General features: G+C 42.5%; 1 long non-coding RNA gene across 1 annotated transcript; it reads right to left on the bottom strand.

Moving 5' to 3' along the window:
- Positions 1 to 32694: 32694 nt before the first annotated feature.
- Positions 32695 to 48041, bottom strand: LOC307215361. The gene is made up of 4 exons (XR_013838484.1): positions 47848 to 48041; positions 46721 to 46761; positions 34437 to 34532; positions 32695 to 33481 (listed from the first exon to the last, which is right to left on the bottom strand). It is a non-coding gene; the product is annotated as an uncharacterized lncRNA (long non-coding RNA).
- Positions 48042 to 72089: the final 24048 nt, after the last annotated feature.

Raw genomic sequence — 72089 nt, 5'->3', positions numbered from 1 at the left:
TTGAGTAGAGCCCTTTGAATTACAAGTGCAGGGAGAAATGGGGTTCAACCCTGTTCCTAGGCTTTCCTGTTAATTCCCTTCCTTTTCTAAGACTTTTGAGAAGGGAACGAGATGACAATGGTGGGGAAAGCCTGCAAGATATAGGATAGTCCTTCTAGCCTTTTCTTAACTGGAAATGAAAAGTATCCCAGGGGGTATGAGACTGCAGTTTCCTCTCCCCCCCCCCCCATTCAATTCAGCAGGTAAAAGAAGAGTACAAACGGGATACATAAGATTGGATCATTAGCCACTTCCCTAAACCAGCCCAAGAAGACATCAGCTACCAAATGCTTCTGCAGTTCCAAGTCTAGTTTTGAAATACTACATGCCACGGAATGTCATCTACTGAGTGCTGTCAAATTCTGAAAACCCTTGCATGTCAGATATCAAACACTACAAGAAAATATTAAATATCGCTGAATTTCAAATACTGAATGTTTCTTATCAAGATCTGCCAAAAAAAAGAAGAAGAAAAAGGATTTTAAGGCAATTGCGGAAGACAATTTCATTTCAGTTGTAAATTACAGCCTTTTGTCTCGCGTGTGCTGTGTTTCAGCCCAGGAGTGACATTTCCAGTCTGGTCTGTTTCCCATCAATTTCACTTTCTGGCTTTCAGATTCTATTCCCCCCCCCCCCCTACAATTCTGTGAGATCTGATTTTGGAAAACAGGAACATCCATGCTCACTCCTCTCCCCCCCCACCCCCGATTTCTTTTAACTGGAATTAATTAAAACATTTCTATTTGAGTAATAGCTTGTGCTAAAAACTGGCTGAGGAGCTGGGAATGGACAACAAGGGATGAATCACATCTTTACGGCCTTGTGGCATCATCTGAAGCATCTGGATATTATCAGATGTTGGAGGCAGGGTAGTAGCTTAGGGAGCAATCCTAAACTCAGGAAGATGGTATAATTTGTGCCAGCCTCAGTTAAGCCAGTATAAAATGCGCCAGATCCAGAACTTGGTCAGGAGGGGGAAATGCCAGCTGAGATGGTCCTAGCCCAGCAGAGTGGAAACAAGCCACCCAGACAGAGAGAGCCAACTCAGCTGGCAGCACCATGGGAACTGCACCCACCTGTCGACATGCAGGGGAGAGTTCCCAGGTACCCTTATCAGGTGTGTGCAAACTATGAGCTCAGACAGAGAAAGCTCATGGGAAGCAGTACACAACTGACAGTGCAGGAACGGGGGACAAAGGGCACACAGCAATGCTCACTGCAGCAGCCAATCAGCAAGCACAGCACACGCCCCTGGTACGCCCACCACATGACCGCCAGATCTGAATTCAGAATTGCACCCTTAGAAACAATCTAAGGGCCGTCTTACCCATAGTTGCGGGGGCGAGGGGCACCCGGGCGCCAGGCTCTCAGGGGCGTCAGGCTGAGAGTCCGGGGCCGAGATTTGGAGTCCAGGGATTGGGAAGAGCCGACAATCACTGCTGAGCGGAGCAGAGCCTGTCGGAGCACCGCAGCTCTTCTGCTGCAGGAGAGCGAGGCACTGAGGCAGCCAGCCAGCTCCACCTCCGCCTCCTGCATGCCTGGGATTGGAGGACTATCGAGAGGCCCACCGCGCGGACACTGCTCACACAAGGCACCCGGCTTCAGTTAGTCGTCGACTCCTTAGGCTCAACTGTTGTTGTGCTGGGCTATGCTTGCCCCCCCCCCCCAACTTGCTCTGCTGCTGCCACCTCAGGCTCCCCTGTTGATGCTGAGGCTGGGCAGGCCAGCTCTGCCGTGTGCGCCTTACAAAAGGTCAACAACTTTGGGGTTCCCCCCTAAAAAAAGGTCAACAACTCTGGGCAACCTGGGGGTGGGCAGATGGCCCTGTGCATATGTTCTGCTATCCTGATTTCACAAAACCTCATTAATATAGGTTTGACAGAAATGGAGTGTCTTTAGTTATTCAGCACCTCTTTTCAGTTTCCATGCACATCTTTGGTATCAATAAATATCAATATCAATAGTTGAATATCCAGAGATAAATTATGTGCATGTTTGCTGAGAATACCGCTGAGGCACTCTCCTAGTAATTGGAAGTTGGTGGGGTGGCGGTGTTGAATGACACACAACAACAACAACAAACAAACAACACAATCACTGCACACAAATCTGTCCATCTCTCTTGCACACACTTACACACCCCAGCCAGAAAAACCCAGTACCCTTACAGATCACGGACCTGACTTTGCCCAAGTTAAGCACATTCAAGTCTCATTGATTTCAGAGGGAGAGATTAAGCAAGTCAATAGGACTTAATTTGGCTGGATCAAGCCCCATATAATTCAGGAATATCTGTGCAAAAGGGCACTAGAACAGCTGCTTTAAAACACGTGGGTGATTATGCTAACTTCAATATCACATCCATTCCTTATGTGTAAGAACTGCCTCCACCTTAATCAGAAGACTTAGTGGTGTGATTTGCATTTCGGATGCATGCCACAAGATTTGGAGCAAAAAAGAATTCTGCTGACACATATTTTTGTTTGTTTGTCAAATCACTCCCATACAAGAAGGAATCTCTTACATGACACTTCAAGGTAGATGTTGTGTGTGTGTTGGTGTGCGTTTTGCAATTTACTTTAGTGTCTCCCTTACATTACAACCACTTTAGCAGATCATTGATGGCATGGCTTCTTAAATGACCTGGGTGTGCGGAGAGATGCTGAACATTTGGAATATTTATTCTCATTTTTTAAAATGAAGACAATTTCAAATATATATATTTTGGGTCCTCTATGTTTTCTGGCTATGTGAACTGATTTGAAGGCAGGACATGCATTAGATCAATATCCTCCCCACCCCCCCTGCTGTATTGCTCCAGTCCTACTTATCTCATTGTAATTTGCTAGTATATTTATGAGACCTTTATTAAGACAGGGCAGATTTATTTTTAATTTGCTTTAAATTGTTTATGCTCTTTTAAAATGCAGTGTATCCTCTGTATTGGGTTTTCGCTGTTATCTGCCCAGCAGTGATAAATTGTTATGTCCTAATGAGTACATTAAGATCCTGGGCCATTGCTGTGGTCTGTGCTAAAATGTGAGTTGGGAAATGAATGAGAGACAGGCTGGCAGGGCAGCAAATGAATCAGGGAGACCCGGTGCTTGTGCTTCTCAGCTGATCTTCTGAATCATAGAAAATCACATCTTACTTGTCCCAGAAGATGGCGTGACAGATGGCCTGTGCACAATGCACAATGTTTGGATGGAATCGACCTCTCTCCTTCCACAATCTAGTGTCTGATGTTTTCTGTAATTCAGGGGTAGCAAAAGTGAGTTACCTGCAAACGTTTTGGGCTACAACTCGCATCAGCCCTAACCCAGCATGGTCAGTTGTCAGGGGTGGCAAGAGTTGTAACCCTCAACATCTGGAGAGCACCACACTGCCTAGTTCTGTGCAACAGACACAATGCAATCTAATGAGTGTTTACTGTCCCATGAAGCTCACTGGGGCTTACTCACTACTAAGTGAGTAAGTGCCAGGCAGATAACATAGGGTCACCGCCTGAGCGATTGATTTTCTGCCATGCTTTGATGCCACCCTTTAGAATCACACATTTGAAGGGGGCCTTGTAGGCTATAATGTTTATTCTCTTGCTCAGTGCAGGGGATCCCAGAGCTGGAGCACCCCAAAGCCTTTGCTTGAAGACCCAGACTGAGGGAGAGATCATCCTTCTTCTAAGTAATTGGTTCCTTTGATGGATTGCTCTGGCCACCAAGAAGTTTCCTCCAGTATCCAGCTGAAATCTGTCTTCCTGTAATTTGTCGGAAATATCTCAAGTCCCTCTTTCCCAAAGGTGGGCATTGCAGTGGAAGCCTCTTCTTTGTGCAGATCAGTTTAGGCAATGGTGCTGGGGCTTCTGGTCTGTGTGTCTGCCTGGATGAAGCACACTCCAGGGTGGGTTTCAAGCCAGGCCTTCAAGAGTGGTTTAGGGTACCTTCAAGAGTGGTTCTTGGGCGCCTATGGGAGGAACCAAAGGAGTGCTTGAGGGCGCGATGGAGCTCGTGGGTGCCACACTGGTGACCCCCACATCACCGCTTGCGCTGGTGTGCACCCGCTTGCCTCCACGCTCTCAGCGTAGGCAGTTCTCCCCAGTGCAACCTGTCAAGTAGATACAAACTCGGAACATTTTTAGATTTCTCTACCTCTGTGCATGTGAGCAATATAATTTTCCAGGGTAACTGGTCAGATGATTGCTATCTATCTAATTTAAAATGACAAAAGAAAACTTTTTATTGATATTTCCCTGGTGCGTTTTCCCACAAGTCTCCCCAGTAAGCAAGGAACAATGAATTTTGCTGCTTGTGTTAATGAAAACAGCCTTAGGACTTTCTTTTATTTTTACTTCCCACATAATTTTGCCCTGTATTTTGTCAAATTATTAGAGATCAACACAGCGTGGAATGGAAAATAAATAAATAAAGATAGTTTCCTTAGGCAGAGAGGCTACAATGAGATGAGAGGGTTCTTGGGAGCCTGTCAAATCTGAGAGTTTGAGATTAGGAAGGAAGGAAGAGAATGGGCATACACAGTTTGAAAAAAAAGATTTGACACAAATATCTCAACTTTCACTTCATTTTGGCCCAAACTAGAGGTCATGTTATTCATGCCTTTAGCCCTTGCTTAAAAAAAAAAAATGGCTAGCTCAGGACTGTGATGGTTGTGGGGCTTTAATCCTTTGCACCCCGCCCCCCTTGAATCAGGAGTGGTCTTCTTAGCTATTTGCAATGGGAGGGAATCTCCTACTGGTACAGATGTGAACATACCATCCATGACAAATAGCTGCTGCATGCAGGGAGCATTGATTTGAATCAGAACATGGAAGGTGGGGGGCAAAAGGTAAAGCCCAAATACTATGACCCTCATCTAGCCCCCTCCCCTAGTAATGCTGTTTTGTTTTTTTTCTATTTAAAACCATGCATGCCAGGCTATTTATATATTTAAAATCATACTTTCATTATGTCACATCTCATCTGCCCCTAATTCTAGATCTGGTTTACACCAAGAAGGAAGTAGATCAGCTCAGTTCATTATAACACAGTTAATTCGACCCAATTCAACCCGTGTACATAAGCTTACATGGTAGCATTTTGTAATTTTGTTTCCAGTAAAATTAATTTGAACTGCCCATGTCTTTTACTGCAAGATAAAAATACCTTTCTCTTGCAAACTGTTTTATTATGTCTCTTCTGTACATTTTTATGTTGTGATTATTATTTATTTTTGCTGTTCTAATTATTGTATTCTGTATTTTAAAATATTGCATGGTGTTTGCGTCTACTTTGTAAGCATTAGATTCAGATCTCAGCTCAAAGCTCATCTCCAATACAGATTCTATTTTTTGCTTGGGGCAAGTCATGATCTCCCAGCCAGTTACCTTCACATTTCTTTTTAAAATGCAAAGAATAATATGTTTATAAGGGTGGAAACCTGCTTCAAAACCTGGGACCCCCTGCCTTCCCCTCATTTTCTTGCTCTCCACATTTCCTGGACATGAAATCACAGAATGTGGAGGGCAGGCTGAAAATGTAATGATTGCAATGAACATTCATGGTGGGATGATAACCCAGTAGCAGAGCACCTGCGTTGTATACCTGGCACCTTCAATTAAAGGATCTTGGGGCTGAGTTAGCGCTCTTCAGCCTGGGACCTTGGGAGACTGTTGCCAGTCGGATTAGCCCCGGACTCGATGGCCCATAAATCTGAATTACAGGCAGATCTGGACTCTAAAGATATTTCAAAAGGAAAGAGTGAATGCAGCAGTATTACAAGTGCCTAATGGAGAAATTGTTATGCAAAGGGAAGATGATGTGGAAAGAAGGATTTAGGAGTCTCTGTGATAAAGGCCGGGGTTTCACCCTCAATTATACTGGTGCATTCAGGAGGGCTAAAACACTTAATTACAACTCTGAGTGTCTCTTTAAAGCCTCGCGTGATATAGCAGGTCGTTTAGCAATAATGCTCTTCGTTTACATTATCCTGCCTTACCACATCCACTAAACTAGGATGGCATTGCCCAGGATTAACATTGCTCCACTTCTCAACTGGTTTAGCGAAACTTTTTTTAGGCTAATGCTCTTTGCTTTTGAGCTCTAGCAAGCACGTGGGGGCAGATCATCCCTTTCCACCCACACTCTCAGTGCACCGTAATGCATCTCAGCCAAGGTTGCCAAAGAAAGGTCTTAACCGATGTGACAACCAGTTCCTGTTTCTTTAGTAGAGGTTTTCCACAGGGCTAGAGAAACAGGAACTGGCTGTGACATACATCGACTAAGACCTTTCTTTGGCAACCCTTGCTGAGATGCATTAATGGGCCCAAATGAGAAAGAGGTGGGGGTGGGGAGCGAGAAAGGGATTATCTGACCCTGTGTAGGGGGATAGGCAAGAGCAGAAGAGAGGGCATTTGGGCAAACTGTGATGCTTAATTTCTGACCTTAGAATAGGTCTGCCTGGGCAAAAGAGCAATCATGAACACTGTTCCACCCAGCGGCGTAGCGTGGGTTATCAGCACCCGGGGCAAGGCAAGTAATTTGCGCCCCCTAACCCGGGGCAAGGCAAGTACAGTAATTTACTCTCCCAAGCAGCAGCAGTGAGGCTTCTCTTTCCCCCGCGCTCTCCCGGAGCTGCCTCTTTTCTTTCCTTTTTTCCCTTTCTCCAAGGCTTTTCGCTTTCTCTCCTTAATTGATTCCCCCTCCACACCGCGGCATTTCCTGGCTGCTCCCCCCCCTCTCTCTCCTCCTCGCTCTGCTTGCCGTGCCCTGCCCTGCCTGAGGGCGCCCTGAGGAGACTCCGCTCTCCTTTTTGACCAGGCGAGGTGGAAAAAAGGGGGGAAAGTCTCTTCCCGCCCCCTCGCCAGACTCCCTGCTCGGCTCCGCTCGCTACCCAGAAGGCCAGTGGACAGAGAGCCGCAATTACCATAAAGCTCCTCTCCCTCCGCTTCGCCAAGCTGTCAAAGCCCGGCAGCAGCGGCAACGGCAGCAGCAGGCGCAGCCAGACCCCAGCCAGCCCGCCCGCCCGCCCGCCCGCCCGGCTTCCTCTCCTTTTTTTGCCCGCGGCAGAAGGCTTCGCTCTCCCCCTTCCACGACCTCCTCGCCAAGCCGAGCGAGTGCGGGCTCCCTAACCCATGGATTTTAGTAGGGGCAGAGAGCTGCTAGTGCGAGCGCGCGCCCCGCCCATGTTGCGTCCGGTGCGGCCGGCCCCCCTGGCACCCCCACGCTACGCCACTGGTTCCACCCGCTGAGAACCACCCCATTTGTTGCCAACCCAAAGTGCAGTCTTACGGTGCAGTCTTCACAAAGAATTATATTTGATTTCATGTCTGTGTATTAGGAGGAGCTTGGAGGGAGAGAAGGGGGGCAGGGGAAGAAACAAGGGTGCCAGGATGGAAGGACTCACTGTGCAAGCAGTGAGCTCCAACCTCTGGCAAGAGCAATGGGCTCCTCTTTCAGCTGCCTGAAGTGAGAGGGCGGGTGATAAGATGCTCCCACCTACCACTGGCTTTGGGCCCTGTCCATCATCAGCTCTGTCCACGCCCACAATTGCCATGTGGTGCCCAAAAGACTATCATTGAGGGAATAGTGTTTCCTCATCCCTGCAATCGTTGGATTGTGGCCTTTCTGTGTTTCTCTCACTACAGAAAGCAAATTGTCCCTTTGTGGCTGTGAACTGCTTTCAGACACATTTACCGCTCCAGGTTATGGATGTCAGCTCCCTTGTTAACCTGGCCTGCCCTCCTGCAGGTCTTGGGTGGCCGCTTGCTCATCTAAAAAGGGGAAACAAAAAAGGGCACAGATTTACATAACACTTTATTCTGCTAGTTTATATGTGTAGATACTATTGGGAAATAATTCTTATGACTAAAATAGGAATACATCTCACTATACTGGAGGAAATGCTTGCCAGGTGAACTATGTGGCTGCCCTGCCTGTTGGGCAGATGCCAACCATCAATGGGCAGCTTCCCAACCTCTCTGCTTCCCTCTTGCTGTTCTGTCCTGTCTATAAACTGCACAGCCCTTCAAATAGAAGGCACCTTCAAAAAGAGGACTGTTCTGTGTAAAGTCAGACAGGACACCAAGATGCACCTTACCCTAGGCCCTTTATGTGGCTCCAGTAGCCTGGGGGATGTGCCTTCTTTCTTCTTGCACCAATATCATTCTTTTTCTCAGTTGGAGGCAAGGGCATAACCGGGGGGGGGGGGGGGCAGCTGCCTGCCCCCAGATCAAGTAAAACAATATAAACACTTAACTAACTGACCAATCATGTCGGTTCTGCCGCCCCCTGAGAAAAGTCCTGCTCCCCCTAACCAAGTCCTGCCCCCCCCCAGGCTACAAACATGGTTGGAGGGTATTTTTTGTAGGTGTTACAATGCCACTGGGTGTGAATGCGCCCCCATTGCTCCCCTCTTAAAAATGGTCCTCATGCTGTGAATACACATCTCGTTGGGAATCATTCTTTTTAGTCAGTGCTTCCTCTCACAAATAATAATAATAATAATATAATAATTTATTACTCCTGCTTATGAAAGTTCAGTCCATTATAGGGGACTAGTCACAGCTTTCTTTGTGGCATTGCTAGGTGCCTCCATGTAATGTTTCCAGTACAACGGTTGGTTAAATAAACTATCAATCAATCTCTGGCCATAACAGAAGTCTGCTGATACCTAACCTCCCTACGCTTAGTGCTCTTGGTGTTCTATTATATAAATGTATGTATTTAATTGAGAGGAAAAGTGGTAGTTTGGTTATGTAACCCTTTTAAGGTCATTATGAAGACAGGAGAAATTGACGTTGTTTGCATTTTCATTTTCCACTGACTCAAGAGTTTCTGTGTTTGCAAAATCACATAGCAGTAGTAACGAAACTAATTGAGCCTGGGCCACTTAAGCAGATGGCTTTTGTGTGCCACAGCATCAGAACAAGTGCCATGTGATATGCCCAAGAGCCTGCAGGGATTAGTGCTATGTTTTGCAAGTAACAAGAACATAATATATCTGCCTCATCTTTCCCCTCTATTTAGCTTGCAAGAAAGAGTCATGTGTGTGAAATAGTCCTAAAATCTAGCAAAATCATTATTAGGCAAGGAATGGGTTGGCTTTAATCGGTAACATAAGAGCAATCACACCACACAATTCTGCTGCATCAGGATCATTCATTTCAGTGTAGTTGCACAGGAAGGCCTTTTAGCACTGATGCTTAATGGGAGGGGTGAGGAACCTCCGGTCTGTGGGCTTAATTGGACCCACCAAATCTCCCATGAGGCTGCTTTGGCAAAGCCACACCCACCTGTCCTACACCTGATGTCTTATATGGCAGGCAGGTAAAAACATGTTTGGACCAAAGGGAGAGTTGCAGGCCCTGCTAATCAGGGGCAGGGGTGCCAACTTCAATAAAATATTGGGGGCAACCTAATCTGTCCCATGATGGGATATACACCACAATCTATCCCATGATGGCACACACACCATTTGAACGGCAATGCCCATCAACCTGCCCCCCCCCCTCAAATATTGTATTGTAAAGTATGAAAATAAAAGTGTGGAAACAATTCAAACAGCACATGAGTACCATATTTTTAAAAATAAGAAGGCTGTATGTAAACCATGAAAGTATATGACCCCATTAGGAATAATTAGAGCCAAAATAGGAGCCTTGATGCCTGGGTGTTTTTTTTAGTCTATGCATAAACCCAAGTATGACTGTGTTTAATGATGAGGATGATGAGGATGATGATGATGATGATGATAGAATTTATATACTGCCCTATACCCGGAGGTCTCAGGGCAGTTTACAGAACAAAATTAGAATATAAAACCACAAAATATATAATCGAAATGAAAACAACAACTCATCACCCCCCCAAAAAAAACCCTACATTTTAAAAGGGCATAGGATGAATCCCAGTTGCTAGAAGCCACATGTTACTCATGTAACAGAAATAATTCACATTTGTCATTGGAAACCAGGTTCACTAGTTTTAATAGCACCTCAAGGTAGAAGTAACACACTTAGCCTTTGTAAATGGCATGATCTAGAATCAATCTAGATTGAAAGCAGCTCATTGACAACAAGCATGGACACTTCTGGAGTGACAAAAATGACATTTTCGGCTACAAATCAGTTAGTGTGTGCACAGTTGATGTTAAAGGGCATTTTCACATTATAGTTTTCTCAATTAGTTTGAATGTAAAATTTTGATTGGGTAGAATGTACATTTGGTTTTAAAATGGCTCTCCTCTGCTTTGTGACACGTATTAACCATAGCCACACATGCACACAAATTGCATGAGAATGCCTTGGGGCTGTTTTTAATGGCTTATGTGAAAATGTGTTTAGGATTGGGCAATTTATTCCATTGACTTCAGTGAGACTGACAATTTAATCCTAAGCAGACCTTCTTGGATATAACTTCCCTTGAAATCAATGGCTTCCCAAGTACTTATGCTCAGAATTGGGGCTTAGCTGCCCTGTAGACAGAACTGTAAGTTAATTTATCAAAGATAGAATTGCTAATGTTTTCCCCATGAAGGATACAAAAATGCTTTTAGTTCAGTGAAGAAAAAGAAAGGTATTGGCATACAAGCCTCACCTTCAAAATCTTCCAGAGATGGCCAATTCAGAAAGCTTATATCCCATAGTTTTTAACTTGAATAAAAGAATCCTTTACATGCCTACTCTGAAGTAAAGCCCTGGGTGTGTATAGGATTGCAGCCTATGACTTCGTTGTATGATATCTGTACTATACATATTTACTAAGAAGCCCAAATGAATTTTTAAACTCTTGTGGAATTTAAATCTGATGCACAACAAATTCAAAATATATACATGGATACTGAGATATTAAGGCTTGAAAAATACCTTTTTACGTATATGGGAAGTTTTCATTCAGGGGTGCTGGAAATAGGTAGGAACACAGCAGGAAAAGAAATGAAAGCAATGGTAAATTCTCAGCACACAATTTTCAGGTGAACCTGCTGTGCAATATCTGGTATAGAAAAAAAATAACATGGTTTGCTTGTGAAAATTTCTGGTTTTGTGCGAATCTGAAGAATTGAAAGGGTGGGGGAGGAATATAGTTCTGAAGTGCACCAAAATGGTTATCAGAATGGCTGGAAGAGAAATCAAAGCACTTAAGCAGTAGCAGGTATGCAAGAGGGAGTAGTAGAAAGTGACGATTGATCCACCCCAAAACACATAAACAAATCATCTGCAACCCTAAGTGGAGTGGTTTGGAGTATGATTTCCCCCACATTTATTGGATTATTTCTTTATCAGGTAAACCCAAATTCACACGGGGAAAGCATTGAGACTGGTGTTGTCGGAGGGTAATGTCAACTTGAATGGGAATGCAGACTGTTGCAAACACACAGGCAACTCAGATGTGGACGAGCTCATAGTTTCAAAGGAGGTAGAGCTTGGGAAAGGACCTGCTTTGCGTGCAGAAGGTCCCAGGTTCAATGCTTGGCATCTCCAGAAACCAGGGAGCAGGTGATGGTACAGACAGCAATGGCCAGTCAGAGCAGAGAGATGGGCTAATCCTATGGCATGATATGAAGCAGCTTCCTGTGTCCCAGGCTTCTGTGAGAACTAGTTCCCTTCTAGTTTCTATTCTGCAGTACCTCCTCAATTTTACCAATCCCCTTAATTCTTTACTTTCTTATTTACTTAGTAGCTAAGGCGTAAAGTCTAACCATGTCTACTCAGATGCAAGTCCCACTGAATTCAATGGGGCTTATTTCCAGGTAGGCAGAGTTAGCCTTATTTAGTTACCAATAACATCTCTCTGGATAGCTCACAAAAATAATGAGTTGTGTTACACAATAGAAATAAATACTCAGCTGTGAAAGCAGCCTTGTGACTGTGCCTATCTTTTGGGCTGTTTGCAGGATTGCCAGCAAATACACAACGCCCACAGTGAATCAAATTGATTTTGTAGCTTTGGATCAGGATCAAAAAATGATGAAAATAGGCACCCAATGAATTCAATGAATCTTGGTGCAGTTGTGACAATTGATATTGCTTCATGCACAATTATTTTTAATTAAACTTTCATTAGAGCCACAGCAAACAATCATTAGTGCCTGTTGCATTGGTTAGGTTAAAGGCTATGTATTTAATGAATATTTTCTCTGCCTTTCCCAGAAAACTCCCTTAATCCCTTTCTAACGAAGCTGAAAAAAGCCCAGTCACATATTGTAGCCTTTCCCAACTTGGTGCTCTCCAGGTGCTGTTGGACAACCACTCCTAACATCCTTGTCCATCAGAAATGCTGGCTGGGGCTGCTGGGAGTCATTGTCCAACATCTGGAGATCAACAGTTTTAGGAAGTTATATTGTACGTGGCCTCCTGCGTGTTGGACAACATCCCTCAGTTCTGCAATCCCAGGTGAACAATTAGAAACAAACAAAATTAGCAGCATCTAGTGATTCACCATCTATAGTGGTAGGCTGTCTTTGGCTTGGTAGGTTACACGTTTTGCAGGCCTGGTATATAATTGGCAAGATGGTTTAAAGTGAAATTGCCCCCTGGTAATCTGTTGCAGTGACCACGTAAAGTTAATGGGTCAAATAATTTGTACAAATATGATCAGAAGAAACTAGTGTAGCTGAATAATTTTATTTTATTTTTCAGGGTTGGGGAGACTATCAGGCACTATGCCATCAGTGCTCTCTCCTGAGTGGGCCAATTTCTTGCTATTACCACCCATTAGCTTGCCCAATCCCACTGGGCTATATCAGCTCTAGTTGTGCAGCAATAAATACTGCTAGCGCATTTGCAAAGCTAAGCAGAAGCCAGTATGGTTTCAAACTGGCTGGAGGACCGTGTGTGGAGATGGGAGCAGATGACCCCCAATGTCCCTTCCAACTCTGATGATTAATGCACCATGGTTCAGGGGAGTTGTAGGCCAGTGGATGCTGTTGCCTCTTTTCCTTGTTATTCTCAGTGTGTGCACAGTTGGCAAGGGCAAGTGACCAGACAGGAACAGCAATGAGGGAACTCTGTGAGCCAGTAGGGAGTGCCCTGTGAGAGAGCCAGTGTGGTGTAGTGGTTAAGAGCAATAGACTCGTAATCTGGAGAACCAGGTTCGCGTCTCCGCTCCTCCATATGCAGCTGCTGGGTGACCTTGGGCTAGTCACACTTCTCTGAAGTCTCTCAGCCCCACTCACATCACAGAGTGTTTGTTGTGGGGGAGGAAGGGGAAGGAGAATGTTAGCCGCTTTGAGACTCCTTCGGGTGGTGATAAAGCGGGATATCAAATCCAAATCCAAACTCTTCCTGCTGATGTGCATTAATACCCAATATAGGCTGATTCCTGAAGCCAGCACTGAACTAAACCTTTCCTGACTTACTGGATGCTATGGTCAGCTGGTGAGGCGTTGTTTGTGGTCAGCAAGGGCTGCCTGCTTGGCATTGACCTGTGACAGTGCCTTTTCAGCAGAAGTTCCCTGTTTGTGGAATGCCCTCCCTGGTCAGATGTGTCCTGTCTCCATCATTATTGACAATCAGGTGGCATTTGAAAACATTCCTGTTTTCCCAGGCATTTGATGGCTGAAGGACACTGTTCCTGGCAACCCTGGGATCACTGGGTGAGGGAATGTTTTTAACTGTTCTAAAAATGTTTCTAACTGCAACATTTTAGAATTAATGTTGTTAATTGTGATGATGATGTATTTGCTGCCCTGTGCTCCTTTGGGAGCAAGGAAGGGCAAGATACAAATTCAATAAATCAATGCATTGGAGTCCTAAGAACAAGAAATCCCCAAACACATTTTATGATGATAGAGTCATGGTCCACCCCCCACTTCCAGATAGCTTTTCTGTTTTTCCTTTGAGTGTCCATGCTCAGGAAGACCTGGGCTGTGGAGGACCCTTTTCAGCCACCCAGGGTGCCTAACCTCTAGAGATTTCTAAGCACTTTGGAAACAGCAGTTAAGCCTCCCAAGACCTTGGTCAGGTTAGAGAATTATCACTGTGGAGTTTATAGACAGATAATCTAAAGTACAAAAAAGGCTTATGTCCTGAAACTTGCCCTCCAGGGTCAAGGACCAAGCCAGTGGCAGAAGTACATACACAACCCTTCTTCTGGCGTAATCCTACCGCTAGAATCTCTCTTACATCTGTGCATGTGCAGTGCTATAATTAGAATGGCAGCTGCTTAAAGATTTACCTCTGTCTCCGCTCCAAAGCAGTTCAGGTTTTTGTTTGCTGTGCACAAGCTTCCTGATCACTGAAAGGCGAAGGTGGGGTCATTCCCACCCCCCACTCTGTAATCAACATCTTTCTCCACTTGCTTGTGTTTGTAGATGTACACAGCAGAGGATGGGTGGTAGCTGGGGTAATCAGAATGTAATCCAATGAGCAGCCAAGATCCCCAAAGAGACACACTTGACTTTTGCTCTGAACTATATTTGTATTTGCTAGCCAGTTGGAGACTGAGGTCAGAGTGAACTGAAGTCCCTTTCCGTATGCACTGGGAAGCCAGCAAACAGATCGGTTTTGTATGCCCCTTCTCATTTGCCTTTGTTTCCTCACAAACATTTGAAGGAGGGGCTGCAGTTCAGTAGAAGAGCACAGGCTGTGCATGCAGAAAGTCCCAGCTTGAAGAAAAGTCTGAGGTCACAGGTGATGCGAAAGTCCTCTACTGAGTAGAACAACCGTCTCCACCTTGATGGATTCCAGTGGTTGCTGTACTACAACTCCCAACATCCCATGGACATTGCCCTTGCTGGCTGGGGCAGATGGGATCTGGAATGCAGAGAAGGTTACAGGATGTGGAAAGCTGGAGTAAACAATGCTGGGCTGGATTGATAAACAGTCAAATGTGGCATTAGGCAGATTCCTCTGATTCTTAAAGAGAAAATTTAGTGTAATTCGGCAGCAATTCAAAGAGCCCTCCCATTCAATTTTTCCATGATCTGAAGAAGGATATGAGCACAAATGTGGTGCCATCTGCTTTGCTTCACAGTCTTGACATTGAGGCTTAAAATGAGATGAAAACAGAGCTTGCATGAACTAAACTGGAGAGCACAGCAACCTGGAATTGTTTCAAGACCCCTTGAGGTTTTCAGCTGTATTTCCTCAGTAAATGAGAGAGGTCATTAGGTTATGTTTCTCTATAGTGCAAGCACAGAAATGGTCTGTTGCCTCTGTTATACTCTGATAATTTTGTTTTCCTAGTGAGTTTACCATCGATCTGACATCACATTACATTTTATCCCCATTATAAAATGAGGCCTAATGCAACTGTTTTTCATTAGCGTCTCAAACAAGCTGCACAGGAACTTTCTCTGGTCTGGTTCATACAGGGGTTAGGAGGTGCAGGGCCTTTCTTAGTTATTACCTCTGTTTCCATTGCAGAAGTGCAGTCTTCACCCCCTTTCCCAGCACCCCATCCGTTCTCCCAAGGGCCAAGAACTAATTCTATCATGCTTGCATACTCCCGAGTCTCTCAAGAGGAGACTCTTCAGTCACAATAAATTATATTTGCTGATTTTGTGACATGAACTGTTACCCATTAGGGAATGAACTGACACCAATAAATTCATTCCACTTAGCAGCCTCACACCATGTTGGAATTGGAGTTCTAGAGGTGAAAGGCATAAATTTGCCAGGTGGGTAGGCAAGGCTCCTTCCTCCTAGGATCATTTGCTGCACTTCTCCTACGTAGGCTGTCTGGGTCAGGACAGCCCAATGTTAATTTTGCATAGACTACTATCCTATTATACTTTTAAAAATGCCTCACATATGATAGAAACTTTTTCTGCAGTCCAATGCACCATTGCCTGTAGTCTCATAAGTATATAAGACGAGACATCTTTCTATAGTCTGAAAGTACCATTGCCTGTTAAATTGCAGCCGATCCTTCACAAAATAATAAAAATACATTGGATCTAGAGAAATGCATGTGTGTGGAACATGACTTTTGGCCACCCCCAATCTATCCTCCAGAGGGATTCCAAAGTTTAGGAGACCCAGCTGAATGGGGTGGGCTTATGGAAGATACCTCTGCCAGTTTAGGTGGCTCACCCCTTCTCCCACAGCTAGTGGTAAATTCTGAAGTAAAAATGACATTGGCAGTCCCACCCACCATTGAACCCAGTGTGTTTTGACTATATGCAATTTTGGCTTTGGGCCCAACCCCCAAAACATAGCCCCCACGTAAGTTGTGGGCTTACTGTGCTTCATTTTGCTGTGCAAATTTGTTCCTATGTTCAGTTCCAGGTACAGTGGTACCTTGGATTACAGACGCTTTAGGTTTCAGACGCTTCAGGTTACAGACTCCGCTAACCCAGAAATAGTACCTCAGGTTAAGAACTTTGCTTCAGGATCAGAACAGAAATCGTCCTCCGGCAGCGCAGCAGCAGCTGGAGGCCCCATTAGCTAAAGTGGTACCTCAGGTTAAGAACAGTTTCAGGTTAAGAACGGACCTCCAGAACGAATTAAGTTCTTAACCCGAGGTACCACTGTAGTCCTTTTGGGGGGCATTTGTTCTTACACACACACACACACACACACACACACACACACACCAAAGAGCAGAGTAAAGATATGTAGGGGAAATGAAAACTGGGCTAAAGTAGAAACCTGACTATTGTTTTTAATGGAGTTGTTTGTAGTGATGTAGTGAATAACTGTGTTCTAGCCTGATTCACTTTATAAAAATCTGTCCTGACACCCATGGAGAAACACGATCACTTCTTCAGCCATCTGACCCAATACTTTTGAGGTTTAATCATCTGATCAAAAGGCCTGATGAAACCGCCATTTGTTCGAGTGACTGAAAGTCTGTCATTGTCCCAAATTACCAGTTTGACAGAATGATTAACAGATTATGGGACATGTCACATCCTATTAATGTTGCCCTTGACGATGCAGGGGAATAAAGGAAAGGTTAAATAGGGCGAGTTCATAGAAAAGTTTGGTCTCCAGCCACGCCCCCTTTAAATCTTCACAGAGTGACTACCACCATTGAACTCCTGTGCAGACTGATTCCCCCCCCCCCTTTTCCTTTTTAGTTCCTTGTGTGAAGAAAGCCTTGAATAGCCAGACAGATTAACAGCAGTTATTGGGGTCTGCTGTGGAGGGTTCACATCTCATATAGCTGATCCGTGCCATGTGACTACAACCACAAAATGAGATCAGTCTCTCATATCAGCTCTCCAGTTATTACTGGAAACTCAGTGCCTGGATAGGCTACCCTAAACTAAAAAAACAAAACAAAATAAAATAAACTGAACACAAAGCAAGCACTGAAAAGAGGAGTAAGGCAAAATATTTTCATCTGACTCCCATGTTTCAAATGCATTTTGAGCCCGAGTTAAACTGTGGCCAAGATAAGCTCCGACTTATTCACACAAGCAAGATTCAGAAATGATTATCTCAAGATTTAGAAATGGTTATAATTAGCATCCCAGCTCATTATTTTATTAATTGTGAGCTATTTAGCAGTTTTAAGAGTTATTTAAAACACTGAGTAATTCAAATAAAAAATTTAAACCCTCAAAATAACAACTCCAGAATGACAGTTCTGAGAGAAGCCATTTCTCAATATGGGTTCTGTCAAATAAAAAGTCATGCCTATATAATGAATTTCTGGATATTCCAGTGACCCTCTCTCCCTGACTATCTTGGACCATTCACAGATCTCTAATACAGAGACTGGCATGCACACTTCGCCTTTTAAGTGCATTTGAAACACATTCTTTCCCTCAAAGAATTCTGGGTACTGTGGCTTGTTAAGGTTGCTGGAATTGTAACTCTGTGAGGGGTAAACTAGAGTGCCCAGAATTATTTTGAGGGGGGAGGGAAATTTGCTTCAAATGTGCTTTAAGGGCACAGTGTGTACACAGCCTTAGAATGCCAACCAGGCTACTACTGTTTATATTGTCACTTACCTCAGAAATAAAGAGAGGTGAGTTAAGGGTCCCTGATGCTGTGACAGGGGGTTGACTTTAAATTCACTTTGGCCCCCAACTTCACCTCCTGAAAGTGTGGACAAATCAGAAATTGAAATGGGTTCAAAGTTGTATTCCAGGATAAATTATTGTAGATACTTTTTGTACCTGAAGCACCTGAAACGAAAAGCCAACAGGATACCAGTCTCTCCTCTGAAGCACATTTGCTTTTAAATTACATATGTCATAGGCAGGGAAATGGCACTTCTGCTACCTGAAGCATTCACTTCACATTACTTCGTGGCAGGGCCAGACCTGGCTAGCTATAACTCTAGACACAGGTGTGCCACGTAAACGAAGTCGAGGAGAGAAGAAATATAATGCAATGCACACTTTCTTCCCTCTTGGTGCTTCAGCACAAATTGTTTCTTCATGACTCTCAAGAGATAGGCAAGCTTAGCAGTAGTTATGCTAGCTAAGCAAAAGCATTGGTAAGTCAATGAATAAAATAAATAATTGTCATAGTGGATGATTATCTTGGCAGCTACTGTCAATCACAATGTGCATCAAGCTTTCCACTGCCTCTTCCTCTGACTGAAAACCAATGAAGCTATTGTATAAATCTTGTCCATCACAGATAGCTTGAAAACTGTCGACTTCTCTGCTTTCTCACACATTCTACCAGTCCTTCGAGGTGTTTTATGCTAAGTAAAACATTTGAAAAGTTTCTGAATAGGACATCAGTGCACATACCAAAACAGCTGAAGAGGCACAAAAATAATGTCATCTCTCCTGGGACTTAGGTTTTATTGATCTATTGAATGGTTTTATGTTTCAGATTTATACCACATGCTTTATTTTACTTGTCTTGGTGACAAATTCGACAGATTGTTTGGGTCAGTAGCACTTGAACTCAGAACATTTGATCTGTACACCAGCACTTCTGTTAGTGAGCAACTCCTGGTTGCAAAATGAAATGGAAAGAAGCAGTATTTCCCCCAGGCTCACGTGGTTTTCCCAATGACAGCCAGCTGGTCCTTCTTGTCGTGTCCTGTGATGTTCTGCAAAAGGCATTGAACTTCCCCTGGTAGCAGCTCTTTCACCTTTCCTATCTAGCTTCTATTCTTCTTCCTCCATTTGACCTCTCTCTTCCTGCATCTTTCAGACATTGGCCTCAGCTAGTGAAGAGCTTACTAAGGATGAGGGCTGAACTAAATGGTCTCCAAGTTTGTCTTTTGTCTTGAAAGTATTAATGGCAGGGGCTAGTCCCAACCACATCCTTAATATTATGTTTTCCCATGTTCACTGACACATGTTCTGTGTTCTGTTGTCATTCAGGTAATGAGGCCTATTTAGAGCAATGGCAATGGTCCTATATGAGTCACTAACATTAATACGTGGTGTTTTGATTCTATAGCAAATCTCTTCTGATGCTATCTGACAGTGCTGGCCATCTGCCTAATAGTATTCAGCCCAGTTCCACTTTCTCTGTTTTAGTAACCATTTTCTAACACAGGGTTAAAGAACATGGTGCCCGCAGGTGGAAGTGCAACTCCTATGGCATCCACAAGAGTTCTCAATATACATACCCTCAAAAATCTGCAATGGACAAGAGACCACTCTTCCTCTTCAGTTCCTGTTTCTACTAGCTCCATCTCTCCTACACCAAAATGTGCTACCTCAGACATGCCCACATGTTATTGGATGCCAGGATTCGACATCCACCTTCCCTCCTACTCTGAAAAGAGGAGAGAGGTAAAGAGCTTATATTGTGAATGACTGTGGTGGCAGCTGATGACCTACCTTCCTAGCCTTCCTCACCTTGCTATGGTGCTATGCGGGTTCTGTGGACGCAATCCCCATTGCTACAGGCCATTTGATAGATATGAATACTTGGCCAAATAATGTTTTGGGTTACAGTTTTGCATTTGGGGAACCTGATATGCATTAAAGGCCATCCCATGGCATTCCCATACACTGTATTTTGTCATAGGCTGACAACATTACTGTTGGGGCCTATGCATGATAAAAGGCAGGGGTGCTATCTGCATGTAATAAAAATGTGTATCTGTCCACTTTTACTAAATGATCAGTCACTATTACTTGACAACAGAGGTGGGGCTAATAACATACTCCCTGACAGAAAATTAGCTTGGCATGTAAAACCAGCTACCATATTCACACAAATCTAATGGGCCATTGAATCTAATGCGCACCTCAATTTTCAAAACCTTGAAACCAAAAAAGCATTTGCTGGCAAATGTAAATGCGCCATCAAATCTAATGCACACCCTAATTTTCGCAACGTAATTTGGCCAAACAAGGTGCGCATTACATTCGGGCCAAACAAGGTGCGCATTACATTCGGGTAAATACATTTGGGTAATTTACATTACTCAGCAACCCAACTTGGACTTTGTAACGTCTGTGGTAGGATTAGTACACTCTTATCACATATAACATCAGTACTGAGTACACTTATAATTCATATTCGCCCTTGATAACACTGAAAACAATTGCTCATTAACTTCCCAATGGCCTTCCCAGAATTCTGTGGTGCAAGATCCTAGGTAGGGTGTGAATTATTTTAATCAAGTAGAAGATGCAATTTGTCCTTTCTGATTCCCCACCCCCACCCCGCCCAATGTGGTTTGAAAGGCTGTGAAGTGTCTGTAGTATTGGCTGTAAATAAATGGCACAGGTTAGTATGTGGTGGACCAGCAACAGAATTTTGAATGTTTTACAGGGGACACTGGAGGCATCACTAATATTAGCTAGCAAGTTCTATGCCAGAGAGCAAGTAACCTGGTCAAAATCTCAATTCTAACAACCATCTGAACCACACTGAAGTCTGATACATGGCTTCAGGGACTTGTGTGTTCCAGGCCTTGCCTCCTTACAGAGTCAGATCGCCACATAAGAAATAGTGTTATTTTTCTGTAGTGTGTACTCTTGCATTGGTGGTATATTTCCTGATGCCTCTGGCACTGCCATAGCTTCAAGAAGTAATGTCCAGAGCTGAGGGATTTTATGTGGAAGAATCATTAATATCTGTCGTTGTTTAATGAGAGAGGGAGTCACTAACTTCTTCTGCAGTGATGGAAGGAGACCTGATAGTTATATCTCACATGCTTGATAAACAACAGGATGGAGCAAAACCGCCACCCCACACTCATCTCTTCTCAAATTCCACCCCACCTACCCACCCCCACACCCACCCACAGTTATCCTTTTGCACCTTGATTCATAGTTTGGTGACATAACTCTGCATTATGCTTATGGGCTGTTGTGAAGAAAAGGGGCTGGAAATCTGTGCTGCATTCCCTGTTAAAGTACTTCTTGCTTTTGCCATACATGTTTTAGTATCATTCACAAATGGTTTTAAAGAGTCGTTCTTCTCATTTGGAGTCTTCTTACACCATTCTCAGGCTGTGCTGTGGTCATTTCTCTAGGGACTCATCTCTCATATGAACTCTTTACAAGGCTTTTAATAATCTTTCTGCCCAATTGCCAGCTCCTCTGTGCCCTCTGCAGACCACACTGAAGTGATAGGCGGTTTACTAGTGTGGTGTTCTGAAGATGGGAGCACACATAAATCTTGTCAAGGTTTAGAATCATAGAATCATAGAATCATAGAGTTGGAAGAGACCACAGGGGCCATCGAGTCCAATCCCCTGCCAAGCAGGAAACACCATCAGAGCACTCCTGACATATGGTTGTCAAGCCTCTGCTTAAAGACCTCCAAAGAAGGAGACTCCACCACACACCTTGGCAGCAAATTCCACTGTCGAACAGCTCTTACTGTCAGGAAGTTCTTCCTAATGTTTAGGTGGAATCTTTTTTCTTGTAGTTTGGAACCATTGCTCCGTGTCCGCTTCTCTGGAGCAGCAGAAAACAACCTTTCTCCCTCCTCTATGTGACATCCTTTTATATATTTGAACATGGCTATCATATCCCCCCTTAACCTCCTCTTCTCCAGGCTAAACATGCCCAGCTCCCTTAGCCGTTCTTCATAAGGCATCGTTTCCAGGCCTTTGACCATTTTGGTTGCCCTCCTCTGGACACATTCCAGTTTGTCAGTGTCCTTCTTGAACTGTGGTGCCCAGAACTGGACACAGTACTCCAGGTGAGGTCTGACCAGAGCAGAATACAGTAGCAATATTACTTCCCTTGATCTAGATGCAATACTCCTATTGATGCAGCCCAGAATTGCATTGGCTTTTTTAGCTGCCGCGTCACACTGTTGGCTCATGTCAAGTTTGTGGTCAACCAAGACTCCTAGATCCTTTTCACATGTACTGCTCTCAAGCCAGGTGTCACCCATCTTGTATTTGTGCCTCTCATTTTTTTTGCCCAAGTGCAATACTTTACATTTCTCCCTATTAAAATTCATCTTGTTTGTTTTGGCCCAGTTCTCTAATCTGTCAAGGTCGTTTTGAAGTGTGATCCTGTCCTCTGGGGTGTTAGCCACCCCTCCCAGTTTGGTGTCATCTGCAAATTTGATCAGGATGCCCTTGAGTCCATCATCCAAGTCGTTGATAAAGATGTTGAATAAGACTGGGCCCAAGACAGAACCCTGTGGCACCCCACTAGTCACTCTTCTCCAGGATGAAGAGGAACCAATGATGAGCACCCTTTGGGTTCGGTCAGTCAGCCAGTTACAAATCCACTGAGTGGTAGCATAGTCAAGACCGCATTTTACCAGCTTCTTTACAAGAATATCATGGGGCACCTTGTCAAATGCCTTGCTGAAATCAAGGTAGGCTACATCCACTGCGTTCCCTTCATCTACCAGGCTTGTAATTCTGTCAAAAAACAAGATCAGGTTAGTCTGACATGACTTATTTTTCAGAAATCCATGCTGACTATTGGTGATCACAGTATTCCTTTCTAGGTGCTCACAGACTGTTTGCTTAATGATCCGCTCCAGAATCTTCCCTGGTATTGATATCAGACTGACTGGGCGGTAATTATTTGGGTCCTCTCTTTTCCCCTTTTTGAAAATAGGGACAACATTTGCCCTCCTCCAGTATGCCGGGACTTCGCCTGTTCTCCAGGAATTCTCAAAGATGACTGCCAGTGGTTCTGAGATCACATCTGCCAGTTCTTTTAATACTCTTGGATGCAGTTCATCTGGCCCTGGAGACTTGAATACATCTAAACTAGCCAAGTATTCTTGTACTATCTCCTTAGTTATTCTGGGCTGTGTTTCCTCTGCTGAATCATTTGCTCCAAATTCTTCAGGTCGGGCATTGTTTTCTTTATCGGAGAAGACTGAGGCAAAGAAGGCATTGAGGAGTTCAGCCCTTTCTGTGTCCCCTGTTTGCATTTCACCATCTTCTCCTCTGAGTGACCCCACTGTTTCTTTGTTCTTCCTTTTGCTACGAACATACCCATAAAAGCCTTTTTTGTTGTTTTTAACCTCTCTAGCAAGCCTGAGTTCATTCTGTGCTTTAGCTTTTCTGACTTTGTGTCTACACGTGCTGGCTATTTGTTTGAATTCCTCTTTGGTGGTTTCCCCCCTTTTCCATTTTTTGTACACATCCTTTTTTAATCTTAACTCAGTTAAAAGTTCTTTAGATAGCCACCCTGGCTTCTTTAGGCACCTTCCATGTTTCCGTCTCATTGGTATTGCCTGAAGTTGTGCTTTTACTATCTCCCTCTTAACAAACTCCCAGCCATCATGAACTCCCTTTCCTTTTAGTATTACTGTCCATGGGATCTCACCCAGCACTTCCCTAAGTTTTATGAAGTCGGCTTTCTTAAAGTCAAGAAATTGAGTCCTAGTATGCTTGGCTGCTCCTTTCCGCTGTATAGTAAACTTCAGAAGAGCATGATCACTCGCGCCTAATGATCCTTCCACTTCTACCCCACTAACCAGGTCATGAACATTGGTTAGGACCAGATCTAAAATGGCTGTTCCTCTTGTTGCTTCTCCCACTTTCTGGACAATGAAGTTGTCTGCAAGGCCAGTGAGGAATCTGTTTGACCTTATGCTCTTGGCTGAGTTTGACATCCAGCAAATATCCGGGTAATTGAAGTCCCCCATTACCACTATCTCCCTTCCTTTTGCATGCTTGGCCATCTGTTCCAGGAAGGCATCATCTATGTCCTCCGTTTGGCTTGGGGATCTATAGTAAACTCCCACAATGAGGTCCCTGTTATTCATCTCTCCCTTAATTTTGACCCAAATGCTCTCACTTTGGCTTTGAGGTTCTAAATCTTGGATCTCTTCACAGGTATACACATCCCTGACATATAACGCCACTCCTCCTCCTTTCTTGTCTGGTCTGTTTCTCTGAAATAGATTGTAACCCTCCATTATTACATTCCAGTCGTGGGACTTATCCCACCAGGTTTCAGTGATGCCTATTATGTCATATTTAGTTTGCTGTACCAAGAGCTCAAGCTCATCTTGTTTATTACCCATGCTTTGCGCATTAGTGTACAGACATTGAAGTCCATTAATCATTCCCCCGTGTCTCTTATTTAAGGATTTTTTCCTCCCACCACTAGGTCTGCGTGCTGTTTGCTCCATTTGGTCTATGACATTTGGATGATCATGTTCATCAATTGATAGACTCCTACCTTCAGGAGCACTGTCTTCCTCCCCCACATTAGTCAGTTTAAAGCCTTCCTGATGAGGTTTCTGAGATTTTTGGCAAAAACATTCCTCCCAACCGTTGTGAGGTGCAGCCCATCGCTTGCCAGAAGTCCATCTTCAAGAAACTGCAGTCCGTGATCTAAGAATCCAAACCGTTCCTGTTTACACCATTTAAACTGTTTAACCAAAGGATATTGAGACAGCTCAGATAGCTACTGCAAAGAAGCACAAGGCATGTTTCCTCATCTCTCTCTTTCAATGCATGCAACAAATACTTCGTATTCTTCCTATGCACATAGCTTAATGTTTCTGTTGTGAGCTACCAGTCATTGCTGACTTTACTGTTCAGCAGCTATGCTGTGTTTTACATGATGTGTCAATGACAGCAGGAATCCAGCTTCCTGCTAATTTGAGTGCTTCTTCCAAGCAAATCATACACTCCCCTCGCTTTCCCTGCAAATGGTACTTTAAATCCAGTTGGTGTCTGCAATCTTTTCCTTATGAATTTCTATTATTGACATTTTAAAATAGAAGTTCAACTCTCTCATGAAGAATGGGGTTCATCCACATTGAACTTTAATGCAGATTTGAAGCTGTGTGAGCCTCTAATTTCCCCCCAGCAGCAACATTATGTCCTCCTTGTGTAAGTATCAGCAACCCCCTTCCCTTGCTAAATTTGGATTTTCCTGATCTGCAGATAAGCTGATAAGTAAAGAAGACCCAATATAAAATGGCTTGTTATCCAACTGTGGGCGTCCTGAAGCACATTGAGTGAGCAGGTTCTTTTGCATGTGGTAACATTTTGTTGGGTGCCTCCTATTGCCACAGCTCTTATTTCATTTTGTTTTCATCAGCCCACAGGAAAGAATGTGACCTGCCTTTGACTGCCAGTTCTTCCTGAAGGCATGTCTCCATACTCAGAACTGCAGTTGCACAAAGCAGCTGTATTGAAAATAAAAATTGCCCTTGCAGGTACAGAAGGAAGGAAAGGAAAAAGGAAGAAACTTCAAATCCTTGTCTGGCTTGGAGTGACACACTTCTACTTTTAGTTTTTACTGCTCTTTTGTGAAAATCTGATTTCGCCCCCCCAAAAAATGTCTTCCTATGTACATAAAAATGCAAGTCTGTCATCATGTTGCAGTTTGCATGGCCGCCAGTAGGCAGCCACAGCAACGCCAGCATAATGACAGACTGGCAGACAGCTGAGCAAGTAGTCAGTTTCTGTGGCAGGTGGCCCAAGACAGCTGTTTAAAGGAGAGTGGGAGACATTCCAGAGAGTTTGGCAAACCATTCCCTGAAGTGCCTCCCCATCCACTTCTAAAGGTAGCTGGCGGGGTGGGGTTGGCAAACTGCCCTCTGAAGGACCTCACTCACATCATAAAACCGCACTGCAGCCACGTTTAAAGGAAGGCAGGAGGCCCTTGAGAGAGCAGTTTGCTACACTGCTTTTCCCTTAAAAGGGGTTGGAGCAAGCTGTGAGGGGAAGGGCTTGCAGCAGGTTGTGATGGGACAGGTGAAGAGGGGTGTAAAGGAAGGGGGTTGGCCGGGTGTGGGGCAAGGGGGTTGGCAAAGAAGCTAGTAGGGAGGTGGGTTGGCAGGCAGAGAAAGCAGGTGTGACAGCCTCTCGTATTTAGAACAATCATTTACAAATAAAAAGTTGTGTGCACAAAGGTAAACAAATGCCTGCATGCGTAGCCACCTTAGGTGCTTATGTCTGGTGGAAGGCACATGGAAACAGTGACCCACATACACATAGTGTGGACACAGCCCAGATATAGAATGTGATACTCTGATCGTTAACCATAGTCACATTTAGAGCGTGTATAAAACAACTTATTGAGACAACTGAACTGGTGGCCAGTTTGTTCCCAAACCTTGGTGCTGATGCATCTTGGGGCTGACAGTAACCTTTATAGCCCTCTGCAGTGGATGCCTACTTCTGTATGAGCCATCCTTCTACTAAGAAAGATCTTATCAGAGGCCCTCTAGCATATCCCAGTGCTCCCAGAACTACTCATTCAAACTTCCATTTGCCACACCTCTTTCTCCCAGGAAAACCCACTGTTTAGCCCTGAATCAGAACAAATGGCCATCAGGTTTTCCGCAGTGTGCTGATGTAGCACTAAATAGTTTTAGTTTTCAGGGAGGCAAAAGCAAAACTGCACCATCCCATGTCTTGAAAGGGTGGGACAAGCAGAAAACCGCTTGGACTTGTGCTTTCTAGGCACTGAACCATTGGAAGTGTGGACAAGCCCTAAGCTTAGACTAGGGAGAGGGTCTTTACAGTGGCTGCCCCTAGGCTTTGGAACATGCTTCTTCAGCAAACCTTTAATAGCTGAAACCTTATTTTGGGAAGGATTTTGAAATATGAATGGTTTTAAGCTCCTGCACCAATTTTAAATTGCTGCATCCACTGCACTGGGTCTATTGCTGAAAGGTGTTTAATTGTTTTAGTGGCTGCCTGGTTTTCTCTGTGTGTGTTTTGCTGTTTAATTTGGCAGTTTTGCTTTTTAAAATGTATTGCTAATCACCTTGAGTTTTGCTTTATTTTAAAGGAAAGGCAGAGGCAAATGTTTCAGATCAGTGGTAGTTAACCCACAGATCAAAAGGGGTTCTTTGTGACTTTTCCAGAGCCCTTGCTGACCCCCATTTGTAATATGAGGTCTTGCTATTTTGTTCACCAGCCCCAGTGATTTTGAGCTAGAGAACACAACAAGCAAAGCTTTGCACATGCCCGACTATGGATGGGTCCAAACCATGTTATAGTCACTCCACATTTCCCCAGCCCAGTGACAGAGAGACTCAGCAACAGGAAGGGAAGAGTTTCTGGATAAAGAGCATAATGCTCATGTCTTTAAAAGGCTCTGCTATATTAAAGCTATATTCTTCAACCAAAAAAAGTAACTGTCTTTCATCAATTTAGCTTTATGAAGATTTAAATATACAGGCAATAGCAAACCAGCAGCAACTTGTGTATTTTAGATTGTAAGCATGAGGGCAGGGACTAACTTAACATCAGTGTTTGTAAGATTCTCTGGGAGGCTTCTTTCAACTGCAGAGCAGGGTTAAAATCCTTCAAATAAATAAATAAATAAATAAATAGCACAATATTCAGGATATTGAGATTTAGAGATGGAGGGCCCCTGCAGCCTGGTGTTTTTGTGCCTGTTTTCTACAACATGTCCTTGATGCAATAATAGTGCTTCAGTGGTGGGTTTATACTGCACTGTCCACACACAATCCTGCTTTATTAGATGTTCTGCAATACTTCCCCAGTGTTACGGTATTATTACCATCTGGTGGGATACTCTTGCACTGCTGCGCAACAAAAACGAGACAAGACTTCCAACGATTGTAATATGTAACATGAAAAGTTACAGAATTTCAGCAGGAAGCTGCAGGATATGCACCAGCATGGAGCTTTTGCAAGCACAATCAGCAATGAAAGCAAGATTGCATATAACTGCACCGATGACATTATGAGTACAAATAACTGTGAATGCATAATAAGAGGGCCCTTAGGCTTAGATCCTAAGATGAGTGGAAGGAAGGAACTTCACAGAAAGGAAGTTTCCCATTCCCTCTTTTGCACTACATCCACCTGCACCTCCTCAAAAAGCTTCCCAGAGAGCCCCCCTTCAAAATAACATGGTGCATCTATGCTGCTTACCAAGCGGGGGGTGAATGGCAGCAAGGAGCTCAGCATGGTGTGGGCACGGCAGCAGAACCAATCTGATGCTCCTGTTTCCCTGCCTCCCAAAAGCTCCCATTCTACTAAGTTTCCCCACCAGGAGTATGCCCCAAGCTACACAGTTGCTCCTTCAGAGGGAGTGCAGCCCCATCCACAACTTGCCTATTTCCCAAAGATGGGAGCCAGCCACTCAAAGGGCCTCTGTCTTCCCTGGATCCAAGCAATGGCCCTCATCCAGTCCACCACTGCATTCAGACACTGAACTGAACTTTCCCATGCCTTAAACAGTGCCATAGAGATGTAGGGAGGAGATGTGAGCCAATGCAGCCACAAACATTTTCACCATAACGTGTTGTTGGGACTAAATTACTGACAGGCTTCTGAGGAATTTATTGGGAGCTCTCTGAAGAGTTCACTGGCTACCAAATTATAGTAAACAAAGGCGCCACACACACACACACACAGAGAGAGAGAGAGAGAGAGAGAGAGAGAGAGAGAGAGAGAGCTTGGCCATGAAACACATTGCAGATACAGCAAAGCAGCCCATAATTAATGGAAAGACCCAGGGCATGGAGGCACAACCTGGAAGAAAACATACTTATTAGAGTTCCAGCAAGAGTGCTGTCTTTTCTCAAAAGCAGAAACACCTGTACAAGTTCTTGTGCTCCAGTCTGAAGCGCACAGATTTCTGAGAAAGCAGATGCAATATTTAGCAGCGTTTTATGCTATGAGAGCTCTTGCTATTCATTTAAAGAAGAAAGGAAGAAGAAAGAATCTCTTATGAAATGCATGCAGTGCATAGTTTGGTTAGTGCTCATTCATTTCCCTTTCTCCCCAGTGTTGCGACCACTCCTCCTCCTCCTCACTTCTGGCCAGGCCATTTTGGAATAAAGTGGTTGCTATAACTCATGAAAATAAAACACATACGCCACCCTTGGAAGACATGTATTCTATATGAAAATTTGGTTTATGGCTGCCAGACCCACAAGCCTGAACCCACAAAGTAATTCCACCAGCATCCATCTGTCAGGCAGACAAGCTAAATGAGAGCAAGAATTTATGCCATTCCATCCTGAATTGGCTACTTCTGGTCTTCCATAGCTAAGAAGATTAGAAATGAGACTCATCCCTATAAGCAAGGTTTTCTTGTTGCAACCAAACACAGAGAGGATTTGCCATGCAAACGCAGGGAGGGAAATACTAAAAACAGATCAGAATTTTTCCTCCCCAAGTAGGCAGGTGAGGCCCTGTGTAGCTGGATGAATACATGCAAATACCTAATAAGAATGATTTCTTCCTCCTGCATATTAAATTGGCTCTAGAAAAAAATTACCGTAAGTCCTGCTCATGTGCAGTTTGCAATCCTGTCATATGCACATTGAACTGGATTTGGAACCAGACAGCCCTCTATAAAGTAAGACACACTGGACACCTTCCATTTGTCACCATTATGCCAGTTCAGCTCCCAGGAAAACTAGCTCAGCTAATACATCCCAATGCCTGTTAGTCCAGACGGGACTGGGCCACTGACACTGTTCAATAGGACTGGCATCTTCTCCCAACAGCATTTATTTCATGGCAGATTGTGAAAAATCCTGCACTCACCTGAGTCTGACACATGCATGGAATAGTTACTCTTTATAAATGCAACTGGGTAACAATACAAGTCTGGCATTTGGCTTGGTTTCAGGCAAATCTTCCAATTTCAACATTATCCTCGGAATTACAGCAATTTAATCCCATTACTTATTGTTCAGAGTCTGAGTTTAGTAATAAATTCCCCAGAGGGACAGACCTTTTGACTGCCTGGGTCCGCAGCTAGCCAAGAGGCTAGAAAACAAATTTCCCATCTAAAAACCATTTGGAGTAAGAGCAATCATTTCCCCCAGCATTCCTGGCTTGCAGTCAGTGTTTGTCTTTCCTGCTTCTCAGGGGTAAGTCTCTGTTAATAGCCAAGCATTCCAGCTCTAGAAGGATTCACAATATTGCATTAAACATTATCCAATCTGCTATGTAACAGTATATGTACACACATTTTGGACATTCTGATATATACAGGGTGCACATTTGCATGTAAGAATATTTACCCTTTAAAACATTTTCTAATGAATGATATCTGAATTGACCCGTCATTGTTTGGACCCTGTTTGCAAATCGAACTCCCATCAGCCCCTGTCAGCATGGCCAATGGCCAAGGATGATGGGAATTGTAGTCCAACAACAGGGTACCAGGTTGAGGAAGTATAGGTTATTTGCACTGGTAAGTACAAACCCAGATGCAAATCCATACGAACCCAGAAACTGAATGCTAGGAAGCCAAGTTCTTTCCCTCCTTGGTTCTCTGCCTGCTCCTTGCTCTGAAGGTCAAGATGCTTAGAAAACTGGAAAGAATAAAGAAGTCATCAAATGCTACCTATTGCTGCCATAACAAACATGTTAAGTATAATTGTTTAATTCACACTGAAATGGTGAATGCCTGTATGTATTGCTGAAAGGGTTTAACTGGAAGATTCCATTGAAGCTAAAGAAGAGCAATAAGAGCTCTCTAGGCATCTGGGTGGGCTGAACAACAACTGTTGTTGTTCTCTGCTCTGTCACGTGCCTGCCTTAGATCCTATGAAAGAGATATGCATATGTTAAGATGTGGGACTCCATTTTGTGCGAGTTAGTCTTTCTCTGATGACCACAGAAAGAACAAAGGGGGTATGAAAATGGGGCTCCTGAAGGTAGGGAAAACAGTTCCAGGCTAATGGAGACCATAGGAAGAGAGAGACCTTTGCTTCTAGGTCTGTTTGGAATTATCTTTCATTTCTTATTAGTTGCTAAGCCTGTTCTGGACATGCACAAAATATTGTATGGAACTGTTTGGGTGTATTTTTGATTACTTTTGTTATATTCTGAAGAAAGTTCTGCAAGTAAAGTTTGAATAATATCTAATGGGTCTGGGCAATGTTTTATTCCAAAAGGAGCCTGTTGTTATGCATCCAGTTGCTTTATGCTGCACATTATTAATATCTGCAATAAAACATCCGTCCGCCAGTCCCTCATAAGTCAACAAACACAATCTTTAAAGTTTAGTGGTCTGCAGCAGCATGAGAAACAGTGCTAAATTCACTGCATGTGAAAAACGTGGTGCCCAGAACAGAATGTTTGGCTTCCCTTTTAACTGACCACCACATTGCAGAATATTTGTGTTGTGTTTATAGACAAAACAAATTATACATTAGTATGCAGTCGAAGAGTAGGGCTGACCACTTGGGGATCAGTATGCACACAAAACTATATGCTCAGCATGCATAGAGATGGTGGCGATGACTCTGCTCACCCGGACATTTGCTGCGCTCAGACAAAGCAAAGGAAAATCAAATTCAACGTTCTGGCACTGTGCAATTACAAAGAGACAAATTTAGAAACTTGAATTTGATACGATGAAGCCAATGCTTATCAGAACTCTGTCTGTTGCTATAGCTAGGCCATATAATGCCTCTTCGCATTGTTTCCCCAATAAAATATACTGGAGGCAAGAAAGAAGATGAACAACCTAGCCTTTGTATAAGAAGGTATATCCACATCCTTTGTGCAACTGACCTTTTGCTAATTTAGACCAGGGAGCATAATGTGCAGTGGCAAGGCACGTCACTTAGGATTGTGTCTCTTCAGACGTGATGCCTCTAGCAATGTAATTTATATTTCATGCACAATTGAAGCAACTAATGATATAATTCTCCAAGGGGGGAAACAAGTTGTTACAGTGTTAATTACATTGCAGTTGCATTTTCCTCTTGCTTCTGCAAAATCCTTTAAGAGTTATAAGTTGCTAGGGGGACCCCAAAACCTAGGGTTATACATGCACAATGTGGAATGGTAGCTTCAGTTACACAGACTTCATGTGTTCATTCCAGAGAACGAAGGGCCATCAAGTTCCAAGATGCACCAAGTAGTGAAGCTGGAACTAACCACACAATACGATATCATACCATATGAATATTCAGCCTTCACCCTTTTAACCTTCTCCCACAACAGGCTTGCACTGAGCACATGTGTGGAACACGCTTATGAACTCCCACTGAATAACACTGGCTACAAAAAATAGAAATAAAAACTAGAAACATGTTACACAACTCATGGATAAAAGCTCATACTATATGTTCCCCTTGAACTAACACAAAAAAGACACAGTACAAATGGAGAAATCTTTCTGGAACCCCATCCCTACCCCACCTTTGTCTATGAAAAACAAAAATGCATGACCTGTCAACTTACTGAAGTCTCTAATCAAAGATTTAACTTGTGCGTAACAAGTCACTGCTTAATCTTTCTACCCCAAATTTGTAACAGACAACGCTCAAAGTTACAGTGAAACAGTATTTTAATATTTTTTTGGAAGCTGCCCAGAGTGGCTGGGGATGGGCGGGGTATAAATAATAAAATTATTATTATTATTATTTACCCATCATCCACTGCCAAATTTAATATCAGGTTGCTGAAACATTTTCCTAAGTATAACGCTAGAACCTATTCCCTCCCTAATTTCTCATTATAATGGCGGGATGAGATTCAGCCAACTCTCCCTTAAGATGAAGCCATGACTGTGGCCCTAAAATTAAAACAAAGTTAAAAACAATGTACAATAATGACAACCAAAAAGCAGCAGTTACAGCAGTAACAAAAATGAAAACTAAAGCACATAGCATTAAAAGTTTAAAAACAGCAGCTCCTACACCAAAAGTTGGCTGAAATTAAATAGCAAACGACAATGACCAAGGCCATTAGGTTCTTAAGGGGGTAGTCAGTTTCAGAGTTAATTTGTTCCTAAGTCATTCAAATCTTTAAAAGTCAGCACTAGCATTTGATATGAATCTCAGAAACAAATTGATAACCTCTGCAGATGGAATAAGTTCAGAGTTAGATCTTCAGTTGCTCCAGTGCCAGAAAAGAACTTGGCAGCAGAAGTTTGCACCTACTGAAACCTCTGGATTTCTTTTTCATTTGCTTTTATTTAGGGCAGCCCCAAGTAGAAAACACGTTAGAAACCTAGTCAGAAAGTGACCAGAGCATGGATAACTGATGCTACATCCATTTCCTCCAGGAAAGCTGCTAAAAGGTGCTCATCACAAGAACATTCAGAAGGGTCCTGTTGGATCAGACCAAAAGGCCTATTTGGTCCAGCATCAAAGTATAGGAAGCAGGACATAAGCACAGTGTGGTTTCCCGGCAAGTGGTCTTCAGAGGCACACTGTCTCCAATAATGTAACCTGCATGTCCAGAAAAAAACAGCAGATCAAGGAGTACCCCAAGCCATCAGCTTACTAATTCAGAGGAAAAGAATCTCATCCAGAACAGGTTGAATATCTTCACTCAGATTGCCCTTTGAACAAAAATACAGCCATCTTATCTGGGTTGTTTCAGTTTAATAAACTTCCTGTTTTGGCCACCTGCCAGCCTAGGTTTGCATAAACAGGGATGGTTTTGTGCAACAATACATAGATATAAACAAGCTATAGATATGCACCCGCTTTTCCAGCTAACAAAGCAGCCTCTTCATTGTTGAAATAAGACTTGACAGAAACTGAAAAGGACTGGAAAGAAAAATAAAATGCTAGAGACTTTTTCCAGTCCATAATAATAAACTGGTCAGAGTTCTACAACCAGGACACGATCCTGTCAGCGCACAACATGTGGCAGGTGGGCAGTATTCATTTCTCAGGGTTACAAGCTGTGAGGGCCTCCCTTAGCCTCTGCCTACACAACAAGCTGTCTATTGCTCTTGTTGGTGCACCTGTGCTTATTCTGATCTTGATTCCTTCCTTAGCAGTGTTTCCTTGGACCCAGGTTTGCTTCTTCCCTGTGCTGGACTTACCTTGTATTCAGGAAAAGAGAGAGGGGATCACTTGAAGAAGGATCCCCCAGAGTACTGAGAGGGATATGATGCACATATGGTGTACATATGGTGGTGTGTTACCCTGCTCTCTTGTCTCCTTTGTCAAATAAGTATTCTGGTTTTAATAGTGCTTCACAAACCTACACAATTTGTTTGGCCAGACATGACAGGAGGACAAAAAGAAATTAGTAGGTATGCACTATGGACGAGGGGGAACTGGCCTTCCACAGCACCTAGTAGCTTGTGTAAAACTTGGCTCTGGGTGTTGGTAGTGTTACTATAATAAAAAAGAGCTCCTTCCCTCTCTGATCAAGCAGTGAGCCACTCACCTTCACCTGGAAGTGTCCTAAGAGTACCAGTTCAGCAAGCACATCCATTCATGGTTTCCTCCTCTTTCATTGATACCTTCCAGCAATAGTGGTTTCCTAATGACAAGCATCAATACATTTACATTGCCACAGGTCACCAAACTGCTGGCAGATTATAATGTTCAGTAATCAATATTAGGCTTTGTTGGAGATATATAAGCAATTTCTTTCTTAACTTAGAGCATAGGCATAATTTCAACCTGGCCTGCTTCCCAAATAGACATAGATCTCCATAACTGATGACAGCTGATTTACACATAAGAAAATGACACTGTGATGAATGAAGCCTCCAGAAAATGTGTTCCTTCAGCTTTGGCTTGGGTTGAATGTCCATGCTTCATGAACAGTTTTCCCAGAATTTAGTTGCTGGAAGGACATTTGTTCCAATGACCCTTCATTATGGAACTCAGGGCTTCTCCAATTTTATTTAGCATCCATTCTGTTTTGCATGCACAAAGCTTATGCAGAAGTTATGCCATGTCGTAAGTTATAAGTTAAGTCATAAGTTATGTGATGTGATAAATTATGCAGAAGTTAAGTGATCCCACAATTTTTAGTGCATTTCCCCATCACTTTCCTAACTGCAAAGTCCGTTCTTTTCTTTAAGTGCCAGAATGCTTTAACCAACGTTCATTGTGCAAACCTGCATTTATCGTATGCACTTGAATCCATCCCACAAAATAATAACAGTCCAGAGGCAACCTCAACCTTTCTCCTACATGACCTAAGGTCTCTTTGAACCTCTCTCTTCCAGGTATGAAGCGTTCGTTATTATTAATGAAATTTAATAGCCACTTTACACAAGCATTTCAAAGCAACCTACTAATAAAAAATTATGTAATCCAAACAATTTAAAACAAAGGACAATGCAAGGGAATTGAACCATAAAAGCAACACCTCCGTTCCATAGCATGGTTTCAAACAGCCCCAAAGGAGAAAAGCAAAGCAAAGTAAATACCCCTAACTGCTGCAAAGAAGAAGAAGAAGAAAATCAACAATCAGATGCCTGGGAGGAAATAAATATCTTTGGCTGGCAGAGAAAAGGTGTCACTGTCGGCTCCAGGCAAACCTTCACGGGGAAAACGAAGAAGTAAAAGAAGCGATAAAGGAATTGAAAAGAGGGAAAGCCCCAGGACCGGACGGGTTCACATCTAGTTATTATAAAGAAATGAAAGAGGTGCTGACGACCCCATTGACCGTCGTTATGAACAATATCTTAAAAGAAAGAGACATTCCAGAAACGTGGAAAGAAGCATATATAACATTAATCCCAAAACAAGACTCTGATTTAACACAAGTCAAAAATTATAGGCCTATCTCACTTCTGAATATAGATTATAAGATCTTTGCAGGAATCCTAGCGAAGAGATTGAAAAAGATATTAATAAAGATTATTCACAAAGACCAAGCAGGTTTCCTACCAGGCAGACAACTGAGAGATAACATAAGAATTATAATTAATGTCATAGAATATCTGTCTGATAGGTGTGGTAAACCAGCGACTCTAATGTTTGTGGATGCAGAAAAGGCCTTTGACAACATAATTTGGGAATTTATGTTGAAGAATTTAGAACATATGGAGGTTGGTCAAGAGTTTTTCAATGGCATAAAGGCAATCTATACAGAACAGAGAGCAAAATTAATAGTGAACAATGTTATCACTGAAGACATAAAAATATCTAAAGGAACAAGACAAGGTTGTCCACTATCGCCATTGTTATTTATAACGGTTCTGGAAGTCTTTTTAAATGCAATTAGACAAAACAAGCAAATAAAGGGGGGAACAGTAGGTCAAAATGAGTATAAAGTTAAAGCCTTTGCCGACGATTTGGTACTGACTATGGAAGAACCAACAGAAAGTATAGAGGAGGTACTGGATGAGATGGACAAATTTGGTACGGTGGCAGGATTCAGATTGAACAAAAGAAAGACAAAAATGATTGTAAAAAATATGGATCAAAATATGATCGAATTAATGCAACAACGAACAGAGATAGAGGTGGTGAAAAAGGTTAAATATTTGGGAATTTGGGTAACAGCCAAGAATATTGATTTATACCAAAATAATTATATCCCGGTTTGGAAGGGAATAAAGAAGGATCTGGAGGTGTGGGCCAGAATGAAATTATCATTTTGTTTTTTTTTTTGTTTTTTTTTAATATTTTTATTAAGTTTTGCATAACTATATTTCACAGACATACAACAGACAAAAGTAAATGAAATAAACATAAAAAGAAAAGAAAAAAAGAAAAGAAAAAAAACATAAAATACGTACAACATAAACAACACAACTTTAACAACACAACATTAATTTTACAACTTAAACAACACAACATTAATTTTACAACAACATTGATCGACTTCCCTTTATCTCGATTTCGGATAATGTTATCTTAATTATCTTTCTGCTGTATCTATTCCAAAATAAAATTTATAACGTAGTAAGCGTTATCTCATGCCTACTGTGATTTTTTTTTTTTTTAAATACATCTATATTTCTGATTAACATTTTGATTTTCCCCTTGTCTCTATTTCCATATATATTCTAAATTTATCCCATTCATTACTAAATTTTGTACTTTTTTGATTTCTTATTTTCTGAGTCAATTTTGCCAATTCTAAGTAATCCATTAATTTAAATTGCCACTCCTTTAATGTTGGGGTTTTTGCTGTTTTCCAGTACTGTGCTATGAGGGTTCTAGCGGCCGCTGTTGCGTATTGAAGAAGGGTTCTATCTTCTTCTTTAATATCTTTGCCAATTATCCCCAGCAGGAAGGTTTCAGGTTTTTTAACAAACGTATATTTGAAAATTTTTTTTAATTCATTATAGATAGATTCCCAGAATTTTTTGAGAATCTCGCACGTCCACCACATGTGAATAAATTCGCCCTCTTTACTCTTACATTTCCAACACAATTTGTCACCTGTTCTATAAATTTTATGCAATTTTATCGGCGTTATGTACCATCTGTACATCATCTTGTACATATTTTCCTTAAGTGTCGTGCATGCTGAAAAGTTCATATCTTTACACCATAAAGCCTTCCATTTATCAAACTCTATATTATACCCTAGATCTACCGCCCATCTCACCATCACCTCCTTTACTTCCTCATCCTTGGTGTCCCACTCAAGCAACTGGTTATACATTTTTGATAGTAATTTTGTTTTACTTTCTATTATTTCAATCTGGAATCTAGATTTTTTCTCATTTATTCCAATCTTTTTATCTTCCGTCCACATAGAATTTATTTGATGATATTGAATCCAACCAGTCAACTTATTTTTTATTTCTTCGTATGGTCTAATCCTCCACCCGGATTCTGTTTTGGTTAATAAGTCCTCATACGTCCATCGTTCCCCCTCAATGTTTAATTTTTTAATTGTTAAAATATCAATTGGTGATAGCCACCAGGGTGTCTTCTGCTCCAGCAATTTTTTATTCCTTTCCCAGACTTCCAATAGTGGCCCTCTGAAAATATGATTAGAAAAACCTTTATGAACCCTTCCCTTATCTCGCCATAGATAAGCGTGCCAACCGAATCTTAAATTAAACCCCTCTAGATCTAACATCTCTCTATTTTTTATGACGATCCAGTCTTTTACCCAACAAAGACATGCGGCCTCATAATATAACCTCAGATTTGGGACCGCAGGACCCCCCCTATCTCTTTGGTCTGTAAGCAATTTAAATTTAATTCTGGGTCTTTTTCCCTGCCAAATAAATTTGGAAAGTAGTCTCTGCCATTCTTTAAAAATTGCAATTCCCCTAATTATTGGAATGTTCTGGAATAAGAAGAGTAATTTGGGTAATAAACTCATTTTGATTGCCGCCATTCTGCCCAACCACGAGAGGTGTAATCTGTTCCATATATCCAAGTCCTTCATTATCTCTTTCCATGTTTTTTTATAATTATTTTCCATCAAATTTATATTTTTCATAGTTATCCAAATTCCAAGATATTTTACTTTTTTGGTTATTTTAATTCCAGTTTGTCTTTCAAGCTCATTTATGATGTCTTCTTTCATATTTTTAGTCATTATTTTGGTTTTTTCTTTGTTCAATTTAAATCCCGATAGTTTTCCAAATTCTTCTAGTAATTTTATGACTTTGCCGATGCTCTCCTTTGGTTCTTCCAATGACAACATAAGGTCATCTGCATATGTTTTCAATTTATGTTCATTCGCGCCGATTTTTATACCACGGATCTCTGGGGTTTTCCTTATCTTATTTGTAATTGTCTCTAAGACTATGATAAACAGCAGCGGTGATAGAGGGCACCCCTGTCGAGTACCTTTTGCTATTTCAAACTGTTCTGTCAGGTTGTTATTTATAATTAATCTGGCTCTTTGTTGTGTGTATATTGCTCTAACTCCTTCTAGGAATGTGCCCTCTATCCCTGTTTTTTCCAGACATTTTATTAGAAAACCCCAGGAGACATTATCGAAAGCCTTCTCGGCGTCAACGAACATTAAAGCGGCAGGGATTTCGTTATGACATTCTAGATATTCAATAATGTCTATTGTATGTCTGATGTTGTCTTTTATTTGTCTATTAGGAAGGAAGCCGGCCTGATCACTGTGTATAAGGCTAATTAAACATTTTTTAAGTCTATGTGCCATTATATCTGCAAAGATTTTATAATCATTGTTCAGTAGTGAAATCGGTCTGTAATTCTTAATATTAAGTTTATCTGAATCTGGTTTTGGGATCAAGGTAATGTAGGCTTCTTTCCAGGATGTTGGCATTTTTCCTCCTCTTAATATCTCATTCATAACATCACATAGTACTGGTGTTATATATTCCTCTAGGACCTTGTAATATTTAGCTGATAAACCATCTGGTCCTGGGGCTTTTCCTAATTTCATCCTCTTGATCGCTTCTCGAATTTCCTCTATTTTTATGGGTCTGTTTAAGGCGGTTCTTTCTTCTTCTGTTATTTTTTTTGGACTATTTTCTTCTAGGTATTTTATAATGTTCGTTAAATCTTCTTTTTCTCTTTTGTATAAGTTCATATAAAATTTAAGGAAGTGGTTTTTTATTATTTTAGGATCTTCCAGAACTTGGTCATCTACTTTTATTTTGTTTATGATGCTACATTTTCTTCTTTTCCTCAGTTGCCACGCCAGAAATTTTCCAATTTTATTTGCTGATTCGAAGAACTTTTGTTTCATTAACTTTATTCCCCATTCAACCTCTTGGCTTATTAATGTTGAATATTGTGTTTGGAGCATTTTATATTGTTGCTTATGGCAATCATCTTTTGGATTTTTTATCATATTTTTTTCACATTCTTTCAGTTGAAGGATTAATTCTTCTTTTTTTCTTTCCTTAGCCTTTTTTCTTTGGGAGTTTTGTTGTATCAGAAGACCTCTTAACACTGCCTTACTGGCATCCCATACTATATCTATTCCAGTCTCTTTGTTAATATTTAAAGCAAAATAATCTTTTATAGTGGTTTTTGCTTTTTCGATCACTTCTTCTTTTTCAAATAGGTAGTCATTCATTCTCCATCTGTACAGACCTTGGGTCTTCCATTTTAATTGTAATGTTATTGGGCTGTGATCCGATAAAGTTCTGGGTAAAATTTCACATCTCTCCGTTCTTATTACTAATTCTCTCGAAATCCATATTTGATCCAGTCTGCTCCAACTCTGGTGTGGTTCAGAGAAGTGGGTAAATTGTTTCGCTGTGGGGTTTCTATATCTCCATATATCTATTAAGTCCAGATTTTCTTCCAAATCATTAAACGATTTTGGTAATTTCCCTTGGTTTAAATTTTTTTTCCTTGTGTTTCTATCTAATTCTGGTGTCGGCACCGCGTTTAAATCTCCAAGTAGGACTAGTTTGTTGTTATCTAAATCTAATAAAAGTTGTTCCAATTTTTTAAAAAACTCCATTCTATTTGAGTTTGGGGCATAGACTGTTACCACATTTATTCTCTCTCCCTGGTAATTAATTTGGATTCCTAAGATTCTTCCTTCCTCATCTTTGCATATTTGTTTGGGTTCTAATTTCTCTTTCGCATAAATTACTACTCCTCTCTTTTTCTTAGAATCTGAATTAATGAATTCTATTCCCAACCTTTTATTTATTAGAATATGCTTGTGTTTTTTAGCAACATGGGTTTCTTGGCAACAAATGACATCAATGTTTTTTTTCTTTATAATCTTTTCAAATTTATTTCTCTTGGGCTTATCGTTAAAGCCGTTCACATTCCACGAAAAAAACTTAAGAGACATTTTGGGTTATTGCTAGGTTCACTTTATCCTTATTTCTACTTTATAATCTGGTATTATTCCTTCTTTTAGATTTTCTGCCTTCTCCTTCTTCTTCTTCCTCCGACTTTGAATCCTCCGTTTCCTCCTCTGACCCCCCACCCCCACCCCCGGCTCCGTCCCCCCCTGCCCCCCCCACAACCAGGTCACCTCCTTGCTGTCTTGCCTCCTCTCTACCCAAATCTTTTTCGTATCTTCTCAGGAACTTTTCTGCTTCAAGTGTATCTGTCAACTTGAATTTTTTATTCTTGTAATAGAAAGAAACCCCTTCTGGGAATTCCCATTTATATTGGATTGCATTTCTTTTCAACACACTTGTCAGCTGAGTATATCCTTCCCTTTTGCGGAGAATCCTAACTGGAATTTCTTTGAAAATAATGATTGGACGGTCTCCAATCACTAACTTTCTTTTAAAGCTCGTTTTTAATATTGTATTCTTCATTTCAATGGTATTAAAAATTACCAAGCAATCTCCAGGGGTTTTTTTTGATTTGTTTTGTTGTGGTTTCCCTCTTATTCTGAAGGCATTCTCTATAGTATATGCTACTCGCTCTTCTTCCATCTGTAACCATTTTGCAAGTTCTTTGACTATTCTTTCCCTTATATTTTCATTTGCTTCTTCTACTATCCCTCTGAATTTTAAATTAAGATATTTTTGGCGCAGTTCTGTCATAGCTAGATTGTCCCACAGTTGATCTTGTGTTTTATTTAAACTTTTTATTTCATCCTTTAACCTCTCAGTTTCTTTCTTTTGGTCCCTCAAATCTTTCTGTGTTCTTTTATTTGATTCTTCAAATATTTTTGATTTGACTGTGAGATCTTGTATCTTTTTCGTCAGTTCCCCTACAACACTTTCTATTTTGTTATCTATTTGCTCCTGCAGTTCTCCTAATTTGTTTTCCATGTGTACTTCCCTTTGCTTGAATTCTTCTTTGATTTTTAACCATAGAATGTCTAAATCTTTGACCTCCTCATGCCGGGATACCTTCCTTTCCACCGGGGTACCTCCGGTTTTTTTTGTATCTTTCCCCGACATCCTATGGGTTGTTTCTCTCTCCCCAAAGGGGCTCACAGTCTTATTTATTTTATTTTTCCTTTTTTCCTTTTTATAATTTTATCTTTTGTTTTTTTGTTTTTTGTTTTTTGAACCTCTTTTTTGTTTCCCTCCTTTCAAAACCTTTCGTTTTCTTAATTCAGTATACCTATTTCCACTATTCACTTCACTTACGTTTTCAAAAACCTTTTGTTGTTAAATACTCAAAGTTTAGTTAGTATGTTAGTATAGTTGTTTTAAAGACTGAGAGGGTTAGCCAAAATTAGAAGGATGTAGGCAAAGATCAAATATAGTGTCCTTCTTTTGTAATCCAGGGGGAATTGAATAGTCTTTCTATGTTCCAGAACTTTCAGCCACTTGATTGGCTTAATCCAATTTCCAGAGGTTATGTTGGGTTTTTGCACTCTGGAGACTCTGTGTCCAAATTCCAATAACTTTCTATCCACAGTTTCTTATCTTCTAACGTGGAGGTTTTATCTGGCAACTTACAAGGCGACCAGTTCAAATGTTGTTCAGATGGTTCAGATAGTTCAGAATCCTTCCATAGCCAAAATGTAAAAAATGAGTGTAAGAATGAATTAAATATGTTTTTAGTTGAGTTAAATTTTTACATTAGAGGGGAGAGAGGGGAGGGAGAAGGAAGAAAGGCAAGGAGGATAAATATTCTAAAGAAAAAACGAGGGGGGGAAGCAGAGGGTGGAGAGATAAGGAGGGGTGACTGGGAAGCACAAAGGGGAGGGAGAAAGGGGAGGGAGAAAGGAACACTAAATAATATATGTAGTAAATAAGAGGATTTTATACAGCGAGTGATTATACTTTTGTTTCTTAAAGTTTTATCTTAGCAGTAAGAGTCTTTAAAGAATCTTAAAAGCGCCTCTCTTCCGTGTCCTCAGATGTTCACAAATTAAAGGCTTTTTCCATTACAGTTCTTTTATACTTGGACCATGTTCCCAGCCAGTTCTTTCAGGACTTTCATATCTTTCTTTCAGGTCCTTCTCCCAAATACTTTTACAGGCAGTTCGTATAAACAGATCTTTTTCTCTGTTTAAACCTGCAAAGGTCCCGTCTTGAAGAGGCTCGATGTCAGACTGTTTTTTTTAAATCTTGGCAGCTCCTTTGAATAGAAGTCCGTGGCTGTGAGATATTTCAGGCTTTTTAATTTTTTTTTATGTTCGTTACTCTAGACGTCCAAAATATTTGCTTTGTAACTCAAAAGGTCCAAGATAATTACTTTATGGCTTTATGGCTTTATAGCTCACAAGTTAATTGCCTAATGGCTTTATAGCTCACACAGTCAAGCGGAAAAAAGACTTCCTACCACCTCCTTGCTACTTAATAGCCAGCGCCATTTTAAGCCTCTGATCGAGATAAACTCCCAAAGTTGAATCTTCTAACATCTGACGTTCTCTTAGTGTATTTTCAAAGTTTTTGAAGTAAGAAGCAGCTACTCACACTAAGGGTTCCGCACTTATGGTTTTGGAGGTCCGTCGCCTTCTTCAGGGGGAGCCTGAGGCATCGTAATGCAGGATCGTTGTTTCCCCTTTGATGCTAGCGGTTTCGTCACTCCGGGCTCTTAAACAAAAAAAACCCGAAAAGCGGCGTTCCGCATCCACACGGCTGGGGCTCTTTCCCTCAAGAGATTCCCCTCTTGAGCTTTCTGGGAGGGCGCAGTGCCCTTGCGACCCCCCCCTGATCACTGCATTATTCGGAAAACTCCTCCGGAGTTTTTCCGCACTCCCTTTCTGCTCGCGACGGAAACCGGAAGCCAATGAAATTATCATTTTGGGGAAGAATTTCTACGATAAAAATGACGGTGCTACCAAAGATGTTATTCTTATTTCAGACCATACCCATACTAAAGGGTATAGGAATTTTCAAAGAATGGCAAAAAGTGATTTCAAGGTATATCTGGCAGGGGAAGAAGCCTAGAATAAAATTTAAATTACTGACGGATGTAAAAGAAAGAGGAGGCTTCGCCCTGCCAGATATGAGACTGTATTATGAAGCAGCCTGTCTATGTTGGTTAAAAGAATGGATAAAGTTAGAAAATAATGAATTATTAGATCTTGAAGGATTTGATAACAGATTTGGGTGGCACGCGTACTTTTGGTGTGACAAAAAGAGGGTTCATAAAGGATTTGGAAACCACATCTTCAGGGGTCCATTAATAGAGGTTTGGGAGAGATACAAAAATATACTGGAACCAAAAGTTCCACACTGGCTGTCCCCGTTAGAGGTAATAAGTGTGAAGAAGACTAACATGAGAAACAAATGGGCCACCTATGGGGAACTGATAGCTAATGAGGGAGGAAAATGGAAATTGAAGCCATATGAACAAGTTAAAGATTTAGTTTATGACTGGTTGCACCACTACCAAGTAAATGAAATATTTAAAAAAGATCTGAAGGAAAAGGGTTATGTGGAAAAAGAATCAAATTTCCAAAAGGACATTATAAATAATGAGTATAAAATTCTGTCAAAAATGTATAAGATATTGCTGGAATGGAATACGAAAGATGAAGAGGTTAAATCGGTAATGACACAGTGGGCAAAGGATTTTGGGTACAATATTCAATTTGAAGATTGGGAAAAACTGTGGAAAGAGCATTTAAAATTTACAGCATGTATTACACTGAAGGAGAATGTGATGAAAATGTTTTATAGATGGTATATGACACCTGTAAAGTTAGCAAAGATGTATAAGGTTGATAACAAATGTTGGAAGTGTAAAGACAAGGAAGGGCCATTCTTTCATCAGTGGTGGGAATGTAAGAAAGTGAAAAGTTTTTGGGAAATGATATATAATGAGTTGAAAAAAATGTTAAGATATACTTTTGTGAAAAAACCCGAAGCTTTTCTTTTAGGTATGGTAGGAAAGGACATCAGAAGAAAGGACTGTAAGCTTTTCCAGTATGCGGTAACGGCAGCCAGAATCCTGTAGGCCCAGAAGTGGAAACAAGAGGAAATACCGACGATAGAAGAATGGAGACTAAAAATGACAGACTATGCAGAACTGGATAAATTAACTGGGAAAATCAGATATACTAAAGATCAAAAGTTCATCGAAGACTGGGGGAAAATTGTGGATTATCTGAAAAATATATGTGGTGTGAATACAACGCTAGTGGGATTTAAAGAGGCACTGTAAAAAAAGAAAATAAGTATTGTTTATGAGAAATAATAGGAGGAAGGAGGAAAAATGGCAATACGAAAGAAGGGAATGTGTATTAAAGGTATAACTACGGATGATTGTCAGAGACGTTGAAGGAAGTCAAAAAATAACTATGATTTGTTGTATGCGGGATTGAACGAAGAATTGGATGGAAATTTATAAAATGTATAACAATAAAAATTATTATTAAAAAAAAAAACCTTCACGGGGAAAACACTCCATAGAGGAAAAGGCCCACTGGAATGTTGCCACCCTCTGGAGAACTGTCAGAGGAGGCACACAAAAAAGGTTGTCTGATGCAGGTCTGTGCAAGTACACTGTATAGTATGGTATTTGGGACCTAACAGCTAAGACTTTATTGGTTAAAACCAACACCATGAATTGTGTCAAGCTGTCTGGGCTTTGGTCCAGCCTTTCCTCCTGTTGACATTCAGACTGGGGAGGAGTGGGTTAAAGAGGCCTTTGATTGTGTCTTGGCTGGCACCAGTGGAACCTGTGGGTGGAACGAATGTTGCTGGCCCTTTGGCCCATTCCAAACACAGCCCCTGTTTAAAATTAATTGCAGACCGGGGCTATAAAACCTCTGGGAACAGAGATTGCCTTATTTTGCTTGCAGAGGGAAGGGACGGAGTATGCTATACTACTCAGTACATTTTGGCCTCTGTCCCATTTAGGGCCTTCTGCTCTAACATAATACATGTGTTCTCTAATAATAACAACTCTAAATTGCTAATTTGTAGGGGGTGGGTGGGGAACAATTAAAAAAAAAACCCTTTTCTAAGCCATAGCATGGAAAGCCATTCATTAAGGCATGAAGAATACATTTTGAAAAGCACCTCTATTACATTCTCCTTTGGAAATGCAAGGGACAGGGATTGTTTTGTTTCCATAATGGCTCTATGGGTCTGGGTGAACTTTTGCTTGTGAAGCAGAATAGAAAGGTTCTGGAGACAGAGCAGAGGGAATGATTGGCAGAGCTGTTTTGTTGCCATGGAAAAATCACTCCGAACGATTCATCAGACAATGGACCGCACTCTCTGGGTGTTAGCTTAGCCGCTTGTGCATGTCTGTGTGACACATGCCTCCGTTCCTTGTTCCCCCAACTAAATAGGAACCCGTACATAACAGCAAGAATCTTTGCTGTCAAGATAGCAAAGGCGAATAAGAAACTCAACCATACGTTGCTGCCACCAATTCTCCCACCCCTAACCATGAAGGAATAGGATACTGCTGCCAACATTGCTGGAACATTTGCCTCTTCTGTAGTAAAGCAGAAACTGAAAACTGATGCTTAGAATGGGATCGAAACCCCTAAACTGAATAGGACTATGCTAGTGCTGCCATATAATGAAGTGGCAAGGCCAATACAATGCTGTGGTCAGAACTAGGACCCTATTCTGGGAGCATTTGTGTGGAATAAAGCAGGGGGGTGCATGGGGCCTTGCCTGCCAGCCCCCATGTCCCCTTGCATGGTGCTTACTCAAGCTAAGCACCACTCTAAGCAGTTAACAAAAGGCAATCCAAAATATGAAAAAGCAAGCATTATAAACAAGGCATAAAAGTAACTGAAATATAAAATAAAATCAGTTGTTTTAAACCAATGGCTTGTGCTCAGTGCAGCACTAAGGAGATTGTTCCATCAGCCTAGCTAATTGGGAGCCACTGCACTAGTGTCCTGGAAGATGGCATCCTGGGTTTTGCCTTTGATATGTTGGAGAGCATGCTGTTCATGTAACTTACCTCACTAGGTTGTTCTCATGAACCACTCACTATCTTGAACTCTTTGGAAGAAAAGTGATATATTAATTATATGAAATGCAACAACTGAGGCCAATTCCCCCACTGCTCTAGTTAGCACAAGGGTAACATTCATTTAGCTCATCAACCTATGTGAATGTTAACATCACAAAAACCTGTGTGTAATTTACAGGATGTACTGTGGCCTGGCTATTCCTCAAATGTCTCTTCACAAGAATGTCTTCTGAATATAGGGGGCCAAATCTGCTGATCAAATCAGTTCTGCAAACTTAAGTTTATTAGCTGGAAGTACCTTCAAAAGGAAAGGAACCTGTCTTTCAATAAATTGAGGAGATGGCAACTGTTTTTACCTAAATATAAACTGTTTTTACCTAAATATAAGGTCTGCACATCTGCAGGAGGCGAATGGTTCTTCTCCAGTGAATTAATACAACCCTCATGATGCAGGTGCACTAACTGTCTAGTACTTCCATCAGAGCATATTTGATATCCTTCTGAATTTGTCCACATGGGGACTCAAGGGCAGGACGAAATACGATTAAATCAGCAAGCAGAATGCAGTAAATAATGAAAGGGCCTGAAACAGCCAAGGCTGTGTACATTAGTCAGTTGTGTATATATAAGTATTGCTTTTGCCGTGTTTCTTCTTAGTATTGCATTTGATACTAAACCAGATGGGGAACTTGAGTCAAGGAAGCTATTTGAAATGAATCTTCATGCTTCCCTGCTTGTTTTCATGCAGAAATAGCAGCCAAATGAATGTGACTATTCTTGAACCCTGAGCAGCTGCAGAGCTTGCCATATCGTATTTTTGTTTCTCCTGAGCAAAGTAAAAAATAAACCCAGCTATAAGGCGTGAAGGGTGATGTGCTCTTTCTCAGAAGAAAGCTCCACGGAAATGGCTGCTAATTAATTACTTCTGAGTAAAGCTACTGTTTATTTTAGCCATCCTTTGACTATTTTTGATACCTGCTGTTAACTGTTTTTTTAATCTAGAATTTTAAAATGTTTTCTTTTACTGCTGTAACTCGCCCTGGGACCTTGGGGTAAAGCATGGGTAATAAATAAAATAAATAAAAAACTAAATATTATAATGTATTTTTACCAACATTTTTAAAAATATGTTGTAAGGAGACCTCAGTGTAACAAGCAGCTAACATCCTCATATTTTAAGAAGTCGTTTCAAAAGACTTTCAGATTCATCCTCTGGATATTATTTCAGCAGTCATTGCTTAGCTGGCTGCTCACATCAGCGTCCTTCTCTGAAGCTGGACACAAACCAGGCTGGTAGACTGAAGAATCTATATCGTGCTGAAGGGAAGCAGAGTCAGACAAAATGAGCTTCCTGTGCCTTAACACAAACAATTGCCTTTTAAAGCAGTCATTTGTTACTGTAAACATCAGGGGAGTGGATGCAGCAGGGTCAGCACTTTGTCAACAAAGATCCACCTCCTTGGAAGCTGCAGTTTCAAATGACTTCGTGGGAAGTGGATCTAGGTCATAGCAAATGAGTTTGTGCCTATTGCTGCTTTCTTGTGTACAAGATGTGCCAGAATAGAGTGTGCAAGTTAAGGCCCAGTAATGTCCCATAGAACGGCTTTATTTTTAGAAACTTGTCCCTCATTTGTCTGAGCCAGTGCTGGATTTACGTATAAACTAAACAAGCTATAGCTTAGCGCCCCACTCTCTTGAGGGCCCCCCAAAAAATTAAAGAGGGAAAAAACCTGGATGTACATTTCCAAAATATAAGATAAAAAACTAATGAAATAAAACCTACATGCAGCAACAGTATTTTGTGTTGTGTAGGCTCCTATGATGTAAGTAATGGGCCCCGCCTGCTTCCTAAAATATCACTGGTTTGCTCATTTCTATATACTGTATAGGGTGCCTACATTCTGCATGGACTGGTTGTATGGCAGCATGTGCAAATGGCTTTAGATACCTATTAGGTCCATAAATTACCATATAGCATATACAGTGGTAGCTCGGGTTACATACACTTCAGGTTACAGACGCTTCAGGTTACAGACTCCACTAACCCAGAAATAGTACCTCGGGTTAAGAACTTTGCTTCAAGGTGAGAACAGAAATCGTGCTCCGGCAGCTTAGCAGCAGCAGCAGGAGAAGGAGGCCCCATTAGCTAAAGTGGTGCTTCAGGTTAAGAACAGTTTCAGGTTAAGAACGGACCTCTGGAACAAATTAAGTACTTAACCCGAGGTACCACTGTATTCAACACAAAAAACAGGGACAATTTGTTGTTGACAAAGGACAGCTGGACATATAAAGGGCCCCTTACCTTCAGTAGCTTAGGGCCTCATCAAACCTAAATCCGGCCCTGGTCTGAGCTGCAGCTAAGTTTTCTAGCAGTCTGATACATGAGGTTGAGCAAGACCAGCTTTTAGTTTCAGACTTGTGCAAAGGGGTGGGGGAGTATTTGCTCTGCTCAGCTTGGGTGATCCGTAGGGTGGCTTCCGTAGATGGTTGCTGTACCTGCAGTTCAGTATGTTGTTCTGTTGAACATACCTTTTCGCTTTGTACTTTCTCTGTATGGAAAAATTAAATGAACATCTATTAAAACACTTTGTGAATCCTATAATATGTTTCTTTGTGTGTAGCTGTGGTGGTTAAGTCTTCTATATGATTTATGCTGTATTCGTGATGTTCTGTTATGTTATTTTTATCTTTCTTTTTGTAAGCCGCTTTGGGATTTATTTGAATAAAAAGCAGCATAGAAATAGAAAAGGGGAAAAAACCAAAACCCGAAAACATGCAATTCATTGGCTATTCTCACCCAAGACTAGCAACAAGTTTTGGACACATTTTTACTTTATGTGTTTTACACCACCTTACTACAAAGGAACCAAAACCATTTACAGTACTAAAGAAGGGGAGAGATAGAAAAAATACTGTGCACACACAAAAAGAAAATTAAAACTGCAGTTAAGCATTCAGCATCACTATCATGCTAATTATAGAAATGGCTAAAATAAGGTGTGGAAACTCCCTAGGCAGTCTGAAAAGAAGGGGCAGAAATCCTGTGTGTGATATAAATAAATAAAACTGACACCCTCTTTAGTGGGGTTGCTGTTCATACCCAACCATATTCAAAATGGTAGCCACCAAGCTGTTCAGTTCTGGGTTGGCGCCTCCAGCAATGGCTGAATTCCTCTGATCTGGAGGAATTTGCTTCGTGGAAATTAGGGTTTGGTCGCCACGGCGAAGGCGGGGACCCACCAAAAATCACAGGCGGGAGAAGCCTGTGAACCTGGGATTTGGCTGGCACCTTTTGCACCTCCCCTACTCGCGGGGAAACCCGGTTTCGGGGATCTGGAGCGACGTGGGGTGAGTGGCGCGGTGCTTCGAATTGACTGCTTCTTTCACAGAGTGAAGCCGCATAGCTGTTGCTGGAGACTGCTGGCTTTTTCCTGTGGACAATTTGATCTTAAAACTACCCGTGAGTAGAATGGAAAATTGGATTTCTAAACGTCTTAATTTGGCACCGAAATGGGGAGGTTTAAAACAGGAAGTCTGCCTTCCCCTTTTGTAAATAGACTGAAGCAAAGAGGCTGCAAGCTAAAGTCGTGGAAAGTCTTCTGTAAAGGATTAAACTTCCATTGGTTAAAATCATTAAACCCCCCCTTGGAAGCAGAAGAAGAGGGGGGAAATTTTGGATCGCGTAAGCCTGCAGGAGAGAGAGCGAAGAAAGATAAATTACCACCGCTTTGAACCTAGAAACGGGCTGCTAGTAAGAAATAAGAGAAATATATTGTTTCCATTGTTTCCTTCTGCGTTTAAAAAGGAGTAAAAGTAACTGAAAATTGAAACTAATTTTGTTGCTTGAACTGTGTTTAAAAGGATTGATACAAATAGAAATTGTTTCCCTCTAGAGGGAGCCTTTGAAACTGTTACAGGAGTGGAGCTGGGGGAATTACCAGCTGCAGAGATAAAAAACTGTGAGAACCAGGGATTGACCTTGGATTGGTAAGAATGTCGACAGAAGAAGCCTTAGTGATTGCATTATGCAAGATAAGTGCTTCATTGGAACAGCTTCATAAGAAGACGGATGTGATGGCTATCAAAATGGACAATTTGGGACAAAAAGTGACTGATTTGGGACAAAAAGTGAACATCTATACAGAAACTATTCAGAAATCGTTTCAGGAATCTACTTTGACATGGCAAATTGTTGAGAAGGCAAGGGAGAAAGTTGTTGTTGAACCTAAAGTAATACAAGTGGAGAGAGTTCCAGTCTTACAGAGGCAATTTGATGAATATAAGTTGTTGCCTTCTATGACTGAATTTAGAGAAAGTCAGATTTTGAGGATTGGAGCCTTGCTTGGATTTGAGAAGGAAAGTTGGATAGATTCTCTCACGCAGGGATGTACTGACCTTTGGGATTTGGACTTGGGCCAGGAGGAGATTGGAGTTGTGGGGACTTTCAGTTTTGGAGGGATTTTGAAACACGTCCTGAAACATCTTTTGGACTTTAGTGCTAACTACGGAGATTTGGCTAACCTGTTGAGAAGGAATAAAAACATTGCTAGGTTGGAGCCTCCCCGAGATCTACTCCTCGGCATCAAAGGAAGGAAATTAAGAACAAGATCAGCAGAAGACAAAGTAAAGTGCATGTATAAATATGAAGAAGATCTGCAGAAGGGACTTGGAAAAGAGTTAAGAGCCTCGGACAGAAGATCACCAGGTTGATGGACCATATGGAATAGACGGAAAGGACTGGCAGAATCAGAGACCAGGGAGAAGAGACGGTGGAAGAAGATTGGAAAAAGTTTAAAGTTTATTTATAGAAATATTGTAAAATTAATGAGTGTTAGAAAAATGTTGGAATGAAATTATATGGCTTTAGTAGAAATATTATAAGGAGTTAAGTATAAATAAGTATTATGGTATTAATGGAAGATAAGGTTAAAATAAGTTAAGATAATTATATGACAGAAAATAGAGAAAGAGGGAAAGGAATTGCTGAAATAATTAATAGAAGTGGAATACCAAAAGGGAGGTGAGAGGAGGTCGATGAACGAGGGAATGAAAGATAGGGCACTGAAACGGTATGATGTATTTTTTTTAATTTTTTTATGTTTAGTTTAATGTGTCAATGTTGTGTTGTGCATTGTTTATATATTGTATTTTTTTCTTTTGCCTTTTTTCTTTTTTCTTTTCTTCTTCTTTTCTTCTTTTTTTTGTAAGAAACAAAAACAAAAATGGTAGCCACCAAGCTGTTCAGTTCTACCCTTTTTCATTAGTGAAATCCATGCTGCAAAGTAAAGGCTAGGTACATTTTTAGGGTGGTGAGTGTGGCAGAATCCAGCCCATTCATAGGCCTTACATAAAATAAGATTTGGCTTAGTGATCCTGTGATGGCAGCCAACCTGGTGAATTTTGAGCTAACAAAGCTGGTGAAGCCATGAAACAATACACTTGTGATTCATTATTTTGTACCTTTACTCATTGCATAAACTGGTCCTTCCAGCACCATTTTCCACAAGTGCTGCTAAGAATATTGTTTACTTTGGAATTCCATGCCCTCAGTTTCATGCATCTATTGACTTCTACAGGTATAGGAAGCAGCTACAATTAAGAATTTGATAACTGTGGTTAATGTAACACTGTGGGTGATAGCCAACTATGTTTTACTTAGAACATGACTAAATTAGGCCCATTAATTTCATTGAGTCTACTCTGAGTACAACTTAGATGAGTACAACCCTGTTCATCACATTTACAGAAATAGGATTGAATCTTTGTCATGCTTTGAGTGAAACCAATGGGACTTAGTCACAACTTACTCAAGTCATATGGATGAGACCTTTGGGTATAGGGTAGTATAGAAATTAAATAAATTTAAATAAATTTAAAGAAGTCTACTCAAGGTATGATAGGAAGCTTGGCTCAGGAATTGACAGGATCAGTGTGGAAATTGCTGTTGTTGTACCCAATGATATTTTTCCTAACAGAAAATACCACCATTTGCCTTTTTTCCCCATTTCTTTGTTAGCATATTTCCCATCTCTCTTCAACCCATTAATTAGAAAGTTGCAGAAAAAGTTTGACTGTCTCAGGTTGTACTAAACATGCTCACTTCCTCACAGTTAAAATTCATATACAAACTGTTCACCTGACCCTAAAAGACTGAATGTATGTGCAACAGGCACAGCTGTGCTTGCCTGATAAATAACCAGTAGCAATATCTGGTGGAAGAATCGCATTTGCGACATCCAATTCTGCTAGATGAAAAGAAACCTAAAACCAGCACCTTGAGGGAGAATGTGTGCTAATCATGGATAGAAGACCATTCCTAAAGAACCACTGATGGTTTTTTTCTGTGTGCATGCACCGCACTGCCATCATTGGCTGCGGTTGCAGCTTGTGCAAGAATTCAGACATTGCAGCTTAATCTAATATGTCTGAATTTTCTGTTACCATGTTGCTGCAACAAATTAGGCTACATTGTATAGTAATTTTAGAGCCTTTATGAACGAAACATCCTGAAAAGAATCTGTACAGTACAGTGGAACCTCTACTTACTACCATAATCCATTCCGGCCACCGGTCCTTTAGGCGAAACGGGTCACTGGTAGAAGAGCCATTGTGCGCATGTGCAGATGGCAGCAGCCATTTCTGTGCATGTGCAGATGGTGGCAGCCACTTCTGCATGTACGCAAATGGCAGAAGCCGCTTCTGCATGTGCGTGAATTGTGGCAAACCCAGTATTTACTTCCAGGTTTGCCGCACTTGCGACTTGGATCGTGCCCAAGTAGAGGTGGTCATAAGTAGAGGTTCTACTGCACAGCAAAGAGCATAGCTTAGTGGTAGAGTATTTGCTTTGCATACAAAATGTCCCAGGTTCAAACTATGGCATCTCTGAGTGGGGCTGGGAAGGATTCCTTGTCCAAAACTCTGGGGAGCTGCTGCCTCTTGTTGTGAAAAACAATGAGCTAGATCGACCAATGGTCTGACTTGGTGTAAGGTTTCTAAAGGAAATAATCTCTCTCTTTTTTCTCCTTTTCATTTGGTATTCTAGGTTCCTATTTCCTTTTGGTGTATGTTGGTCTTTTGTCAGGGACTGGGCAGAGGAGGAATGGTGGAGACTGCCTCCCCAGCCTGACCCTTCCAGAGAAAAACAAAACAGTTCAGAATTACAGCAGAGCTTTGAGGGAGGTCACAGCTCAGAGGCAGCACCAGGAGGGTGTCGGAATTCAGGCTCGGTCAGAGGTATGTGCCTATCTCTCCAGGCACCGGCTGAATTCTCTTGACCTCCCTCCGGCGACTCCCGGCAGGAAATACACACGAGGTCCGTTCCGGCGATTTTCCTCAGGCTGTGAGAAAAACACACCAACTGCTCTCCTCCTCCCTGCTCTCCAGCATATCCCCAGGGAGGGGAATCAGACACAGACAGAAATGAATCTACATGTTTTTATTCCTGTCTTTAGCAGTACAGAGAAAACATGTCTGCTCTCTTCAACAAACAGAGAGAAACTCCAAACTCCACCCATGTACATCCTGTACAGGTCATATGACACACACTGAGCTCACATCCTGTGCTCAATAAGGAGAATGGACTGCCCCTTTGTTTCCATGGCAACAGTCACATACATCCTGTCTGGCTTTGCAGCCACAAGCAGCTGACTTGACTGCTAGAGCCTTTGCTTGCTGCAGCATTGCTGCTTTAGAATAACAGAGGGTGATGGCTGATGGACACAGTGTCTTTAGAAAGCATTCCAGACCACCCCCCTTCCAGAACCCGGCAAGCCTTGAAAGTAGTAGAGCAAAGGGCTCAGAAGCAAAGGGCCCTCAGCACCAGCCGTAGAAAAGATGATGAATGAGGAAGTGGGAGAAAAGAGGGGTGGAGAGTCACTCAGGACAACGCCATTATCCCAAGAAGTTGTGTTCCAAGCCTCTCTCTGTAAATATTGAATAAAAAGCAGAAGATAAGAACTTTTCCTTGCCTTGTATGTTTCTGGCAACCGGCCTTGGGAGTTGCTTACTGCCATCTAACACCTTTTTGCCTTTTTTCATAGCTGAGCTCAAGCTATGACACAATGTCTGCTGATTATGCCCCATTCTCTCTTTCTCAGAGATTGACCATGTTGAAAATGCCAAGCTCTTTCCTTGGAGCTTGAAGAGTAACAATAATCCCTCTCTTATTTTTCTTTGTTGTAACATGTGCATAAAGCAGGGCTGCCAACTTGACTACACAAACAACATTTGAAGGACAATGGCCATCAACTTTGCAGGGGCCAGCCCTCTCAAATATTTTATCAGTAGGTGCAAAGGGACCTTGGTCCTTAGGAGCTGGCTCCTGTGACATAAAGTGTCAGGGAACTGCCATCGGAGCCAAGGGTGGTGGTAAGGCTCCCTAATGACGCTGGAGAGGGAACCAGCAAGGAGAGAGGGAGAGCTTCTGCTGGGGAAGGAAATAGACGTGACGCCAGGGAGAAAGAGGGGGCTGAGGAAGCTTCGGAGGAAAGGCTCCGAGACTGTTCCAGCGAGACCAGCGGGGAGAGCACAGGACCTCCCCTTGGGACGCCCACTCTGCGCAGAAAGCTTCCGCGCAGAGAAGCTAGGTGGCGACTTGGTGTCAAAGAACTTTTATGTTGGAAGAAATTCAGGAAACGCCCACTGACGGATTCTGCCAGTGAGTGAGACAGTCACGGAGTGCTGACTGTCCAGCCAGGGGAAAGTTTTGACCAAACTACTCAGCTTGGAGCAGTTTGCGCCTTACGCACAAGCAATCCCAAAAGCCATTACATAAAGCTTTAGCTATTGGATTTCATTTAGAATAACTGTTGACTTTTTAAAAAGCAAAAAAAACATTGTTAACATAAAAAGCAGTGTGGTGAAGTTTGTTTTGTGGTTAGGACAGTGGGTTGTTGTAAGGTCAGGAATGCACACTGCAGGAAATTTCTTTCCCTCTTAAATTCTAGTCTCCAAGGAAAAGGTGAAAAATCCAGTAAAGTTTTCAGCAGATGAGGGACTAGGGGTCGCAGTCAATATGGATTACTGGATTTCCAGATGGGAAAGTCATTAAATGTGTTTTTTGAGCCAGGAATACCATGAAGCTTAAAAAGGGGAACCAAAATGGTCAAGTATTGGGAGTGAAAAAGAAAAGGCATTTGCAGCTCTCTTGCAGAACGCTGGAGGGGTGTGATTTATAAAATTATGAACCAGTACAGTGAAAATGAACAAAGGTATGTTTTTTCCCTCTCAAGTTAGTAGAACCACCTTATGAAATCAGTAGGTGTAGGACAGACAAAAGAAAGTAATTCTTCATACAATGTATAATCAAATGGTGGAATTTATTGCTTCAATATGCAGTAATGACCACTGCCTATTTCTGTCAATCTACTCCAAAACTCTGAAAGACGCCCCCCCCCCAGCAGTTATATGTAGATGCATGGCCATAGCCAGGCCTTTTGTTAGGGGGGCAGGCCTTTTTCAGGGTGAACCTTCATTTGCTATGTATTTTTATTGATTTTTATTTATTGGGGGGTAGCTTCCCCTTCCTGCCCATCCTGGCTACATTTATGTGTAGATGTTAAACAAGGGATAAAATTGGATCTTGAGGAACTCAGCATTGAAGGCTTCACAGGGCCGAAAAGCGCTCCTCAAACATCACCCTCTGGAAACGACCATCCAAGAAGGACTGGAACTCACCCCTAGCTCAGACAACTGCTCCAGAAGGATACCATGGTCAATGGAACAGAAAGCCTCTGAGAGGTTGAAGAAAATTAGCAAGGACTCATTCCCCCTCTCTAACTCCCAACAAAGGTTATCAAAGCTGTTTCTGTGTCATAACTTGACCTAAACCCTAATTGAAATTAATCTACATACATTCACATTCATAGAAGAAGAGTCTGTCAATGCCTACTCATATAAATAGCTACAGTGGTACCTCAGGATGCGAATGGGATCCGTTCCAGAGCCCCGTTCACATCCTGAACAGAACGTAAGACGCAACAGCACATGCGCATGCATGGGTCATGTTTCGCCGCTTCCGCGCATGCACGTGATGTTATTTTGACCATCTGCACATGCGCGAGCGGCAAAACCCAGAAGTAACGTGCTCTGTTACTTCCAGGTCGCTGCGAAGCGCTACCCGAAAATACTTACCCTGAAGCGTATTTATCCCTAGGTATGACTGTATATGGAACCTCCAGATTCAGAGGCAATTTGCCACTTGAATCCATTGCAATGATAGGTACTGTATTGAATGTGGCTCCTATTGAACAGTGTCTATAGCATCCTTACTCCTCAGTACTTAAAGCAATCTCTGCCTGCAATCTTAAACATATCTACAGTGGTACCTCTGGTTGCGAACGGGATCCATTCTGGAGGCCCGTTCGCAACATGAAAAGAGTGCAACCCACAGCGGCACATCTGTGCACATGCGGGTTGCGATTTGCAGCTTCTGCACATGCATGTGATGTCATTTAGCTTCTGCACATGTGCAAGCAGCGAAAGCCAGAAGTAACCCTTTCCGGTACTTCCGGGTCGCTGTGGGACGTAACCTGAAAGAACGTAACATGAAGCAAACATGAGGTATGACTGTATTCAGAGATAAGCTCTATTGACCTATTGCCCTCAGGTAGGTATAGTGAGGAAATTCAGATTGGTTCTCATTTTAATGCAAACCTACCAAATTCACACTCCCCTCCAAATGTAAACAAATATTCTTTGAAATATGCATGTCTCTGAATTTTGTGATGGGGTTCTTCAACCAAAAAAATTACATTATATTATGGGGAATTCCTTTGCAAAAATGTGTATATTAGGAGAAATATACATTAAAATGGTGATGAATTTTCATGAGGACTTGGAAAAAATTTTTGCAAAAGAATACAGAAATGTGGTGAATGAACCTACACTTGGAAAGATGAGAAAATTGACAGGTTCATCAATCCCTACTTCCAGATATGAATAACATACAGAATTATTGCCTTTCTCGAAGTTAGGAGTGGTGAACACAAGCAAGAAGATTCCTTTTCTGTGTTTGTGAACCTTTCGTTGCAAATATTTTTTTGAAAGTGTCTCATTTTTCAGTGCTGAAATTCTTTAATTTTACTTATAGTTTCAGCAGCGAGGCTAGCATCCTTCCATTTTGGCTACTACATTTTGAGAATATGGCTGGGAATCTGCAGAGAAGGGTTTGCAACCTCACACTTGCTTTGATATTAAATCTACTCCAAAAAATGTTTCATTGACGTTTTAGCACAGCATCTCGCTCTTAAGACACATTTGTCATTCTCAAATGTGTCTTATTCTATTCTCTTGAGAATTTGTGAGAAATTGCTTCCTCTGCAGAAGTGGATTCCGCCCAGCACAGAAACACCTTTCTTTGGGAGGTGTAGCAGAGATCTCCCCAGTAAATGCTTGCCAGGCCTGCCAAATTACCAGCTACACAGATTTCAGAAAAGAGCCCACCCAAGGTAAATAAGGATGTGGTCAAGAAGCCTCTTTATGTGAACCTCCAAGGAACCAAGGGGGGTGTTAAAGTGGTATGTAGCTTGTAGACAAACTAGGTGTGATGTGGCAGATCTGTAAACAGATACTACACCTTAGAAGAAGGAAAAAAACACCAAAATTGCATAAAGGGGGGATTGGCTTGAGACCATGTTGCTAGAAGAAGGGGATTAACTCTTTCCATATGTGCCATTTTCCTGATTGAGGTTGCTGCCCTTCCCCAATGTGGCTATTTACCCTGCAGGAGAAAACATAGAGATACCCTAAACAGAGCAAATAGCAGGTTGTTTTAATTGGTAAAGCCATGCAGGCAGAAAAGTGTTACAGAATCCTTCCCCCATCACTGTGGGCCTGATTTGATAGACTTCACAGATGCTACTTTTTTCTTTTAACTAACCTCAGAATATCTGTGATCACTTGAGTCACATCAAGAGATCTGCGATTCCTAGTATGATGTGAACTTTTTGAATTTGTCCTTTAGGGCAAATAAGTATATAGATTATTATTTCTGTGTAGCAACACCAGTGCAATACCTTCCATCAGGGCACTAGCCCATTTGGTCTATCTTCCTATCTACCCCATGTTCCACTCAAGTCAGTGGACTCAACAAATTGACAAGACTGGTCAAGATCCTAAGCAGCTTTGGGTCTGGTCTATTTTATTCCTAAGGAAAATGTGCATGTTTCTTCCTCCTTAAAAGTGGTCACTTCTCTTCAAATCATCCACTCAGTGGAACAAATGTTCTAGGGCTAAATTTTAGTTGGCCACTCTTGCAAATTCACTGCACCAGGAACTCACAGGGCTTGAGTTGCTGCAAGTTCCTTGATTCCCAGAGTTCTGCAAGAGGTCATAAAGAGGTCTGTATGTGAAATTCATGGGTTCTCAGTGCCGTATACAGATCAATTACCGTGGAGATCCATATATTTAGGTGTCATTCCTATGTTTCCACATAGAGGTAATATAAGAAATGGTTCCCTTGTACTCTGTTGCCAATCTGGTTGATTCCAAATGGCAGCTCCTACCGTACTAATGGTTTGGCATCTGTGTTCCAAATGGGACATCCACACACTTTTTTTGGAAGGTGGGAATTAGGATGATAGTGTGGCTCTGCTGTGCAGGCATGTTCTGTACATATTCTGTCTCTATTATCATAGGCTTCGGTGTTACTAGGCAGTGAAGAAACCATCACACATAGGGGACATGGGGACTGCACGCACTACATATACCAAAGGGGTCTGTCAACATGTGTCTCACTCACTCCACCTTTCATCCTGTCATGATATTGTTCCATTCTGGTAAACTTCCTATTCCCATTTGACAACATGGCAGAGAATGATGGCTACAGAATCTCCGTGTGTAAGATGCTATTTGTGTGGCAAGGATCACAATGTAAACTCAGGATAATTTGTATCAGGCTTTCCTCAAGGCAGAGCTTTCCACACTTTTCATGTTAGTGACACATTTTTTAGACATGCATCATTTCGCGACACAGTAATTCAGTTTTACTAGCAAACCAGAGGTTAAAACTATCCCCTTTCCGGCCCCGGGAGGAGTGCAGGCAGCTTTTGTGCGACACAACTACACGCTGCAGCTGACACACTAATGTGCTGCGACACACAGTTTGGAAAGCTCTGCCTCAAGGTGAACCACATGTTAAAGTTGCATCATCGTTTGTCCCAGTGAATTTACCTAGCCGTACGCGTGAGGTGCTGATCCTTTTTTAATGCAACACCTACATCTTTCCACTGTATGTCTAGTTTCATGACACTGAGCTGCCTGTTTCTTTTCCTTCTGCCTGTAGCTTAATGTACATACGCACAACCTAATACCAGGAACATTTACTCATAGACTATTGACTCCAATATACCATTTACTAGCATTAAGACAATCCATAATGGTTGTATCAGAGAATGAAGCAGCTAACTTAATCTGATCATAAAACTCTCATGAGCATTCTGAATGGGACTCTCATTTCATCTTGTTTATGTTTCATTTGTTAAGTTTCATAAGCAAATTATACCTAATGACTACCTCCACCCTACAGTTGTCTTCTTGTCCAGGGTTCCAGACGCTTACCCAAGGCTCGTGTTTCCTTTGGAATGAGGCATGGCATAGACCATGGTGTCTTCAGAATATATGGTTTATTGACACAGATATACAACCTGAGCCTACAATGGAGGGGTTCACAGCATTAACACCCCCAAAGGGTCTTGTTTCCCCTGTAGCCTAAGCTTGGATTCAAACAGAAATCAAACATTGTGGTCTCTGGATTTCAGCCTGCAGCTTTTCTTCTAGGCCAAATTACATACAATTTCAACTCTAAAACTCTAGCTTGGTCCTCCTAACTATGTAAAAGCTGGAGGAGGGTCCCCACCCATTTGCTTTCTGACACAGAGTACTCTCCCCTGTTTCCCTTAATGTCCCATCCCCCAGCAATCACCTTATGAGCACTTTTTTTTTTTAACTTTTAAGTCCTTGGGCAGTAACAATGCAACACACTCCCACACAATGGTGAATTCTGAGCTGCTAAGAACATAAGGTAAAGGTAAAGGTACCCCTGCCCGTACGGGTCAGTCTTGACAGACTCTGGGGTTGTGCGCCCATCTCACTTAAGAGGCCAGGGGCCAGCGCTGTCCGGAGACACTTCCGGGTCACGTGGCCAGCGTGACATCGCTGCTCTGGCGAGCCAGAGCCGCACACGGAAACGCCGTTTACCTTCCCGCTGGTAAGCGGTCCCTATTTATCTACTTGCACCCGGAGGTGCTTTCGAACTGCTAGGTTGGCAGGCGGCTAAGAACATAAGAACCCTAATTAACCTGGCCAGGTGACATTTGCATTGCAATCCCCTTTGCATGTCTGTTCAGAATTAAGTCCCATGGAGTTTAAAAGGATTCACTCCCACCTTTCCTTAGCACAGCTCTGGCTGACAGCCATAAAATGAAAACAACTATGGGGTGACAAATAGGAACAAAGCATTCAATAGGACTACAGCCCTAGGGAGTTCCACTATCCGGTTCGTAACAGCAGCCAACCAGATGTTTCTGAGAAGCCCAACAGCTGGTAGTCAGAGGCTAATCCCGTGTAATCCTAAACTATGTGTCTGTAGGTGCTATGCCTGTCAGGTTAGAAGATGTAGACAGAACCCCTTTGTTACCCTGCCCATGTTTATCCTTTCTTTAAATTCCCCCTCCCACTGATCATCACCATTATGAACCTGCAGAGTTCAACCCCATCCAAAAGAGGTCAAATGCCATCTCCAAATACCACCCCTCCTTGAGTTTTGATTTAAATGCTTATTATCACACTGATCATCCAAGCATCTGTTCAGAACAATCAGAGCCACACCTGGATTAGGTTAAAAAAAAATCAGGTTTGTATCGCACCCCCATCCTCAAATGACTTCATTTCACGCAACTGATGACACCTCGAGTCAAATCCTCAGATGACCTTAATTCATGCAACAGCTAAAGAGAAGGTGTGAAATAGCGCAGGGACAAAATGCCATGGGCCAGAAAATAGTCCCACAGCATCGCCTTCTGGAATTGTCCCCCTAGCTAGTGTAAAATGCTATGACTAGACTGGTGATGGGCTCAACTACAGTGGTACCTCAGGTTAAGAACTTAATTTGTTCCACAGGTCAGTTCTAAAGCTGAAACAGTTCTTAATCTGAGACACGCTTTCGCTAGTGGGGCCTCCTGCTGCCGCTGGCGCGCGATTTCTGTTCTCATCCTGGGGCAAAGTTCTTAACCTGGAGCAACCACTTCCTGGTTAGCGGAGTTTGTAACCTGAAATCCGAAGTGTGTGTAACCCAAGGAACCACTGTACTGCCAACATAAGACACTTGCTTTTTCTTCCACAGGAAGAAGGGCAGGGGTAAGCAGTTCAAAGGCGATTGTAGCATCCTGTGTGAAAATGGCCCGTCATGGTATCCAACCCATAAATTAGCAGTCCAGGTGACCAACTCACATGGTTTTTGTGAGGGTACATATAATAATAATAATAATAATAATAATAATAATAATAATAATAATAGAATTGTAGAGATGGAAGGAATCACAAGGGTCATCTAGTCCAACTCCCTGCAATGCATAAATCTCTTGTCCAACATGGGGCTTGAACTCACAACCCTGAGATTAAGGGTCTCATGCTCTACTGACTGAGCTATCTGAGCAGATGTAAGTGGATAAGCACTTGGTAAATGAAAATCTACCCAAACAATAGTGGAAACTAGCAAATTTTATTCGTTTGCTACACTGCTCTTAAAACAAAGTGATGGCAGTGGGCCACTGATCCAGCATTTCTTTAAAGTTACATATTGTATATATTTATTTATTAAAATAATGTATATATACAACTTTTCAGGAAAGCTCCCCTATTGACATTAGAGATAGTGCGAGCTAATCCTTCATCAGGTGATTTAATAATTACAAATACACTCAGAGCAAAGATTTAGTTGCCCCTTCACCCACCCTTACAGAGGTTATATGCCAAATTCTTCTAAAATATAACCCAGATCTATTACCTGCAAGCACTTCAATAGGTGGCCAATCGAGGACCCATTGTAAAATTCCCCGGCTGATTTATGGCTGTCTGAGGCCCAGGACAATAAATCAGGACATATATCAGAAGGAGACAACTAATGTGGGGAGGAAGGCATGCTGTTTGTCAACAGAAGTGATGCATGATATAACAGGGGAAGGGAGTTGTTTTGCTTTGATATTGCTTCCTCCCGCCACCCACTGGTCCAAAGCATTCAAAGAAAACTTCATAACTTGCCTAGATAACTTGATGTGGGCTTGATAGCAACATGCAGCCAACATGTAGTGAGTTTCTTAATCATGCCTCTTTTCTGACAGGCAGCAGGAAGATAAGGACAGAGACTGCAAGACCACATTGGCCGTTATCTGATGCAAATGAGGCAGCCAGGAAGGCCATCAAAGCAATGGATGAAAGATTTACGTCTTTTACTGGCCATCTGCAAAGCAAAACAAAACAAAAATAGCTGAAACACCAGTTTTCTGCTTTATTGGCTCTGTGAATAACCATATAAATTTCTACGACATTTCTTTAGGCTTGCTGAAGGGGAAAAATTCATCCCTCAGGACTGGGCCAGCAGCCGTAGCAGCATATGGTCTGTTGGAATCAGTCGCTGCGTGGATTTTGTGTGTGTTTGCTCTTTGAACGGGGTGTGCAGAGGGGGAGAGAGAGAGAGAAAGAGAGGTGACTTTGTGAGTAATTTGGGAAACAAGAGGACTTTATAAAAGATGAAGTTTGCTGAGTTAGCTGTTGGACATCCAATAACTCCTAGATAGGAAAGTTGAACTCCATTTCATGATTGTGAAGTGTGAAGGATGCCAAATTCATTGGCAATCTCCCTCAGGCTGGCTGCTTAGCCTTGGAGACCAGAGGTCTTTGAGCTAACAGCTTTTTTCCAGAAGGAAAAAAGGAAAATATGAACTCTGTCATACAAACCTACAAGTTGTACATGGGAGGCCCTCTTCTGGGTTCCACCTCCAAAGGAGGTTTGGATATGGGAAAGAGCCTCTTTCATTGTGGCCTCCCCTGTCTGTACAACACTCTCCCCAGTGAAGCCTGGCTAGTGCCACATTAAAACTTTTCTTTCTTTTCTTTCTGCTCACAGGGGCTGGTTTTGACCTGTGAAGCCTTAAATGGTTAAGGACTACAATGCCTCAAGCACCACCTCTCTTCAGAGGAACCTACCCAGATCCTCCACGAGTGGTCTGGAGGGTGGCAACATGAGAACGGCCCTTTTCAGCAGCGGCTCTCTGGTTGTGGAATGCTATCCCCAGGGAGGTTCAAAAGTATTATACACTTTTAGGAGCCAGGTGAAAATGTTCCTCTTCATCCAGGCATTTGGCTGGTTAACATCTGATACCCTTTAAAATGTGTTGTGGGTAGGGGAATTATTGATTTGTTTTTGTTCTTGTTTTGATTACGTATTATGTGTTTTTTATCTTGTATTTTTATGTTGTGAACTGCCTGAGATCTACTAATGAGGGGGAGGTATACAAATTAAATAGATAATGATAATTGGTGCCACTTGATAGGCTGTTTTCATTAATTTTCAGGGTGGGGATTGTTTTTTCAACTGGTTCTGATTTTGTTCAGTTTTATGGGATGCATGCTTTTAGTATTATTTGAATTCATTGCTTTAATTGTTTGGTTTTAAAATATTATATATAGATATAGATATATAGATATATAGATATATAGATATATAGATATATAGATTTCTGTAAGTCACCTTGGATTTTTTGGATTATTTTTTTAGAAAGATGACTAAGAGAATTAATGAATGAATTAAAAGCTCCTGGGAACATATTATAGCGTCTGGAGTAGCTCAAGAAAAACAAAGTCAATGTGTTTCCTTTTTCTTTCAGGCATGCTCACCCAGAGGTGGTGGAATGGCCTCGTAAATTCATAGGAAGTTCACCACAGCCTCTGTAAAAGTGGGAGAATTCAAAGAGGAGCTATAGGCTGAAAGAAGTGCATTTCTTCCACCTCCACTTTCAGCACTGATTAAAGCCTTATGTTTGTTTTGGCAAAGATATAGGAGGCAACAAGTTGCTGTGTGGATAACATCCTTATTTAGCTTAGTCACTAGGTGACACTGGACTTGTATCTTGGTGGACTCCAGAGTTTCTCTGCCGTCCTCCTTTTAGAGCAGCAATAAAGTTTTTGTCCAGCTTCCCGACTAGTGTGTCCTATAAGGCTTCTGTGACAATGCATTTCAGTACAGTATATAGTATTTTAACTTTCTAAGTATTGTTGTGATATTTTCTCAGTTTTAATGTTTTATCATTTTGAAAACTGCTTTGAGGGGTTTTTTCCCCCAATCAAGGAATATATGGATTTTATAAGAAAATAAAAAAACAAACAAGCAATAGTGTTATGAGTTTGGAGCAGCATAGACTGTATGCCTGAGCTGCCTTCTAATTCCTGGATCCAGCACAGATTCAATTCCTAATATAGCCAGACCAGCTTCCTGGTAAGATAAAGACCCTCTAATCAGGGGTGGCCAACTCCCAAGAGACTGTGATCTACTCACAGAGTTAAAGACTGGCAGTGACCTACCCCCTTTTAGGGGGTTCAGGTCAAAGTTGTTGAGCTTTTTTAGGGGTGCAGGGGGAAAATGTTGATTTATTTTTTTAGGAGAACCAAGCTTGTTGACCTTCTTTGGGGGGAGCCAGTGATCTACTAGTAGATCACGATCTACCTGTTGGACGTGCCTGGTAAAGGTCACTGAAGTAACAAAGAAAGTGGCTCTATGCCAGACATCAAATGTGTGCCATCCCTCAACTCATTGGTAGTAGAAAGCCAGAGCGGAGAGTTGAGTTAAGTGAGCTAGAAGCTAGAAGCTGGCAGGCCACAGGCTGGGCAGCTGGGAGGCAGAGCCATGCCTGATTTCTGTTGGAATCCAAGGCTGTGACTATGGGAGATGCAAGACCCTCTTGGAATGTTAATGTTGTGAACTCTTCCATCATAGACTCATGTTGTATATATGTGTAAATAAACTATATATCATAAAGACACTACAGTCTCCGCTGTCCATCATTCCAAAAAAACTGAACCCTGGGCCTGGAACCCCTAGAATCTCGCACCACTCAGAGACTGGGGAGGCGTGCAACAAGATAGGATACCTCTGGAATTTGACTTCTCTGGCACGGCATCAAAACCCTTTTGCAACAGAAGGCATCGCTAACTGTATCATTATTCAAGGATTAAATATGTTGTGAAATGTTTTTATTTTCCTTTGGTTGTTTGTGCATAATGAAAACGACAGTGTTCATTCATAGCTGAACTTTTAACTGCCGGCATTTCCTTCCTCTGCCCCTGTCCCATCCACATCCTGTGTGGGTAACCTTCAGTGACAGGTGCCCTATAGGATTCTCTTCCACAGGAGGTGGGGATGGCCACCAACCTAGACGGCTTTAAAAGAGGATTAAACAAATTCATGGAGGAAAAGGTTATCAATGGCTCCTAGCCATGCTGGCTATGCTTGGCCTCTACAGTTGGAGGCAGTAAAGCTTCTGAATACAAGTTTCTGGAAGCCACAGCTGGGGAAAGTGCCTTTGTGCTTGAATCCTGCTTGTGGCATCTGGTTGACCACTGTGAGAACAGGATGCTGGCCTGATCCAGAAAGCTGTTCTTACACTTCCCCCCCCCCCCAACTATCAATTCTTTATTGATTAAAAGATTTGCATGTCTATACAAACATTATGTATTATCTCTTAACAGGTAAAAAAAAAGAGAGAGAGAGAAATTATGTAAAATAGAAAATTTATAAAGAAATATAGAAATAAAGAAGTAACAAAGATAAGAAACAAAGAAATCAATTTTTTAAAAAAGGAGACAAAGTTATTTACCTAGTAATAGCACTCATCAGCACATTCCTTCCCATCCTTCTCATTATACTGTTTGATATAACATTCTTTTTTACACAGGTTTACATTGTATAATATCATTTCTTTCTGCTTTGTATACATTCCTTTGATCTTTTTCTTTACAAATATCATTCAGTTTCTGCTAATATGGAGTTATTTGTACAATAAAGTTTTCCCCACAGGCATCTGGTTGACCACTGTGAGAACAGGATGCTGGCCTAATCCTGTTCTAAAAAAGCCAATGCAATTCTGGGCTGCATCAATAGGAGTATAGCATCTAGATCAAGGGAAGTAATAGTGCCACTGTATTCTGCTCTGGTCAGACCTCACCTGGAGTACTGTGTCCAGTTCTGGGCACCACAGTTTAAGAAGGACACTGACAAACTGGAACGTGTCCAGACAGTGGCGTAGCGTGGGTTGTCAGCACCCGGGGCAAGGCAAGTAATTTGCACCCCCTAACCCGTGGATTTGCGCCCCCTAACCCTAACCCCCAGATGTTGCGGCCGGCCCCCCCCCTGCACCCCCCACGCTACGCCACTGGTTGCATTCATGCCACCTTGAGATTTGTTTGATTATTGTTCTCATTTGACACCATTTATAACTTATTTTTGGCCCGTCTTACTGATATTTGGGTAGAATAATAAACTGTTTCATGTTTATGTCCCTGTGCATCTGATTAAGAATGAACACAAATGGCCTTGCAAAATGCAGGCTATAAGAACCAGAAGACAAGCTTTATTTCAGACAGCAAATATGACTCAGGCACCCAACAGACCCCTCCAGATCAGGAAAGCTGCATTTCGTGGAGTGGTGGTGATGTCGGGAGCAGAGGCATAGGGGGGGAGCAGAATCCTTTATTTGCTCACTATTTCCTTGCTGGGACACAGGTGGTGCTGTGGCTTAAACCACAGGGCCTAGGACTTGCCGATCAGAAGGTCAGTGGTTCGAATCCCCGCGACAGGGTGAGCTCCCGTTGCTCTGTCCTTGCTTCTGTCAACCTAGCAGTTTGAAAGCATGTCAAGTGCAAGTAGATAAATAGGTAAATAGGCGGGTAGGTAAACGGCGTTTCCATGCGCTGCTCTGGTTCGCCAGAAGCGGCTTAGTCATGGCGGCCACATGACCCGGAAGCTGTACGCCGGCTCCCTCAGCCAATAAAGCGAGATGAGCGCCGCAACCCCAGAGTCGGCCACGACTGGACCTAATGGTCAGGGGTCCCTTTACCTTTTTATTTCCTTGCTGCAAATTGTTCCTGCTGGAATTGGCATTCTGATACACAGAGGTGTAAAATCCAAAATGGCAGGTCCCCAATTGACAGGAGACATGACTGACCAGAAAGTGAGCTGCTCTGCGACCCAAGAGGAAGCACAAGGAGATCCATTCATTTATAATTACAGAATTTATATTTATATCCTCCAATTGGACATGGGCTGTAGCTCAGTGCTAGTGCATTTAATGTACGCATTTTAGTGTCTTCCAAAACAGCTCCCACACAGAACACCTGAGGGTCATCCAGCCCTGAGGGGGCCAGGCTCAGGTTCTTAGGCAGGGTCGCCCATCAGCATTTCCTTGGGTTTCGCCCCACCTCATTCATAGCCTTCATTCTTGTAAAGGCTTTTATTCTAATCCTCTCTTTACACCTAAGGGAGACTCCTCGCCCTGCTTCCCTGGTTCTTATTGACTCTTGATTTGTTTCCTGAGGCTCGCGGGACTTGCGTCTGTCACTCTCCAGCCGGGACACTCCTCTGCAATTGTGGGAACACCTTGTGCCACTTACATATATTCTAGGATCGCAGTGTTGGCTATCCAGACAATCTGGAACCTCGTGGCTTTGTTTTAGCGAGAGGAGGAAGGCCACCTTCTGCGAGGGACAACATCCCCCCCCCCCTTTATAATCTAATTCAGTTAAAGCAGAAGGAACCTTTGCCAGTTCTCCCATCGCGGGAGGGAGGCAGATTATTCCCCCCCTCCTTTTCAGGTGGGCTGTTGATTGATTGGAAATATTGCTCCCTCGCCCCCTTTGAGGGTTTCAAAGTCCATCAAAGGGTGGCTTACAGGCATCGGGCCATTAAAAACGGAGAGCGGAGGGTGGGCTAGGAGCCTTGGATTTTTATAGTACTAAAATCAGCCTCGCCCTTTGGGCATTGGGGAGGCTTCGCCTGCAGTCTCCAGATTCTGACCCACTTGAAGGAGCGGCCAAGCTCTTCGCTGCTATACCCGCCCTAGACATAGGTTTCAAAAATCGAATATTGGGAAGGGGACGAAGCCGGGAAGAGACTTTCTTCCTCCACTTTGCCTTGGGTTGGGCAAGCGCCATCTCCCCTCCAGAAGGAAGCGGGGAGCCCGGGCGACTCTTGCCCCCCCCCTGGCTGCCCGTTGGCTCTCTCTCGCAGTCCCGGCGGGCAGGCGGGCGCTCTGCACATGCTCGCAGAGCCTCTTTCTCAGCTGAGCGGGGCTTCCTTCCCTGGATCTGGTTTTCGTCGGAGGAGCGAGGCCGCGGCGCCCTCAAGCATGTGCAGAGGGCCGCGGAGAGCGCGGGTGGCCTTTCCCCTCCGGGCCTCCGCCCGGGGTGGCTCCCCGTCCTGGGTCCCTCCCCCGATGGCCGGGAGGAGGTGGGCAGGCGCGCTCGGCCGTGCCTGGCTCGGAGGACCAGCCTCCCTCGACGGGGCGCTCGCGGGGAGGAAGGAGCGCAGCGCCGGCGCTGTCGCCGACTGGACGGCCGGCCGGGATCACCCAGGGGGAATCGGCGCTCTGCACGTGCTCCGGGGCCGGCTGGCTGCTGCGGGGAAACTTCACGCACCGCTTTCTGAAGTACGGGCGACGCAGCCTCCGCGAAGGGCTCGGCGCCGTCGGAAGAGCCCTGCGCGGCCCGAAGCTTGCTGCACTGTCCCTCCCCCAGATAGTACCTCCCTCACTCTCTCTCCGCTCCGCACAGTGGGCGGCGATCCGGCAGCTCGGATTCGCACAGCCAGCACTGTGAGAGAGAGTGTGTGAACCAGGTAGGGGCAGAGAGCTGCGAGTGCGCCCCCCAAAATGTTGCGCCTGGTGCGGCTGGCACCCCCTGCACCCCCCACGCTACGCCACTGTGTCCAGAGGAGGGCAACCAAAATGGTCAAAGGCCTGGAAACGATGCCTTATGAGGAATGGCTAAGGGAGCTGGGCATGTTTAGCCTGGAGAAGAGGAGGTTAAGGGGTGATATGATAGCCATGTTCAAATATATAAAAGGATGTCACATAGAGGAGGGAGAAAGGTTGTTTTCTGCTGCTCCAGAGAAGCGGACACGGAGCAATGGTTCCAAACTACAAGAAAAAAGATTCCACCTAAACCTTAGGAAGAACTTCCTGACAGTAAGAGCTGTTCGACAGTGGAATTTGCTGCCAAGGAGTGTGGTGGAGTCTCCTTCTTTGGAGGTCTTTAAGCAGAGGCTTGACAACCATATGTCAGGAGTGCTCTGATGGTGTTTCCTGCTTGGCAGGGGGTTGGACTCGATGGCCCTTGTGGTCTCTTCCAACTCTATGATTCTATGATTCTATGAAAAGGCTGTTCTTACACTCTTATGAGTGTGCAACCCTGTCAAAAAAGAAAGAAAGACAATTTTCACAAGTCAAAAGAGCTGCAATTCTGGGACTTCAAGCAAATCAATAGTGCTGGCACCCAGGAACTGTGGCAGGTTGAGGGTGGGGAAGCACCTTTAGTGAGTTTCCTTAATCTACAAGAGATTAGCCATTTATTATTTTTCTTACATGACCTTCACTAGACATCTTTTGGTGAAAGCAGCAACAAGATAATGCAAAGATTCCTGTCCTTCCTTCCTTCCTTCCTTCCTTCCTTCCTTCCTTTCTTTCTTTCTTTCTTTCTTTCTTTAGTGGAGAGGGGTGGACGAGGGGTGTGTGAACAATTTGGGAGGAGGGGATTGACAGAAAGACATTCCTGTGCAGAGGTGGAACTGCTAGCACCTCCTGGACCATTCATGACAGTAAACTAGCCTGAGATGATCACACTTGGCAGCCATTAGCCCCTGGGCTTCCTAACTTTCCACAAGCCATAAAACGGACAAGAGAAAAGTCACACTCCCCTGTTAAGTCAACATGGCATCTCAAGAGAGGTCCTTTGGGGAGGGCACCAGTGCATGCCTTAAGTCAGGCGTCTTTATGCTATGTGGCTCACCCTTCCGTATAAAACAAACATTCTGTTTTCTTTGAGGGTTTCCTAGCAGCCTGCTTCCCGAGTTGTGAGAAAACATGAATCATCGGGTCTCCAAACAAAATTGCTTCTGGAGTCCAGAAGCATCTGGGTTGTTTTGAAATATCTCAGTGGAATAACTATAGGGCTTTGTTTTTTTTCCTTTTGCAGTGGTGTTTCCTCAGCTGTAGACTGTCCTCCCCAAAGACGTTTGCCCATTATCCTTTAGGCACTGGGCCAAAACATATTTATTCACCTAGGTATTTTCATAGGCCAAAGAGTTTATTAGCCTGTTCTAAGATTTTATCTGTTGCTTTCATTTTTCTGAGTTGGTGTTCTGTTTTTTCATTGGGCTGTTATCTAGCACATCAGCACCACACAATCTTATCCCTGTACACCATGCAATTACACCCACAGGGTGGGGGTGTCTTACTGTGGCTTCCTGTTTCCATGTGCCAATCAGCCAGCCAGAGTGTGCACTGATCACATAAGGACAAGTTGCCTCCTTTGCTTGGCATGCAGCACAACACTTCCTTTCCAGGGGGGGCTGAACGTGGCAAATGCAAACCATTTCAGATAACACTTCAGCATCGCTGTGACTTTAATATTTGCTGCTAAACCAAGGTTGGGGGAGGGGGGAATCCTTGTGCCAGCCAGGCCTTCGAGAAAATCAAGCCCATGAACATACTAGGATCAACTCATTCTCCTTCAGTGCCTCAGAACAACACCCTCCCCCAAGGGTGTGATATTGCTGCAAACTGACAGTGCAAAGAGCTCGGATCTGTGGGTGCCGCTTGTTCATCCAACTGCTTGAATTAACTCTGATTTCCCTCTTTTTCATCCCCCTCGCCACGGAAAAAATAAAAATAAAAAAAAGATGGCAGCTTCTCTGAGGAGCTGTCTCCTCTCTCTCCTGACAGGCTGACAGTATGATGCTGGCGGTAATATTTGCGTCTGCCAGGGGAATGCCTGGTTCACTGCTGCCGACTTGCACATTTTAAAACTGGTCTGACACCATTCAGCAATGACAGGATTGCATTTCACTGTAGAACAGCTGTGGGAAGAGGATTCAGCCTGACTAAGGGCTTAGCGGGACAATTCAAGACGCAGCATGACCATTCATTGAGGAACAGAAGGGCTTTCTGCAAGTTGTGCACTTTTAACCTCCCGCACAGCAGCCTACAGAGGAGGGCAAACAGACCGCACGTCCCTCCCTCGCACCTACAAAATGGCAGAGGCTGGGGAGTGAATTCAAGTCTGGTCCAAGCCCCTACATCTCCCAGCATTTCCA

Source organism: Podarcis cretensis (genome assembly GCF_951804945.1).
Source record: "Podarcis cretensis genome assembly, chromosome: 4".
In the NCBI taxonomy this organism is placed as follows: domain Eukaryota; kingdom Metazoa; phylum Chordata; class Lepidosauria; order Squamata; family Lacertidae; genus Podarcis; species Podarcis cretensis.
The sequence above is the reverse complement of the archived record's forward strand: the minus strand, read 5'-3'. Positions and strand labels throughout refer to the sequence as shown.